The 72,089-nt window shown below is 43.0% G+C and overlaps 1 protein-coding gene across 1 annotated transcript; it reads left to right on the forward strand.

Moving 5' to 3' along the window:
- Window positions 1-9,680: 9,680 nt before the first annotated feature.
- On the forward strand, window positions 9,681-51,110 carry Apob (apolipoprotein B). The gene is made up of 29 exons (XM_027424602.2): window positions 9,681-9,765; window positions 10,113-10,151; window positions 11,124-11,239; window positions 12,492-12,637; window positions 14,625-14,778; window positions 15,431-15,586; window positions 17,419-17,543; window positions 18,155-18,240; window positions 19,563-19,782; window positions 20,645-20,872; window positions 21,399-21,516; window positions 21,623-21,769; window positions 22,472-22,683; window positions 22,920-23,157; window positions 23,622-23,798; window positions 25,289-25,480; window positions 27,370-27,537; window positions 28,016-28,227; window positions 30,584-30,766; window positions 31,351-31,472; window positions 36,036-36,246; window positions 36,780-36,955; window positions 37,080-37,267; window positions 37,956-38,101; window positions 39,452-39,825; window positions 40,279-47,712; window positions 48,255-48,369; window positions 48,474-48,657; window positions 49,530-51,110. The coding sequence occupies exons 1-29, from the start codon at window positions 9,681-9,683 to the stop codon at window positions 51,108-51,110; spliced, it is 13,533 nt and encodes a 4,510-aa protein (XP_027280403.1).
- The last annotated feature ends 20,979 nt before the right edge of the window (window positions 51,111-72,089 follow it).

Here is a 72,089-nt window from a genome sequence, read left to right on the forward strand (position 1 = left end):
ACCTGCTTGGAAAAACAAGAACAAAACTTAGGAAGGCATTCAGAAGAGAATCATCACAATAAACAGCATTTACATTATGAATGCATCAAAACAAACACAACTGTTTCTACTTGTTGTGGAATGCATCACCTAGGAAATAAGGAAAAGAATTACCTTGAGCCCTATAGCCTTTGTCAACTGTAGAACACCATAGTGTTTTTACATTATCTCCCTGAGTTCCCTCCCCAGCAGTCAGTTAAGACTCAGAATTCCCTAATGTCTTCCCAACAAATGCTATAAAGAGTATTGGCTCTCCTTACCCTCTGACTAAGATTCAATATGGCATAGTGTGAACTTCATGACATAAAGTCAGGACACCCGAGTTTGAGTTCCAGCGTATCTCTTCACACACATGTCACGTATCCTTTAAAGGCAGGCAGCTCCAGATACCTCACATACAATATGAGCATAAATCCACAGTTATTAGAATTAAACAGATTAATGGACAACAAAGTAAACATGGATTGTGCAATTTGTACAGTATTGTAATAAGGCAATAGCTCATTTCCCAAGGAAGAGGGCAGCCCCAGCAATGAGACAATGCTTTTTTCATATCTTATGCATATGTATTTATTGTTACTTTTTTAGGTGCCTATACTTATAAGTGAACACAGTGGAATTTGATTTCATATAGGGTATTTTGCCTTGACTTTCTCACTTTTAAGAATGGCAGTTAACAATATCTATCTTACAGTTTTATCATTTGATTATTAAATGAGATCATTTATGTCCATCAGCAAATAAACAGAACAAGAAATTATGGTATATGCACACAATGGAATTTTAGTCATCCATAAAGAAAAGTGAAATGATTAATGAAGTAATTTTAAAAATGTCATTTCCAGAAAAAGGGATGGAACCACAGTTAGTGTGTTGAATGAAATAAGCTCGACTCAGGGAAAAAAAATTCACATGTTTCTCTCACATGTAGAATCTAGACTTAAATGCATATTTATATCCATATCTACATAGGACATGGAAGTAGAAGAGGAAACAATGGGGGAGAAGATGCATAAAGTGGGGGGGGAAACAAGAGACGGTAATGAGGGCAAGGGGGCACAAAATATTGGGCATTTTCTCTCACACAATCTAGGTTTAAGTACACACATAGACAAAGAGAATATAGGGAGGATTATTGGGGGGACAATAACGGGAGGATGGATGCATAAGAAAACACCACTGCTTTGTACAGTAACTAGAAATTAGTAAAAACATAAATAAATGAAATCACTTATGAAAAGAGACCACAAATTCTGGGATTTGGTAAATATGGATTTTTAACATGTTTACAATGCTAGAGTATATTCTGCTGCTACCTAGGAGTGTGGAAATCAGCTGGCCACTGTTTGAGCCCCCACCTACATGAAGGACTGCCTCATTTTCTCGGTTTAGTTATTTCCCAGCCAAGCTCTCCCTTTCGCTGAAAGTTAATCATCTCAAGGTGCTCGATATCACTGCATCTTATTCAGTTGTTACTAACGCTTCCCATAAAAGATCGGTTTTGTGTGCCTTATTTCTCTAAGCACACATACTTTCTACAGAAAAAAAAAAAAAAGGAAAAGGTTATTCTCGGGCCTTGTGGACTCCAACGGAGCTTGTGGTTCAGTTTCAGACACGTAGAACGCGTCATCATTCCTTCTAAAGGAAAGACGGGGTCTCAGGTCTGTCTAGGCAAGGGCTAAGCTTCAGAGCCAGCCAGCACCCACTGCTTTGGGATGCTTTGGGGAGGGCGGGGCAAAGCTTGACAATTAGCTATCCTGCTCATTTAGCAACAGGGCTGATGTCATCATCTTAGGGACTGGGTCACGCCCTGTGAGCAAGGAGGCAAAAGAATCAATTCAAAGCCTCTTACCAGCTCACAGAACCTAGAAATTTCTAAGAGCCAGGCGAGAAGGAAACCTCTATGAAAAATTAACTGAAAATGTTCCACAGACCCTTGTGACAAGCCCAAACCTATCCACTTACCAGAAGGGAAGAGAGAGCTGTAGATTTCCTTGACCTGGTTTTAGACAATGGTTCCTCAGGGATGGTGCCAAAAGGACAAGCAGCAGGTAAGAAGAATAAACTGGACTTCTCAAAATTTAAAATGTGTGACTGTAAGTCAAGTAAAAAAAACAACTCGAATTGAAAGAAAATATTAACAGACCCTGCACCTACTATCTAGGAAAATGAGAAGGGGAGAAGAGGAGGGATTCGGAGGACATGAGGGAGCAGAAAGGTTGAGTCAGAGGAAGAAAATCAGATAACAAGAATGGAAATATCACAATAGAGGGAGACATTTTAGGTTTACAGAGAAACCAGGCACCAGCGAAATGTCTGGAGATCCACAAAGAAGACACCAGCTAACAATCTAAGCAACAGAGGAGAGGCTACCTTAAATGCCCTACCCCGATAATGAGATTGATGACTGACATATGCCACCCGATAGCCCTTATCCAGCAGCTGGTGAAAGTAGAAGCAGACACCCACAACTAATCACTGAACTGAACTGGAATCCAGATGCAGAGAAGTAGGAGTGAAGAGCAAAGGGGTCCAGACCAGGCTGGTGAAACTCACAGAAACAGTTGACCAGAACATCGGGGAACTCTTGATCCCCAGACTGATAGCTGGGATACCAGCATGGGACTGATCCAGACCTCAGAAATCTCCAGGACCTCCTGTAGTAGTTCAGAACTTACCCCTAGCATAGGTGTGGACTTTGGGAGCCCATTCCACATAGAGGAATACTCCCTGAGCCAAGACACATGGGGGTGGGCCTAGGCCCTATCCCAAAGGATACGATAGACATCCCATGGAAGGCCTCACCATCCAGGGGGAGCAGAAAGGATATGTGATAGGTAGGGTTTTAGTTGTGGAGGTGGTAGGGTAGGACAGGAGGGAGAAGGAACTGGGATTGCCATGTAAAACAACCTTGTTTCTAATCCAAATTTTTAAAAAAAATTCTGAAAAAGAGAGAGAGAGAGAAAGAGAGAGAGAGAGAGAGAGAGAGAGAGAGAACATAAAAGTGCTTAGGATAACAATTAAAATGCCCAAGAAACCAATCAAAAATGTCAAAACTCAAGAGGCTGAGGCAGGATTTCAAGTTAGGGGGTCACAATGAGACCAAAATACTAATCTTAATAATAATAGTAGTAGTAGTAGAAGTAGTAGTAGCAATAATGATGATGATGATAATTTAAATAGATATTTCTTCAGAGAAGATATAAATTTGCCAATAAGCATGTTAAAATGTTTACTCACTTAATGCTTGAAAATGCTTTTCTTGGGGATAAAGGCATGGCTCTAGAGTTAAGAGAGCTTGCTGCTTTTCCAGGGAACCCTGGTTCAGTTCCTATTACCCACTGCTGGCATCCCACAACTGCCTGTAAATCCATCTCTGGGAGATCCAATACTCTCTTTTAGCTTTTGCAGACACACACACACACACACACACACACACACACACACACACACTATGCACACACACATGAAAATGCATGCACATACACAGAGAGAAACACATGCATGCACACATGCATACACGTATATGTATATGTGGGGGTGAAGATAGAAGGGATCCACCCAGCCATAATTAGATAAGTTGAGGTGCTTCCCCTTTTACAACTGTTAAATGCTAGCTAACTAGAGTGTTACTTAATCTCCTGAAATCCCATCAGTTTGGCAGTCTATTAATGTTGCCCAGATATTTACAGATTGGTGAGCATGCAAATTCTAAAGAGATACTCAAGGACTTTCAGCCCTTTAAGACCCCCAACCTTTATATTTCTGTGTGATGAACTACAGAGTAATTTTCATTCCAAATTGAAACCCACAAAAAGTCAATTACATTTTTTCACTTTCATTAAGCAATAAATTATAAGTAACTATACCAATAATAATTAAAGAGTCATCTTTTTTAGAGCAATCTCTCAGCAGTTTTATGAAGTCGATATAGTGCAATTACCCCAGAATGAATATTCTAGATTGTAAATGAGGTGTACCCAGTCCAGTCATTGTTGTGAAAAATATTTTAAAAATCATATATAGCAATAACAACAAAAACACATAGTTGACCAGATCTCAGTTTCTCTAATCTAAAATAATACAATTAGTTTCAGGGTGATATCTAAGATCATCTCCACCTCTGGGACTCTTAATTCCTGTCCATACATCTCTGTTCACATCTCTTGACAAGGAGCTGTCAACCCAGTGTCATGGCCTTTTGTGTGATCAAATTTTAAGGCCATCCATGCCACACTCAGTGTCAAGTATATTATGTTCTGTTACAGTAACCTGCAATAAAAAATGATGACTTTAATTAGCCTGGCAGCTCTGGCTCTGGCCCTGACCCAAGCCTGGCACATCATACTCCATCCAGATCCCAGATCACACTTTCCCCAACTTCTCCAGGGACTCTAGTTGGATGGTTGCATCCCATATTGTCAGGCCCTTCAAACACAATCCTAACTTGCTGCTGTCTTCAGTAGCACCACTCACACAATGACCCAAATCTTGACCAGCATCCAAGACTCTGCTCAATTTCATCCTCTGGACCTGTGGACTACACTGGTCCTCTGCAGTCCAACTACATTGATTCCACACTGCACACTTGGCCTACACTCAGGATTTTTACCTTCTCCTCATCTGTAAGCTCTCAGAGGACAGTGTTCAGAGGGGTCTCTGAATCCTGACTGACACTCGGAGGTCCTATAGATCTGGCTTATTTGTGTCTCCAGCTATTCCCCCCTAGCAGCACAGGCCTCATTCTTCTAAATACAGTGCCTTTCCAGCCTTAGCCTTATGAGAATATAAAGTAATGTGTTTGTAAACACTTGCTGCGTGGATTGCCAGAAGCCATGGAAGAAGCTGGCCATGGTGGTGCATGTGTGCAACCCTAGCACTATTCTGACAGTGTGAGAGATAGAGACCAAAGAATCCCTCAAAAGCTCATGTACCAGGTAGCCTGGTGAACATAACACAGCATCCAACAATAAGGACCTGCCTCAACCCAGACAGACGGAAAGGACCATCTCTCAAGATTGTTCTCTGTCCTACACACACACACACACACACACACACACACACACACACACACACACACACATGACAACCTCAAGGTGAATGAGGTCAAGGCAAGGACGAAACCTACACCCAGACCTGAATAAAAAATTGCAAAGATTATGATTTATGCACTCTGTTGCCTTGTCCTTAGGGGAGCCTGTCTTCTCCTGACTCAGAAATCTGCTAACCTTTACTTGGTAGGCAGCATAAGTATGCTCTTGGCAGAATTGAAATCCATCCTGTTCAGGAATCTTGAATCCTAAGCCTGAGGTTCGAACCATCAGTTTGGGAACAATGTGATCTATACATTTATTTCTCAATCCCCAAGTTTCCACACAGTCTCAACAGTCAGAGATAGAATAAGCCTTGGAGATCATCTTAATCTTTGCTTCCATCACAGGAAGAGATAACACCAGTTTCCACTGCTGTCCCATGATCCCTGCTGCAGCTCCTTCTTCTCTCATAGCTTTAAGTTCACCACACATTGGAAATCCAAATATAAACCACACTTAGATACACTGAAGAGTAACCCTGGAGGCATGCAAGAAAAACACCCCCTCCCAAGGACTGTGGGACATGCAAGTGAGGTGTTTATCCCTTAGCTATGCTCTGCCTCACCTGGCACAAAGTGCTTATGCTTAGGAGGCAAAGAGAAGAACGTATAATGTGTGCACTGTGGTCCCTGTCTGCCAGGCTTATTGCTCTGTACAGTAAGATAACATGTGAAAAATTAAAGAATGTTACAAGCTAAAATACAATTAATTTTTGTCAGCACTCGTCCCTATTCTTGTGTGAAGACCTTTTACGCTTCATGTTCCACACTGAAACTAACTGAGAGGAAATTAGGGCAGGGAATCATGAGATCTACCTGGAATGGTCTCAAGAGAAGACTCCTTTTAGGAACCAAGAGAGGTGACCTAAAGTGGAGAGAGAGATAACCCCTCCCCAGGGAGCTCTCCACACGATGGATTCTGCTGTCCTCTGACCCCTTCTCCCTGGTAAAAACTGCCACTCGGCATTCTGACCTTATCTCTTGGGTAGCAGAATGACAGAATAAAACTGTTTGTTTTTTCTTCCTCGTGGGAGATTACTAATCATTCACCTGTAATGACTCCACTTGGCTGACACTCACCCACTTTAGAGCATTCCACCACCAGAGTCATTCACCAAATATATCACTTCTCTCAGAGAGAGAGAGAGAGAGAGAGAGAGAGAGAGAGAGAGAGAGTTTCTATGTATGTATGTATGCATGTGTTTGTATGTATTTCGTGTGTGTGTGTGTGTGTGTGTGTGTGTGTGTGTGTGTGTTATGCGTGCTTTGTTATGAGCATGTTTTGAATTGCTGGGCATGGTTCCATCTACAATCTCTATAATTCTTGAAATTTACTTCCTAGCTTCTAGGCATCATTTGCAATTATAATGCTGTCATGGGCAGAAAAGAGATAGCCTAATTAATCATTGTTGATACCAATCCCTATTTACCACAAGAGTTTTGCTGTTTGGTTTTGTTTTGTTTTTTTAACAGCCTGGCTGGGAATAATTTATATCAGAATGTATTTCTTCATTTTATATCACTGAAAATGTTTACTTAGCATCATGGTCACTGTACATAAATTCCCTGGAAGCAATGGGGTATAACTAAATGGCGTAGATTCATTTATTATATTCAGTGAATTATGTCTGAGCTGCTCCTTCAGCACTCAAGCCCCCACTGAGTTCAGCATAGTAGGCTAATGGGGACCTTAAAAGATTCTGTAGTTCCCTGAACTTGGTCAGGATCCTCTGGTCACCCACAAAAGGACGGAATGAAGAGTCTGCTTCCAGGGACTAAAACTGAGCTGTTTAACATGGTCTGGTTTCTTGGAATTCCACTGGTCACATGACTTTCTAATAGCAACCCCAGAGCCATATGATTACTGGATTGATTGTCTAACCAACAGAACTTTACATTCATGAGCTGATAAGTCATAGTGACTAGCTGAGATTAGCCAGTGTGTCATGCCAATGGCAGTTACTAACCAGCTTGCATTAGTGGGGCCTCCCTCTTTAGAATGAGCAGCAATTTTAAGAACTCAGAAATTTGGGGTGCCAAATGGATAATTAGTTGGGGTCACCATCCCTCGAAGATGCCCTACCCACACACTCCTTTCTCTTGGCCTTGATTTGCCACCTGTGTTCTGTTCATTTCTGCCCCTATGTTGTGGTTACTACACTCAGACAGATACCCAGAAAACACAGGTCCACTGTACATACACAGATGGAGCGGCAGCCACCATCTTATCAAATGCCCTTTCTTTGCTAGACATCTTGTTAGACGGCTTGTGGTTCACTTCATTTTCCTGAATTTTCAGTAAAACCCTAGTAAATAAATATTATTAAGCCTACTACCTCACAGAGATCTAGGAGGTTGGTGTCACTTACAAACCTCCCATGAAACTGGCTAGAATCCAACACCACCTCCTCCTGAGCCAAATATTCCCATGGGTTTCCTTTACAGCAACTGGACTCTCTAGGGACCAGGACTGCCTCTGTTCAATGAGTTGCTTATACTTCTGGATCCCCTGACTCTTCACTCTAGTTGAAGCCTCTCTGCAAACCAACTTTGAAACTTCTAAGTTGTTCTTTGCAATAAGCTGAGACAATTTCTGCTTAAGTGAGATGGATGAGGGTCACAGTGGTGGCCACAAATACTTCCAGATGGCTTTTAGTCAACTGTCTAGGCAGATGTTGTAATTTAAGGAAAACTGGCTTGTGGCCCTTTCAGCATTTCTTAGTGTCCTCTGTCAGCTCAGCATTCTGACACTTTCTGTGTGGTGCCTGTGCACTGGACCCTGTCCGCAGATAAGAAAGAAGCTAAGCCCCAGCCCAGGGGACAGTTTCCAAAGGCCATCAAGAAAAAGAGAAAAAAAAAGCTGAACTCAGTACTTCAGAGAGATGGGGTTTCAGAACAATGACTTTACTAGTTCTTTTGTGCTATGGGTCTCAGCTAGCCCTGTGGTGAGACCTCTGAAATAACCGCTTTTAACCATATGGCCATGCACAGCCCAAAGCAGCATATCACTAAAGGGAGTTTAGATGCCCGTGGGGAGTTTGTAGTTGCATACAGCATCAAAATGAAAAGAGGGGTGGAGGGTCAAATGCAGAGATTGAAGAAACTGGCTGGAGTCTCTTTTAAGGAGACAGGAGGCTATGCGTGCTTAGTTATGGGTCCACAATGGATGCTCTAGATTCTAGAGTCTAGAACCATCTGTCAAACTCATTAGAACATCCGGACAATTTCACAAGACACTTGTCACATCTGGCTGTATCATGAATCTAGCACAACAGACACACTGTGGGTTCTGGACACAGTGCTTGCCCTGCAAGTGAGAGGACCTGAGTACAGAACCCACTAAAGAAAGAGGTGACAGAACCTTCTATAACCCCAGTGCTGAGAAGTTAGAGGTGGCATCCTTGGAACTTGTTAGCCAGCTGGTCACACTAGTCAGTGCATTTCCAGTGCAGTGACAGACCCTGCCTCAAAAGCTAAGGCAATGAGTGATTTTTGAGAAACACTAAAATGTGACCCATGACCTCTGCATGCATGTACACACAGGTGCATGGACATCTACACATGGGTACCCATGAATCTGTATTTGTGTCCACACACGACATACTGTAGTGATAGATACTGACTTCTACAACTGTATTTCCAGGACTCCAGTCCCCTCAGTTCCGCTCCACTGTCCCTAGGCCACCACTTAGAACCACTCCTTCCCAAGTGCCCCACCATCTCCCAACACCCACAAGAATTAACATTCTCTACATCCTACCTTAATTTTTTACCTGCAGCTTCCTCTTTATGAGGTGTATCACCCCCAACTAGATTGGGGGTGCTGTGAGGGCACAGCCCAGCTCAGACATTCACCTCTCCAGGCCATCACAGTTCTATCCCACTTTCTATGACTGACACTGGGCCCTGGTCTCCTCCAGGGGCGCGGTCTTCACTGAGATTTATGGGAGACTTCCCAGGTTTTCCCCTTTCTCCTCCCTCCCCACAGCCACCTGTACTGGTTAAATTAGTCAGGACCGGGCTGCTTATTCAAGCCCAAAGTCCACCAAAAAGGGAAAGAATTTAAGAAGGAGCCCCCACCAAGACATTAAGAACAGTTTACTAAATGGCTCCATAGTCAGCACAGGAGTGGGGTCGTTGTCCCTATGGCTGGTTGTCTCCTGATGACAGCCAGGGAAGGCTTACAGGACAGTAAGCCCACCATCCACTGCCTGAGACCCCCTGAGAAAAGACCAGCTCTGAGAAAATCTCAGGTGGTAGTGGCTGAACCAGCAGTGAGACCCCATCAGACTCAGTCTTAGCCACCCAGATATAAGCTTGTGTGGAAAAGCAAACAAGCCCAGGCCATGCCCTTTGGACCTTTGGCAATTCTCCCTAAGCCAGAGCCTCCTATAAATGGAGCACTTTGCAGGTGACCGAGCATTCATCAGTGCCTGCAGTGGATCAAGGACCTGACTGGGTGTCGCCTCGGAAGAGCCTGCAGAACCAGCAGCGGGGCTAGGCCGTGGCCAGGCCAAAGCCAGGGAGCCACCGAACCCATCCATCGGCCATGGGCCCACAGAGCCCTGCACTGCGGCTTCCGCTGCTGCTGCTGCTGTTCCTGCTACTCTTCTTGGACACCAGCGTCTGGGCTCGTAAGTGAGGGAAGAAGGCTCGGTGAAAGCCAGGGTGGGGACCAGAGCCCTGAGTTGTGGCTTTAAACCATCAGTTGCATCCAGGAGTGGAAACTGGTGGCAGGGTGACCGCTAGATAGCTTGGGCCAGGTTAGAGGGAGGGCAGCCGCTGAGGTTCTAGGGAAGGGGTGGTGAGAACCAGAGCTAGCAGGGGGCTCCACCGGGCTCCAGGCGAGGACAGTGGATGGGAAAGTTAAAAGTCTCTGGATAGCCCTAGAATAATGAAGGCCTCCGAGGGTCCCTCCTGTCAACCCCTGGAACCCACTGGAAAATAAGGGAGAGCTCAAGGTTTCCTTTTTCTCTTACAGAAGATGAAGTCCTGGAAAACTTCAGTTTGAACTGTCCAAGTAAGGCATTTCTCCACAGCGCACACTGGGCGCATTCCACCCTGCCCTCCTCTGCAACTATTCCTAAGGGCCTCAGATTAGGGGGCACTGCTCTGAGCCCCGGAAGCGAAGGTTTTGAGTCTCTGTGAACCCAGTCTCCTCTTCCAAAGGATCCCGGCCCTTCTGTCCTATTCCAAGGCTCGGTCCCGAGGTGGGGTAGGGAAGAGACTGTGGGCCCTGTAAGGAGACATTACTGTGCTGTTTATCACTGACTAATCATTGATTCCGATTATGTGAGGAAATGGCGACTTTAACCTTTGTGCGGAACTCCAGACCCTCCACCCCTTCCTATTTACCTGACCCTCCAGGTCAGAGGATCAATCGTGCTGCAATACCCAGTGTTCTCGGGAAAGCGCCAGGGTTGGCCTCCCCTCTGATGGGGCAGCACCGCCATCTGGTGGTTATTTGGCAGTATTACATCCGAGTTCCTAGCCAAGTTATTTTTGTCATATCAACCACAAAATTCCTGCCAAGCACAATGGAAAGAAACTTGCAGAAGTTTCTTCTTGGAGGGTGTCTGAAAGTCAGATAGACGGCCCTAACAATTAATTTTGTCTCAGGAACTTCATAGTCATTTCATGATAGCGTCTTCACGCTGAGAAATGCTGAGCCCTATCCCTTTGATAAGTCAATTTTTCAAAGGGTCTTCCTACAGATTTTTGTAGCTCCATTAATTGATGCTTGGCGCCCTCCCTTCCATGTACTTTAGATGATCTAAGGAATCACAAATAATTTAATCATCAGACTCAGAAAACAAAACAGTGCTGATGTTAAATCTATAAAGACAAATTAAGCATAATGAAAAGTCAACCACAAGTACTTGAGTTCGGTCACCACTTTTACCCTATGCCACTGACCCTCTCTGGCCAGCAGTAGCTGCCTTAAGAAAGTCGCTTCAGCTTCGGGGCTGACATATTTTTCTCCTCACTTTAGAAGATGCAACCCGATTCAAGCACCTCCGGAAGTACGTATACAACTATGAGGCCGAGAGTTCCAGCGGCGTCCGGGGCACTGCTGACTCCAGAAGTGCCACCAAGATCAACTGTAAGGTATGGAGGACAAGGGTTGGAGGGACCTGCAGCTGGAACCTAGCCTTGTCCCACCAGGGGCCCTTTGTAGAACGTACTAGCAGTTCCCAGCCCTGGCTGGAACCTCAAACTACAATAAGTCACCTGAATGAGAAGGCTGCCACAGGAAAATTTTCTAGACAAATTATTCTCCCATTAGCTTCCAAAGTGTTATTGGAGGTCATGGTCTAGGAGGCCAACAGGATTGGCCTACAGATATGACCATGGGAGAGGCCCATTGAGGATATAAAAGGTGGTCATTGTACAAGATTGCGGAGCCAACAGCATTTGCGATGTCAAGCACAACATGGAGAAACATTTAAAAACACTTGGTTTGTTAAAATGAAATGTTGAGAGACTTGCTATATTGCTGTCTGTGCCAGTAAAGTATATCCAAGGGGTGCTCCTGGGGTCTGTTGGGGAGGAGAAGCCCATTTTGCTGAGTTGCCCTTTTCCGTCTTGGGCCACAGTACTGGTCTTATACAAACACAGTGGGCATTAGCCACAGGTGGCCATTAAAGGAAATAAAATTTAAAATTCAATTCTTATTCTCATTAGCCATATTTCAGTATAGCCAACATCCAACTGTGGCTCATGGTACCACTTTAGACAAGAGACAGAAGAGAGAGAGAGGAGAGAAAGAGAGAGAGAGAGAGAGAGAGAGAGAGAGAGAGAGAGAGAGAGAGAGAGAGAGAGAGAAAGAGAAAGAGAGAGAGAGAGTGCTTCACCACCATGCTGGAATGTTCTTTGAATAGAACATTCAGAAAGCAACCATGGACCAGTTTTGGTTCTGCCCAGGTTTGAAGCTTTCAGCAGACACTTATCGGTGGAGTTTGGGGAAATGATGTCGGGAAAAGATTTGTTTTTCCCACTTGCTATTTTTTGTTTATGTATTAGCTGGCTTCATTTTGTTTTCTTCACTCTTATTCCACTATGCATTTCTTCTACAAAATCATCCCAAATTCTTTATGAGTAAAGTGGGTTCACTTAAAACCAATACAAGGGCCTTCGCCTTCCCATGCATAGGGGCAAACATAGACTTCTTAACTCAGGAGGACGAAAGATAGGCCTAGGCATGGGGATGCATGAGATGTGTTTAGAACATGTGATACTGGGGACTCCATGGCCATGTTCTCAACAACTTTCCCTCAGTTTCCTGATTGGAGACTGGGTTGCATGGCTGTCTCCCATTCTGGATGGAAAACCTCAGTGTGTTACTACTTTCCATTCTCAGGTGGAGCTAGAAGTCCCCCAACTCTGCAGTTTCATCATGAGGACCAGCCAGTGTACCCTTAAAGAGGTGTATGGCTTCAACCCTGAGGGCAAGGCCTTGATGAAGAAAACCAAGAACTCTGACGAGTTTGCAGCTGCCATGTCCAGGTAAGGCATGGGTTTGTGTCTTTAAGTACCTGAGCGTTGTGCAGGCTATGTGAGTTGAGCATGGTACATACATATATGCGTAGGTCTGTGGAGATAGGAGTGTGTGAACTCACGTTAAGCGTGCCTCTGAGTGCTAGCATTAGTATTCAATGCCTACCATAGGCCATGTTACTGTGGAGGTTTTCACATCTATCAAAAAGAGGGAAGTATTGTTGACCCTCCTCTACTTAAGTTCCCTTGATTATCATTTAAATTGTTCTGCTAACAGATCTCATGGTTGAAGCACTTTTGAGACTGTAAAGCTGAGATGGTTTGTTTAAACAAGTAAGATCTTGTTTAGAGAACTGAACAGGGATGATGCCTGGGGGTCTTCACAGTGGATCAGGCAGTACTTGCTGCTCAGAGATCACAAATGTTGTGTGGACCCCAGTGTTTATCAGGGTGTGGCATCTGGTCAACAGAGGACAAAGGACAGGCAGGACCTAAGTAGTCTCTTACCTATGACTGCTAGGCAGCCACTGTGCACTGGAGACCAGTGCTGCCATCTATAGCTGGCGTCTCTCCCAACACAACAGTGACAATATTGCACCAATCTCAACATCACCCTTGCCTTGCACCCATTTAGTTTAGGAAGCCTGACATGTGTGGAATACAGGCAATTGTAGTGATGTGAACTTGGTAGCAGGGAAAACTCTTCCTTTTTTTTTTTTTTTTTTTTTTTTTGATTTGCTAAATGTTAGACCCTAGTCCTTTCTCTGAGAGACAGACAAAAATGGCCTTGCCTTCCATCAAATCTCATTTTATTAGAGACTCGGGTGTGAGGAAAGAACTCTGGCAGCAAGAGGAAATAGCAATTATTCCTTGGCCCTTTCTCATCTATTAACACTAGAGACTCCCCCCTTTGACCACAAGGACTTGCCAGGCTTTGGGGGCTGTGTCTAGAACGTTCTGAGAGGTTTGGAGCTGTGGGAGGTGGACCTGGTATTCTTCTCCTGGGGACTTAACTAGAGCATGGACAGCCAGGCCCCTGGCAGCTCAAACAGTCCCCAACACAAAGGCAGTCCCTAAGACTAGAGTTAATCTAGACTTCCATCTTGGCCTGAGAATGAATGAAAAATGAATGCCTGACAACTTTAGGAGAAGAAGGCTCAAATTTTCGGGAGATCAATAAATGCAAATGATGTATTACAAGAGGATGTCTCAGCCCACACCCACTGAGCTACAACTTGAGATGTTACCCATTGCTACAGGAAGAAAAGTATATTCTCATACACTAGTGCTAGAAATGATACCAATGGACAATACCTAGTCTAATTGATAGTATTTGTATTTTGGCATAGCAGTTCTCATCTCTGGGATTCTGGCTCCATCTAAATAAAACAGTCATATGTGAAAACAGAGGCATATGGATGTTTATTTCGTTATCATTTGTGTGACCAAAAAGAAATCTAGGAAAAGAGAAAGTCAATGCCCTTAAATGGGGCAATGTTTAAGAAGCCATGAATAACCAAAGAATGAAATGCTGTGTGGCTTTTAGTAAACACCAAATGATTCAGGTGTCCCCAGAATATAATTAAATGAGAAAACCAAGATGAATAAAGTACACATAATGTTGTAATGCCACTTGTGTAAAAACATGACAAAATGCCTGGGTTTGCATCCTCACTACTCTGTATAGAATCGTATTTACAGGGTGATGGCATTGAAGGATAGAATGGGAAAGAATGGAAGAAGACAGGGGAGCAGAGAAGGGAGGGATGAGTCAAGCCATAAAGAGAGAGAGAGGGGGGGGGCAAGGGAAAAAAGAAATAGGAAACCGACACACGTTTGTAGACTTTGGGGAAAATGTATGGGGAAGATGACATATGTATAAAGAAAATGTGTCCAAAGACCAACTGAGGAGTTGCCCACACTCCTGGTTCCCTCTGTGGACTCACAGTAGAAGGCAGGCTTTTCTGTGAGCATGTACCTCCTTTTCCATGGATAGGTTTGAACTCAAGCTGGCCATTCCTGAAGGGAAACAAGCTGTCCTTTACCCAGACAAAGATGAGCCTACACACATCTTGAACATCAAGAGAGGCATTGTTTCTGCCCTCCTGGTTCCTCCAGAGACAGCAGAGGACAAGCAAGTGTTGTTCCTGGTGAGAATTTCAAAAGCTGGTGACAATGGCCTTCCAAAGTCCTCTTCACATGTCAGAGTCCATCCTCACCTTAGATAAAATACATTATCCCTTGATGTGCTGTAGAGTGGTTACCCAGGGAACCCTGAGTTGGTATGAATACCAGGGATCACAGGTCCCCCAAGTCCCCAGAGCTAATTGATAGATCATCTTGAGCAGGTTGATGATGCTGTGTCTAATTTTAAAGCTTTTCCCAGAGACTATTAACAAATCCACATGCTCTGGTTAAGGTTTCTTTTTCCTGTGCTCATATTATAACACAGGAAAGCCTTGTGTATTTTAGATACCATAAAGATTGGAATATATTATAATTCAAATCAACCTCGGAGAGGATTCAATGTACTTCGGGCACAACCCTCATTGTGTTCTGAGCTCTCAGCTCCACTGTGCTTGGACAATAGAGAATCATCCTGCCTAGGAGACCCTGGGAGCCTCTCCAGGGTCTGCTACCCCCAGCACCAGCTGGCCATACACAGAAATGCTACCCTCATCCTGGGAGCAAAGAAAACTCCTCTCTCTCCCACAATCCATATCCCTCCAAGGTATCTTTCCCAGCCCCTCTCAACCACCTGAGTATACTGAGTATACCTGACCGTATCTTGGGCTCCCACAGGATACTGTGTATGGAAACTGCTCAACTCAGGTTACCGTGAACTCAAGAAAGGGCACCGTGGCAACAGAAATGTCCACAGAGAGAAACCTACAGCAGTGTGATGGGTTCCAGCCCATCAGCACAAGTGTCAGCCCTCTTGCCCTCATCAGAGGCCTGGTGAGTCTCACACCACATCATCATACACAACAACCTTCTCTGGAAAATTCTGGAATGTTCTAGCTAGTGAAGATCTCAGAGAAGAGCCTGTCCAGAACTTCCAAGGCCTATGTTCTCTCATCTCCCTCAGCCAGGAAGTGACATGATTGCGTCTCAGCTTCCTGTTCTGTGTGTGTGTGTGTGTGTGTGTGTGTGTGTGTGTGTGTGTGTGTGTTATTTTTTTATTTTAATTAGAAAGAAAATTATTTTACATGTCAATCCAAGGTCCCTTTCCTTCACCTCCTCCCCTACCCCTGCAACTAACACCCTACCTATTCCATAACCTTTCTGCTCCCAAGGGAGGGTGAGGCCTTCCATGGGGGGGTCTTCAAAGTCTATCTTATTCTTTGGGATAGGGTCTAGGCCAACCCCCTTGTGTCTAGGCTCAGGAAGTATCCCTCCATGTGGAATGGGCTCCCAAAGTCCATTCCTATGCTGGGGATAAGTACTGATCTACTACAAGAGGTCCCATAGATTTCCAAGGTCTCCTCACGGCATCCCTTCCAGGTACGCCCAGACTAATGTAACAATAGAGTTTACACACCTGCCAGTAAAGGACACTGCTGTAGTTGATAAAATAATAAACTGAATTATTCAGAGAAGCATCCCTAAGACTGACCAGGAAAGTTCAAGCATCTACCATCCACCCACATTCAGGGGGTCTGGATTAGTCCCATACTGGTTTCCCAGCTATCAGTCTGGGGACCAAGACCTCTCCTTTGTTCAGGTCAGCTGTTTCTGTGGGTTTCACCAGCCTGGTGTGGACCCCTTTGCTCATCAGTCCTCCTTCTCTGCAACTGGATTCCAGTTCAGTTCAAGGTTTAACTGTAGGTGTCTGCTTCTACTTCCACCAGCTGTTAGATGAAGGAGTAGAACACAACTAGAGCTAAGCCCTCTTAAGCCCTGCTTAAGACACCCTATCAGTGCAAGGTCCTATAGCACATGTTACCTGAGTTTGCCCAGTCCCTGTAACACATTCTGGAATCTGAGTCACAGGTTGACTCAGTCAACATGAACTACTGAACAATTCCTGCCATCCCCAACAATTTTCCTGGACATTGTCCTTGAAGCTAGAAAGGGATGGTCTGATGACCATGAGGACCAGATTTATACAAGGTCAATGCACTGGCTTGGCATCTTTCTTAGAATCGGCTCTGTGATCATCCTCGCTCTAGGTAGCACTGAGGGAGAGAGGAAAACACAGGAAGGAAGGGAGAGAGGAGGAAAGAGAAGGGAGAGGAAAGGAGGGCAGAGGGAGGGAAGGAGCCAAGTGACCATGGACAGCATCCCTTCAAGGTACTTCCAGTCTAATGTGACAATAGAGTTTACATACCTTCCAGTAAAGGACACTACTGTAGTTGATAAAAGTAATAAACTGAATTGTTCAGAGAAGCATCCCTAGGCCTGACCAGGAAAGTTCAAGCATCTACCATTCACCTATTGCCCTGGACAGAGTCAAGGAAGACGTGGAACAAACCTGAAAACTTCAAAGCTTGTATAAATGAAAGATGTGAGGTGTGCACATACATGGGAGGTTTTGTAGGATGCAAGGTACACATGTTATATATGATGGACACTCCACTGGTAAGGAACAAGAAGAGTCTTCATTCTTGGGTGTGCTGTCTTGTGTCCCCTTAGTTCATGTCAACTGTTGAGTCCTCTTCCTTCCCCTGAATTCACTCATGCTGCAGACTTCCATCCTCTACTTCCTTAAAGACAACCCCAAATGGCAGAATACTTGGCTTGCAATCCCAGTGACTGACCAAATTGCTTTCCTCTGATCCTGTTCACAGGTCCGCCCCTTGTCAACTCTGGTCAGCAGCAGCCAATCTTGCCAGTACACCCTGGACCCCAAGAGGAAGCACATATCTGAAGCCATCTGCAGTGAGCAGCACCTTTTCCTGCCTTTCTCCTACAAGTAGGTCACCTGCTGCTTCCAGAGGTCATCATTTAATGGGATGGTATAGCTGAACACCTCCTGGGTGCCCAGTTCCAGAGTAGGCTGGGGTAAGAGGAAGCTATGGAAGGTACAAGGCAGAGTCCATCTCTGACCTGATTTTAAGTCAACATGGAATTTTCCAGAAAGTGTTGAGTATTGAAACAATTTGAGACCAATAACAGGTATCTCAGACTCAGACCTTAAGGGCTTGTAGATACAAAAAAGTTGTGAATTGTGCATTGCATGATAACCTCATTAGAAAGAGCTTCAATAGGGATTTAGGATGGAGGCTTATGTATCCAAATCCATGTTAAAAACTGATATTTGACTAACATTTACTAGGTAATTGCTATATCCTTGAGACTGTTCTGTGAAAGCTACAAAGGAGTTTCAGGGCTCAGTGGTAGTCCAAACTCTCTGGGAATTCTAGACTAGTGTAGAGTACAATAAGGGAAGAGGGGAGCACTACCATCCTTTGAAAGGCAGGTAGAATTGAAGCACAAGAATAGATGAAGACCTTTCAATTTGAAAAGAATAGCATTTTTTGATAACTTGTAATGCATAATGCAATGTACTCCCTGTGTTACCAGGAATACATATGGGATCATGACACATGTTACACAGACACTGCGTCTTGAAGACACACCTAAGACCAACAGTCGCTTCTTCAGCGAAGGTAAGGCTTTATGTCTCCTGGGTACCAAAAAATCTGCCCATGGGGTACCATTCATGGCTCAGCTCTTAGTGTGTCCCTGTTCCATGTCTGCAGACCAATGAGTTATGTAGACTCTGGTGTTCTGGCCAGTGGACTGTAGCAATCAAGAAAGCATTTCAGGGCGTCAAGGGGTTGTGGGACAAGGGAAGGAGACAAAATGAACAACTGTCTGGTATGAGTAAGAAATTAATCGGAAATCTAAGATGAATGTGATAACTCTAGTAGTACTGACAACTTCATACACCAGAAGACTCAGAGCCATGCCAGATGATGTGGAACCAGCAGGAAAGAAACTTCAGGGTCGAGCCAGGCAGTAATCTAAGAAATTGATCTTCAGGCTAAAAGAACTTCAGAAAATTCTAGTCTAACCCCAGGCCAACAATGCTTTGTATGCTGATGAGTCAATGCTTGGATTTGTGCATTATTTTATTGTTTTCTTGGTGGTAGAGCCTGTGAGTTCAGAGGCATATGCTTATATGTCCATCCCATAGAGAGAAAGAACATACAGTGAGGTTGCTTTATGAGGTTGTTTCATAGCATGAATGCCTAATCCAAGTCAACACTGTAGCTCATTTCCATGAGCTGATGGGACTGCAGGAGAGTCTCCCCTCTCCATACACTGCAAAAAAGGTCCAAGTGGAAGAAGTAATGGGTGAGGACCACTGAGTTTGGCCTCGGTGCTGCCATGGCAGCAGAAGTGCCTCCTTGCCATTCTGCGAAGCACAGAATGATCTGATACCAGATTCACAAAAGCTTGAATTCAACTCCAGTTTTGAATCTCACTGATCTAAAGAGTTCTTGGGTAAGGATTCTCAAAGGAATGGGGCTGGAGAGGTGGCTGGCTAGGCAGTTAAGAGCACTATCTGCTCTTCCAGAGGACCTGACTTCAGTTCCTAGCACCTCCACTGGGTGGCTCACAACTTCCTGAAACACCAGCTCCAAGGGATCTGACACCTTCTTTGCCCTTTGTGGGTACCTACACTTGGGCACCCATCTATAAAAACACATAAATAAAAAGAAAAGCTGTTGAATAATTATCAAATGAAGTTGCTCACCTTTTCTCTCTTCTATTCTCTTTAAGCTGTAGAATATTTCCCTTCAGGAAGGCTGTGATGAGTGAGTGGAAACATCCAGCCCAGAGAGTGATGTCTAATAAGAGTTGAGAGAGCAATCATTATCTCTTTCCCCCTCCACTGATACCAACACCATTTCCAGTCTAGACTCAACAAAGACGTTGAGCTGTGAACAGAAATTAAATTCCCTTGACACATCTCTTCTTCTAGGTACCAAGCGGGTGGGTCTGTCCTTTGAGAGCACCAAGTCCACATCACCCCCAAAGCAAGTTGATGCTGTTTTGAATACCCTTCAAGAACTGAAAAGTCTATCTGTCTCGGAGCAGAATGCTCAGAGAGCAAATCTCTTCAATAAACTGGTTACTGAGCTGAGAGGTCTCAGTGATGAAGCAATCACATCTCTCTTGCCACAGCTGATTGGAGTGTCTAGGTATGTCTTTGATGGTTACAAATCAAATTCTCAAATGACCTGAAGAAGTTGCAGAACCTTTAGCTTAAGAATCTTGGGAACTACTTAATTGTCAACTTACTTACCCGGTTAATCAGCTAATATCTACTACATGGAGAACTATCATCCAAGGTGCTTAGAGTTCCATAGGCAACATACACACACACACACACACACACACACACACACACAGAGAGAGAGAGAGAGAGAGAGAGAGAGAGAGAGAGAGAGAAAGAGAGAGAGAGAGAGAGAGAGAGAGAGAGACCATTGAAGGAAAACATGTATCTGTGTGCAAACATAGAAGGGTACTGAGTGGCTCTCATATTTTATGGGTATCTTCTAATTCCTAATTCTATTGTGAGCACTAGAAAAGCTGCTGAGAAATGTTCTGGACCTCCCTTGAAGCTTTCAGCCTAGTAGAAAGAGAACTCGGGCAAGTAAAATAGTACAGTCTCTCCACTTGCTGTACAGATAGTACATTCTCTGAGTGCTGAGAGGATCACAGGAGGAACTGAGGCAAGGAGTGTTCCATGCTTGTGCTGACTAGGCATGATCTATGTCCCAACAAAAGGACAGAGATAACCGTCCTTAGTGGCTTCAGGTCTGGGGGTCCCTCAGTTTCCCTCCATGGTGTCGCTGCAGTGGCAATATCCCTAGGGAAGACACCATGGAGGAAATCATCATGGTTCCTGATCTCTGAGCTGTAGTGTGAAAGTGGCTTAGCTCTGGGTAGTGAATAAAGAATATAAGTACTCTCCTGGCAGAAGGCATGCCAGGTGCTGAGGTTATTGGATTTGACATGAAGGTCCTCTGTGTAACTCTGTGTGTGTGTGTACATCCTCAGCCCCATCACTTTACAAGCCTTGATTCAGTGTGGACAGCCCCAGTGCTACACTCACATCCTCCAGTGGCTGAAAACCGAGAAGGCTCACCCACTCCTGGTTGACATTGTTACCTACCTGATGGCTCTGATCCCCAATCCTTCAACACAGAGGCTACGGGAGATCTTTAACACCGCCAAGGAGCAGCCAAGCCGAGCCACCCTGTATGCACTGAGCCACGTGGTTAACAAGTGAGTCTTTACCCTGCCTTGCTCCAACCCACATCACTCCTCCTGGGAGCAAAGGCAACACCAAATCTCTGTTTCTGTCACCTTCAAATTCCAATGCTTTTTCTTCTGTTTTTCTATTGCTCAGTTTTGAGAGTGACACCTTGAAATAAGAACCAGAAAACATTAATGTGGTGATATCTTGCTTGAACTAATAAAGCTTGTCTGGGAATCAGAGAATGGAGCTCGACACTAGCTAACCATAGAGGTCTGGAGGTCTGTACAGACAGACAGGAAGTGAGATGGCTGGGCAGAGAGAGGATATAAGCAGGGAGAAACAGGAAATTGCTCTTTTGTCTGCTGAGATGCTAAGGAGGTAAGGTGTTCTGTGGCTTGCTCCTTCTCTGATCTCTCAGCATTTCCCTCTATATCTGACTCCAGCCTTTTATTATCTACACCAATAAAGAACTCCATTTACACACAAGCTTGGATTTTAAGAGAAGCTTAACTATGTTTGCTAATTTGCAATCTCTGTTCTTTCACTTGGTAGCTATTACGATGCAGACCATTCAAGGAGCCCTGATCTGCAAGATATCGCTGATTACCTGTTGAAACAGATTGACAATGAGTGCACAGGGGATGAAGATCACACCTACTTGATCCTGAGGGTATTCATTCAGTCTTTTGCATCATGTACATCATTTCAAAATTGGTCATCCTGCACACCCCTTACTTCTGCACTGTGATGAGTTCTTGTTTTATTTTTTAATGAAGGTCATTGGAAATATGGGCAGAACCATGGAACAGGTCATGCCAGCACTTAAGTCCTCAGTCCTGAACTGTGTGAGAAGTAAAAAACCATCGCTACAGATTCAGAAAGCTTCTATCCAGGCCCTGAGGAAGATGAAATTGGGAGACGAGGTAAAGTACACCATGGGGTTCTAAAAGTAAAAGGTGATGCTTACCAATGATGTTTAGATAGTATGAAGGCAAACAATTATCTGTTTCACCACCTGGGCTTCCCCCATACTACCATCTAATTGTCAGTTTCAATAAGCCCATTGACATCCTAGTACTGTGTGAACATGAAAGACACACCACTTTGTAGCTCATCGACAGGCAGAACACAGACTTTTTTTACATGCTACCCTACTACCAAATTGACCATCATCTCATCATGGGAAAGCATTGGTACTACCCAATCTCATCAAACTGGACAGTAATTAGATCCTACCTTAGGTGACAAAAACTCCAGAGTACTAGAAAACACCTTATCCAAACTCACTATCATTTTCTATCCTTCTTTTTACATCAAAATAATCTACATTAATACAATTTTATCTTCACTAAGTAGTAAGTCTACAAGCAAGTCATGAGTTGGTCAAGACTAGGGTGCTTTAGTGAAATTAAGCTCAGCACATATGCTATACACTTCTTTTGGGTGCTATGCCTTGATCTGGTTGCCCCCGGGGGATGCTGAAAAGAAGATTAAGTATCAGTATTTGCAGCCATTTCAAACAGAAATTAGACTTTCTTATAGACACCAGACACACCAGTATCAGCTAGGCTTGCTCTGTGTCTCGACCAAAAAATAACAATCTCAATTCCCCCTTCTGGCTGCAGGTCAAAGAGATCCTTTTTGATACATTAATGAATGGTGTTGATCCTGTGGAGAAGAGGCTGGCTGCCTATCTCTTGCTGATGAAGAGCCCTGCCTCGTCAGATATTAGCAAAATTATCCAACTTCTCCAATGGGAGCAGAGTGAACAGGTGAAGAACTTCATGGCATCTCACATCGCCAACATCTTGAACTCAGAAGAACTGTATGTCCAAGAGTAAGTGAAAGTAATTTTCCACAATCGGCCACTGAGAACCCATCCCTGACTGTGGCACTGCCTGTGCTCAGAGATACTTAAAGCGAATGTGCACAGACCCTAAGCCAAAGTCTTGGGACATATAAATATACCTACCCTAGTTATGATTAGAAATTTGTAACCCTGTAGGATATGAAGACACAACAAAAAAGGAACATAGAATTTTGACTGAAAGTATATTCTTTCTTTTCATTTAGTCTGAAAAAATTGATCAAAGATGCCCCAGAGTACTCTCAACTTCCAACGATCATGGACTTCAAGAAATTTTCCCGGAACTATCAAATTTCCAAATCTGTTTCTCTCCCATCATTTGACCCAGTTTCAGCCAAAATGGAAGGGAATCTTATATTTGATCCAAACAGTTATCTTCCCAAAGAAAGCATGCTGAAAACAACCCTCACGGTCTTTGGACTTGCTTCAGTTGATCTCTTTGAGGTATGTGTGAGACTGAAGGATTTCAATGTTGTTTACCCATTTGTTACAACACCATCTGCCTCCACTAGGGGTCATCCAAAGCATGACTCCTTAGATTAAATAGAATCAAAGATGTCTCAGAGAAGTTCCTGGACCCCAAACCCTAGAAAATGTATGAGCTCTCCATTGAGCTAAATACATGATTCTCTCCCACCAAACCCTGGATCAACTCCCAGCTCTGAATCCTTACTTTAATCATTTATCCTCTCTTATTCTTAGCTGTGTCTTCTAGGAAAGACCAGAGGAGTGCTACCGTTCAGGAGTCTAAGGAGATTTAAATAAACAGTTCCTTGGAAGTGTTTTTGTCATGTTCATCTGCTGCTCATTTAATTGCATGAGCATAAGTTGGGGGGGGGGGAAGACACGGTCTGCTTGCCATACAACCAAAAGCCTAATGGCATGTTTTGCCTGGTTTTCTTCCTTAGATTGGATTAGAAGGAAAGGGCTTTGAGCCAACACTGGAAGCTCTTTTTGGTCAGCAAGGGTTCTTCCCAGACAGTGTCAACAAGGCTTTGTATTGGGTCAATGGACAAGTTCCTGATCGTGTCTCCAAGGTCTTAGTGGACCACTTTGGCTATGCCAACAATGAAAAGCATGAACAGGTATGTGCTTTTTTTGGTGTCCTTTTTTTTTTTTTAAAGGGAAACTTTGGGGCTCACTGCCACACATTCATCTCTATGCCTAAGACATGAACGTTCTACCTACAGAAATGATCTCTAAGGCTATATATTAGACACTGTTGTGGGACTAAAATACAGTGTCCTCTATGGGTAAGGACCTCCTGGAAATTTAGTGGGAACTAGATTGACTAGAGGTACTTCAGTGAAATGATTAAGAGTGTGCTGCCTCTGCTAGGCGTTGGTGGCGCACGCCTTTAATCCCAGCACTCGGGAGGCAGAGGCAGGCAGATCTCTGTGAGTTCAAGGCCAGCCTGGTCTACAAGAGCTAGTTCCAGGACAGCCTCCAAAGCCACAGGAGAAACCCTGTCTCGAAAAACCAAAAAAAAAAAAAAAAGAGTGTGCCGCCTCAGACATGAGTTTGGATTCACACCTAGCTGTCTCCAAGATATGAACCCTTGGGGTAGCTGCTTGATACTACATGTGACTAATCTATCCCTGGATCAACAAGGTACTAATAACAATCCATCTCTCATACCATCACTTAGCAGCTAAATGAAATAAAGTACACAGTCCTGAAATTACTACTGATTGTTCAATAAACAGACACAAGTGTAAATTTCAAGTCAATACTTTTGTCATTATGAACAATTTTCCCTTGGCTGTCACTTACGTCAGTACAATGGCTAATGAGAACAAATTCCACTTTGAAGATGGCAGTGAGTCCCTACTTTAAGGAATAGAAGCTAGATTATATATGAGGGAGTTTCTTATTCCTCTATTTGTTTGTACTCAGAGAGTAATCTTGTGATTGGCTCCATAAAAGAATTGGCTAGAAATGATGATTCTTGGGCTCACCCAAGACTTTCTAGATCAGAGACTCTAGGGGACATGGGTACACATTCAAGATTTGGAAGTAGGGCCATAGCTTGCTTTCAGATGTTAACAGGTGGTCTCATGCCCAACTTCTGATTTCTGAGCTCCAACTGAAGCTGCTCCATTCTGGGCCTTTTCTTCACAATGTCTTATGTGAGTCTGTGGAGCTTTTTCTCTAATAATGGATCTGTAGTCGTGTGGTTTTCAAACCTCCATCTGATTTATATAATAATAGCCACCTTTTCTCAAGAAATCCCTGGCACTTATTCCCAGTAGAGGGAGAGAAGGCTAAGCAAGGGAGGAGGAACCCTGGGGATCCTAGAGAACAGGAGTTCTCCTAATTTCCTTCAATTTAAGTACTGCTATGAGAACACTCCTATCCCTGACAACAACTTCTGGTTTTTCGACTCTTTTTAGAAGAATTCTCCTTCACTAAAAGGTGGAGAATGGTTATAGTGTCTCCCTACATCCTTACCACATGTGCAGAGAGAGCTTAAGTATGAGGACACCACAGCTGCACAGATAGACTGGCCTGGAAAATCTCTAAGTGTTGGGCAGAGCTGCTATCTCACTAGATATTTTGCTACTAAAAATCCTAGGACATGGTGAATGGAATCATGCCCATGGTGGACAAGTTGATCAGAGAGTTGAAATCGAAAGAAATCCCTGAAGCCAGAGCCTATCTCCGCATCTTAGGAGAAGAACTTGGCTTTGTCAAGCTCCAAGACCTCCAAGTCCTGGGAAGGCTGTTGCTGAACGGTGCACAGACTTTGCGGGGAATCCCCCAAATGGTGAGTGACCCAGGCCCTGTATGATCAATCACTGACTAGCCCGTCCTTTTTGGGTCTCCCAGCATCACAAGCCTGAGAAAGTGTTTTATACATCCTTCAAAATACAAGTTTGCCTTGAATTTCAGTAAAGAGGATTCTAGAAGGCTAAAGAAGGGAGGCTCAATCAGTAAAGTCTGACCCGATCTGAAGACTGATCTAGGCTTAGACCCCAGAAACCACATAAGAAAGCTGGGTGTGGTGGCACACCTGATAATTCCAGCACTGGGGAGGCAGAGATGGACAGATCCCTGGGATTTGCTGGCAGACTAGTCTAGCCAAATCAGCAAGCTCTGGTTGAAACTGAGAAACCTTGTCTCAAAAGCAAGGTGAACAGCATCCTGAGAAAGGACATCTGAGGTTGATGTGGTACATACATTCATACATACATACATACATACATACATACATACATACATACATACATACATGCACATGGACACCCACGTACAAGTGCACACATGTAAACATGCATATACATGCACACACAGTCTTAAAAGGGAAGACTCTCAGTGTGTAGGATGGTTGCTGGGCAAGCATGAGGACCTGAGATTGGATCTCTGATATTCATATAAAAGCCAGGCACAGCCATGCCTGCAACAACCCAAGTGCTGAGGTCAAAGACAAGCAGATCCTGGGAACTCATTGGCCAGCTAGCCTAGACAACACAGGAATACTTCAGTGAAACACCCTGTCAAAGAACAGAGAATGATAAAGGGAGACATCCGGTGTTAACTTCTGCCTCTGCACATGTATGCACAGCTAAGTGCTTCTACATATATAAGTACACACATTCTCTCTCTCTCTCTGTCTCTGTCTCTGTCTCTGTCTGTCTCTGTCTCTCTGTCTCTCTGTCTCTCTGTCTCTCTCTCTCTCTCTGTCTCTCTGTCTCTCTCTCTCTCTCTCTCTCTCTCTCTCTCTCACACACACACACACACACACACACACACACACACACACACACACGCACACCACATGCATCCAAACTATTTAAAAGATTATTTTAAGTAGCCTAAAAATGATAGCATGCATTTGGAAATAAAGCCATTCATGACGGTTATATCTTTCAAGTACATTAGTTCGATTTTCTAGAAAACAATTCTAAGTATACATTCCTCGGCCTCTGTTGACAGCTCTTTCAAATTCAGAAATGATACAACAATTATAAAAGTTTTTAGCAAACTGTTACCCACTCTTCCCATTTGTGTTATATTTATATCAGTTTATCATAAAAGGAGAAAACAAATAAATATGTTCCAAATGATAAGATAATTGTGTGGGCTTTAAAAACAGAGGCCTTGAGAGCTGGGGGTGTAACTCATTAACACATTGGTCACCCAGCATTGCAAAGCCCAGGTTCCATTTCTTGCACTGTGAACAGAAGAAAGAAAAGGGACAGAAGTCTCGGGGTTTTTATGAAAACACTGTATAAAATAATGCAAGAATCAATATGTATTAATGCGGACATTGCTTCAGTAGCCACTTACTTTTAAAATGTTGACTTTACCATAATATAGTACACTTCTGGTAAAGTCTCATTTGCGATTTTTATAAGAGCGGAATAATGTCATACATCATACCTAAAGTTCATAAAGCTATGAGGTTCAGCTAGGGACCTCTAAATCAGCAGTTTAAAATGACGTGACATTCAAGCCAGAGAAACTGCTTATACCCCAATGCATTGATGCCAGTAACCATGAACCTACATTCATCAGACCATCTAGCTAATCAAAATTTACTAGCTCCCCTCCCTGAATAGAGAGGCATCCTGTGTGGCATTTAGGAGATCACATTTAACACAGCTCACCCACATCCAGCTTACTTTAAATTGTTGTACCTTGTTGGATTTGCAGATTGCACAAGCCATCAGAGATGGGTCAAATAATGACTTCTTTCTTCACTACATCTTCATGGACAATGCCTTTGAGCTCCCTACTGGATTGGGGGTACAGCTCCAAGTGTCCTCATCTGGAGTCATCACCCCCGGGACCAAGGCTGGAGTGAGAATGGAATTAGCCAACGTAAGACTCTGCATTGATTACAATCGAATCAATGACTGTTCTTTTCCTTCTGGGTGGGATTTTTGCACACTTGCTTAAGACATGCTAACTTCAGGCAAAGCACATTACAATTGCAATCTTCTTGCTAATTTTCATGAGGAATTTTAGGATTTCATCAGCATGTATTATCTCTCGCCATCTTCACTTGAGATGCAGTAATGAAAAGAGAACCCAGCTGTTATCTCAGTGAATGAAGACTCTGGTTATCTTCATATCCAGTAGTGTTTAAAATTAGTCCAGGCTCTTCCTAATCCTGGGAAATTCACACTGGCTCTGGGGAAAATGAATGCTTCAGCTTTTCTTCTTCTTCAAATCAATTATGGTTCCTGTGGCATGAATTAGCAGAGGCATCTGCCAGGGTTCAAAAAGAGAATTTGAGCTCCCTACTAGGGTTCTGAGGTGCTGAGTGAAATTGAATAGGTCATCTTTTGGCTTCCAGATTCAGGCAGAACTAGTGGCAAAGCCTTCTGTGTCCGTGGAGTTTGTGACAAATATGGGCATCATCATCCCAGACTTTGCTAAGAGCGGTGTCCAGATGAACACCAACTTCTTCCATGAGTCAGGTCTGGAGGCACGGGTGGCCCTGAAGGCTGGACAGCTTAAGGTCATCATTCCTGCTCCAAAGAAGCCGGTCAAGCTATTCAGTGGCAGGTAATTCTATCATCATGGTTTACCTGGCCTCTTTGAAAGAGAGAATGGAGTATATATCTAAGGATTTAGCCAGGCTAGATAACTAACTGGCATAAATCAAGTTCCAGTGAAATGGGAGAGGGTTGGCTTTGCTTCTACTTTGCATATTTTACTAAAGTTTCCTATGCCTCTCTATGTCAACACTTAACATCTGCTGGTTCATCAGGAGTTACTTGGCTGTGGGGCTCTGTTTAATTTCTCGTTCACTTTAAGAGTGGAGAAACAGTAGTGTTGGGTTAGTCCTACTTGGGAAATAAACTTTCTTCCCCCAGAAAAACACCAAAGGTCACACTAGTTTGTGGTAGCTAACAACTGTGGATGAAGCAGGCACCACACTCCTACTCATACCATTATGGGATCCAGTCTCAAATTACGAGTTCCAGTTTCAATGGTATCCTCGACACAGTTGTTTGGTTGCTCAGAAATAGCATTTAATTGCCTAGTTTGTCTCAAGCTTATTGAAGGAGATACACAAGGACCCTGGTCTACATTTTAACCGTATGGGGAAGGCACACAATTAAATAAATGGCAGTAATGAAACACAGGCTAGGGCAGAGGAGTCAGATACTGTAAAACCATAGATCATACAGAATTTGGGAGCAGAATGCTTTCTAAAGAACTCATTTCTGATCGGCTAGAAGGCCTATGTCAGAGTCAATCAAGCAAAGGAGAAAGGAGAGTGTGTCTGTGCACTTTATCTGGAGGATAAAGAAAATGAGTGAAAACATTAAGATGAGCTGAATTAGTAAAGTGCCAGGAAGCATAATCGTGATATGGTAGAAAGGGGTAGTCCATCTTCACACAGCTAGTCTCCTAAGCCCCTTAAAGAATGTAGACCCTTCTGAAGCCAAAGGAATTGAGAAAAGGAGTATAAATAGAGGAAGAACTCCAACTCTGGGGAGCAAAAAAACAGAAGGGAAATGTGACTGGAGCTCAGCTAGGAGTGAGGGGAGACCATAGCTTGCATTGGAGGAACATTTAGGGGTAAAGAAGAGTTGAGAAGCTCTACAGAGTGTAAGGGAGTAGAAAAATGGGTGTTTGAAGATTGACTGGTTATGAAGTAAAAAGAAGGGTGAAAAGGAAGTGGCACAGCCTTCACTGAAATAGGAAACAGAGAGAAAGCTGCAGGTGGAGTGAGACGTTGAATTGCTGCTTTTGGTGTCCTATGAAACAACTAATTTAAACTAGCTAGGCATCAAATGGACCTAGGAGTCTGAGCCCAGTAAAGGGATCAACATGTAGAAGCAAGACTAAACAATAGTCAGGGTAGGGAAAGACAGGAGAAACTAGGGTTGGAGCACAGATAACATAAACATATGGATGGAGAGGGGGGATAATTAGGAAACAGTGATAAAGGGAGAGCAAAGTAAACACACCAGAGACAGAGTGCTGCTGGCATCAGAGTTACTGACACATCAACAAAGATTGGCTTAAGGCACCACCAAAAGTAGGAGAGGGAATCTTGAAAAAAGCACATATTCCAAAGAAGAAACTAGAGCATTGTAGACTTGGTTCTATTTTGTCATTTTTGAAGTATATCTCTAAATTGTTACAAAGTTCTCAGAGGTTAGATTCTGATATCTTAATGTGGAAATGAGTGAGCATCTCTACAAAATACTTCTGAGGAGCCAAGGGAGATAAATAAATACACACACATCATTACCATCTTCATCATCATTATCATCATCATCATCATCATCATCATCATCATCATCATCATCATCATTGGATTGAGGAGCAAGGCAGGGACTAGAAATACCAAAGAAAGCATTTTCAGGAGCATAAGGCTGGTGAGTCAGTGTAAAGTGTTTGGAGAGAAAACCCTCTTGATTACAAAGGAGACAAAAATCAGGCTAAGAAAGAAATAAAAAAGATATACAGATGGGGGTCAGGGTATTGGGTGGACAGGTACCAAAACTTGAGCATTTTAATGCTAGTAGAAAGAAATCAGAATGTAGGAAACCTTGCATGCAGAAAAGTCAGAGTTCTTACATCCAACCTGCATCCAACCCTGATGATAAGCTTCTCTCCAAGCTTCTCTTTCCACTGTAAAATAGGAATCCTAAGCCTGCAGGGGAGGGATAGAAGGTAGTGCAGAGAAACCAGTGTAACATCTGAAACCTAAGGGTCCTTACAATCATGTTACTGATGTTCCTTATACTCATATTTGTTTCTCAGTTAACCAAATAATGTGAGGTCAGTGTGAAAAGAAGACAGGGATAGAGGAGAGGGGGCAGGGCATGTGCATGGTGAGATTCAGCAATAGGCATTTCAGTTCATGCTGCAAAGGTAACTCCATGTTTTCATTCTTACCTAGTAACACATTGCATTTGGTCTCTACCACCAAAACGGAAGTGATTCCCCCTCTGATTGAGAATAGGCAGTCCTGGTCAACTTGCAAACCTTTCTTCACTGGAATGAACTACTGCACCACAGGCGCTTACTCCAATGCCAGCTCCACAGAGTCGGCTTCCTACTACCCACTGACAGGGGACACAAGGTGAGAGATACTCAGTGCTAGCTAAGCATATGCTTACCTTCTACCTGGGGGGGCACAAAAAGCAAAATGCCAAGGATTACAGGTCCATGTTATCAACCTTAAGAGCTCACATCATCATGTGGAGCTTAAAATGGTAGTCCTCTAGTCAAAATGTTGGGTCCTCCCTTGATGCTCTGCATGCATTGGAGGAGGTGATCACAGCATATTCCAATCTATCAATTCCTTTTCTGAGTCTCTAGACCCACTGATGTAAGCTTTGTGAAGCTGACTAGTGTGCTCAATACCCTCACCATGCTTTGGGGCTCATCTTCATTGCTCCATTCCCACTGCTAGTTCTCAGTATGAAATGCACAAGTCAATATTTAACTCATCCCAAAGTCCTGGATATCCTGGGATCTTTCCGTGCCTGGAGCTTTTGGAGGAGATTAAGTGGAACCATAAAAACTATCACTAGCTAAGAGAAAGAGATGCTATTAAAAACATACATGTATTTTTGTGGTATGTGAGGCTGGATTGTCAGGGGGTATTATCATCATCTTTAAAAGAACTAGCAGTATGTACTAAACATGCCATGACATCTTTAGGTATGAGCTGGAGCTGAAGCCCACGGGAGAGGTGGAGCAGTATTCTGCCAGTGCAACCTATGAACTCCAAAAGGAGGACAAGTCTTTGGTGGACACACTGAAGTTCCTAGTTCAAGCAGAAGGTGAGTATTCAAGATAAGGCTGTTCCATCTCTGCCTCAGTCTTGGGTTCAGGACTCACAATGAGGACATCTTTTTTTATTTTCTTTTTTTATTTTCTTTTTTTATATTTCTTTTTTAAATTTCTTCTTTTTCTTTGAATTAGAAACAAGATTGTTTTACATGTCAATTCCAGTTCCCACTCCCTCCCCTCCTCCCCTGTCACCCCACCAACTAAAACCCTACCTATCACATATCCTTTCTGCTCCCCAGGGAGGGTGACCCATAGGGGTCATCAGAGTCTATCAAATCCTTTGGGATAGGGCCTAGGCCCACCACCATGTGTCTTGGCTCACGGAGTATCCCTCTATGTGGGATGGGCTCACAAAGTCCACACCTATGATAGGGATAAGTACTGAACTACTACAGGAGGTCCTGTAGATTTCCAAGGTCCCCTCACTGAAACCCACATTCCTGGGGTCTGGATCAGTCCCTTGCTAATATCCCAGCTATCAGTCTGGGGACCAAGAGCTCCCCAATATTCAGGTCAGCTGTTTCTGTGGGTTTCACCAGTCTGGTCTGGACCAGTTTGCCCATCACTTGTTCTTCTCTGCAACTGGATTCCAGTTCAGTTCAATGATTAGTTGTGGGTGTCTGCTTCTACTTCTACCAGCTACTGGATGAAAGCTATAGGATGGCATATAAGACAGTGATCAATCTCGTTATCAGGGGAGGGCATTTAAGGTAGCTTCTCCTCTGTTGCTTGGATTGTTAGTTGGTGTCATCTTTGTAGATCTCCAGACCTTTCCCTAGTGCCTGATTTCTCTGTAAACCTAAGATGTCTCCCTCTATTACGGTATCTCCATTCTTGTTTTCTTCTATTCTTCCCCTGACTCAACCTTTCTGCTCCCTCATGTCCTCCACACCCCTCCTCTTCTCCTAGCTGCTTCCACCTCCTCCTTTGCTCCCAATTTGCTCAGGAGATCTTGTCCCTTTCCCCTTCTCCAGGGACCATGTATGTCTCTCTTAGGGTTCTCCTTGTTTACTAGCTTCTCTGGCAGTGTGTATTGTAGGCTGGTATTCCTTTACTCTGTGTCTAAAATCCACAAAGGAGTGAGTGTTAGATTTTTGCTTAAATTAGAAATAAAGAAGAAGAGGAAGAGGTGGAAGATGAGACAGGAGACTATTAAACATACTAGACATATTAACAAGTTTATTATAGGCCCAGCAGAGTAAAGAGACTAAGAAAAAAGAGAAACAGGGTTAATGGCTGACCACCATGGCCAGCCACCATAGAGAGGCAGAGAGAAGAGAAGCAGAAGCAGACAGAGAAGAGTAGAGAGGGCATAAGTGGGCAAGGGTATGTCTTTTAGAGGGGTCCTTTGCACCTGTGTGCAGACTTAGTTCCCATGGAACTCTGGGCTGACCAAGTACTGCCTGGGCGGATTCCCACAGTTAACAGAGGCAGGCCAGCATAATGCCTGAACCGTTCAGTGAGTACATACCATGTTTGTCTTTTTGTGATTGCGTTACCACTCTCAGAATGGTTTTTTCTAGTTCCATCCATTTTCTGGCAAATTTCAAGATTTCATTGTTTTGTTTTGTTTTTTTGTTTTTTGTTTTTTGGTTTGTTTTGTTTTGTTTTGTTTTGTTTTTGCTTTATTGTTTTTTTGTTTGTTTTGTTTTTGCTGAGTAGTACTCCATTGTGTAAATGTACCACATTTTCTCTAGGTTGCTTCCAGGTTCTGCTATTACAAATAGTGCTGCCATGAGCATCATTGAACAGATGTCCTTATTGTATGAATGTGCGTCTTTTGGGTATATGCCTAAGAGTGGAATATCTGGATCTTGTGGTGGATTGATTCCCATTTTCCTGAGGAGTCACCGTACTGATTTCCAAAGTGGCTGTACAAGTTGGCACTCCCACCAGCAGTGGAGAAGTGTTCCCCTTTCTCCACATCCTCTCGAGCATAAACTGCCATTGGTGTTTTTGATTTTAGCCATTCTGACAGGAGTAAGATGGTATCTCAGAGTTGTTTTGATTTGCATTTCCCTGATGGCTATGGATGTTGAACACTTTCTTATGTGCCTTTCAGCCATTTTAGATTCCTCTATTGAGAATTGTCTATTTAGTTCTGTACCCCACTTTTTAATTGTATTGTTTGGTGTTTTTGGAGACTCGCTTCTTGAGTTCTTTGTATGTTTTGGAGATCAGCCCTCTGTCAGATATGGGGTTGGTGAATATATTTTCCCAGTCTGTGGGCTGCTGTTTTGTCTTACTGACTGTGTCCTTAGCCTTACAGAAGCTTCTCAGTTTCAGGAGGTCCCACTTATCAATTGCTGATCTCAGTGTCTGTGCTACAGGTGTAATGTTCAGGAATAAGTCTCCTGTATCAATTAATTCAAGGGTATTTCCCACTTTATCATCTAATAGGTTCAAGTTTGGCTGGATTTATGTTGAGGTCTTTGATCCACTTGGACTTAAGTTTTGTGCATGGTGATAGACATGGATCTATCTGCAGTCTTCTACATTCCAGCATCCAGTTATGCCAGCACCATTTGTTGAAGATGCTTTCTTTATTCCATTGTATAAATTTAGCTTCTTTGTCAAAAATCAAATGTTCCTAGGTGTGTGGGTTAATACTGGGATTTTCAACTCTATTCCCTTGGTCTACCTGTCTATTTTTTGTGCCAATACCAAGATGTTTTCAGGAGTATATCTCTGTAATAGAGCTTGAAGTCAGGGATGGTGATGCCTCCAGAAGTTCCTTTATGTACAGTCTTGTTTTGGCTATTCTGGGTCTTTTGTTTTTCCATATAAAGTCGAGAATTGTTCTTTCAAGATCTGTGAAGAAATGTGTTGGGATTTTGATGGGGATTGCATTGAATCTGTGGATTGCTTTTGGCAAGATTGCCATTTTTACTATATTGATCCTACCTATCCAAGAACATGGGAGATCCTTCCATTTTCTAGTATCTTCTTTAATTTCTTTCTTTAAAGACTCAAAATTCTTACAGTACAGGTCTTTCACTTTTTTTTGGTTAGCGTTACCCCAAGGTATTTTATGTTGTTTGTGGTGATTGTAAAGTGTGATGTTTCTCTGATTTCTTTCTCCATGAATGTATCACCTGTATATAGTAGAGCTACAGATTTTTTGAGTTAATCTTGTATCATGCCACTTTGCTGAAGGTGTTTATGGGATAGCTCAGCCGTTAAAGGCTGGGCTCACAACCAAAAATATAAGGAGGACATCTTTACGGTGACACATTTAACGACTATTTCCTGAGTTCCCAGTAGGTAGAGGGCATTTTCTTATAACTGAGGCTAGAAATGAAGCCTTTACCTTCAGAGAAGTTATAGTAAACAACTAAGCATGTATTCCGGATGTTAGACCAGGGTTGGGAAGTGGGGGAACGGAGTATAGAAGGCTCTAGGGAACAGTATAGATGGTAGGGAGAAAGGAGGATGGTAGAAAAAGGGAAGTGAAGATGATAAGGGAAATTTTCACTGGTAAAATTAAATTTTGTTTGTCTTTCACTGGTAAAAAAAAAAATGGTTTTGTTGTGTTTTCTCCCATGTATCTTTTGCTGTCCTGGAACTCACTCTGGAGACCAGGCTGGCCTTGAACTCAGAGATCCACCTACCTCTGCCTCCCAAGTTCTGGGAATAAAAGCCTGTGCCATAACAGCCAAAAAATCTTTTAAAAAGAGAAATATGGAAACGTGACAGGATAGAGAGGAGAGAAGCCACTGGGGAAAGAGTTTCAGGCTAAGGGACTAACATGAGTAACTACTCTAGGTTGGAACATGTGGAGAAAAGATAGGAAGAAGACAGAACTGGGAATCTAGTATGCAAGTGATTTCAGTACTCAAGTCAAGAGATGGTGGTGTTTGAATCAGAGTAAATTTTCAGGCTGCTAGACCAGCAATGGGGAGAGAAAGCTACTGGTCCAGGAAGTGACAAGTGGCTATGGAAAGAGAGGGTTGGGAGAGTAGTAAGATAACAAAGACAAGTAATGGGGTGGTGTGAGTAGTCATCCTATCCTTGCTGTATTTTGAAGAATTAGAACTTGCATTCCTTGAACATCTGAGCATCCCACATCTCTGGTCTTTGCCTGAATGTCCCACACCCAGAACTCAGGATGGCTCAGTCCCCACTTCACTGTGATCTTGCCCACATATTCTTTCAACAGGGAGATATTTTTGTGACCAACATGTAGGAAATAGCCCCTCTTTTGTCCCTATTTTTTCCTCATAGCCAGTTTCCCATGTCTTTATGATATTTACTGCCATCTGACACAGGCAACTGAGTTGCTAACTATCTGCAGGCCCCACTGACCACTAGAAGATGAACCCACAGGGTCTATGTACCCCAGTACCAAGAACAGTACCTCGCTCATTATAAACCATCAGTAAATACGTGAAAATTAAGTGAATGGATGATAACATGGTCAATGGGAAAATCTTAACCAGTGTCCTCATTTAAACCCATGGGAGTCAGGGGTTTACAGCTTTCCTCCCTGCCTCTTTTTCCCTTTACATAGCCTTACAGCACACATCTCTTGACTCTCCCGTATACTCTTTCAGGAGTACAGCAGACTGAAGCTACTGCAGTGTTCAAATACAATCGGCGAAGCAGGACTTTATCTAGTGAAGTCCTAATTCCAGGGTTTGATGTTGACTTTGGAACAATCCTCAGAGTTAATGATGAATCTTCTAAGGACAAAAATGCTTACAAGCTCATCCTAGACATTCAAAACAAAAAAATCACTGAAGTCTCTCTTGTGGGCCATGTGAGGTAAGGAAGGTTTAGGTGACCTGAACTGGCCTGGTGGCCTTTGTGACTCTTTGCTTTCTTCTTCAATCTTTACATCTGGCCAAGCCAGAGCCACCTATGTTCCACCTGCAAATACAGTTCTCAACATGTTCACCCTTTGTACGTATTCAGTTGGGCATATTCTGTTATTCAAAAAGCACTTTTAATCTAGTTATCAAGTATCATGCTGGGTGCATTAAAAATTGTCTCAGTTCCTTGTCCCTATTTACTGGCAAGGACATGATAGCTCACAGTGGTTTAATTGCTTGCTGAAGGCTAGAGAAAAAATGCAAATAGTTTGTTTTTTACAAAGTTTATCTACTTCCCTGTGAACTCCATACTCAGTGCTCAATATTGACTTTATAAGTTAATGAGTTTGGTCTATGTATAGTCAGATCACCTATTTATTCATGTCTGGCTTTTATCACCAAAAAGAAACTTCTAATTATTGAATGCTGGGCACCTCCTTGGAATAGACAAAAGTTATTGATGCCAACTGATTTCTTTTTCAATAGTTATGACAAAAAAGGAGATGGCAAGATCAAAGGTGTTGTTTCTGTACCACATTTGCAAGCAGAAGCCAGGAGTGAGATCCACACCCATTGGTCTCCCACCAAACTGCTGTTCCAAATAGACTCATCTGCTACAGCTTATGGCTCAACAATTTCCAAGAGAGTGGTGTGGCGTTACGGTATGTGTCACTTCCATCATGTGAACCCTTTCCAGGGCACTGTGTGCTTAAGAGTAGCTGCTAAGAATAATAGCTATGGGATGAGATAACACCACTGACAGTCTTGTTACATGTGCATTTTCAGACAATGAGAAAATCGAATTTGATTGGAACGCTGGAACCAACGTGGATACCAAAAAAGTAGCCTCCAATTTCCCTGTGGATCTTTCCAGTTACCCTAGAACTTTGCATGAGTATGCTAATAGTCTCCTGGATCACAGAGTCCCTCAAACAGACATGACTTTCCGACACATGGGCTCCAAAGTAATTGTTGTAAGTATGATTGTGCAGCAGAACAAATGCATGGCTGTAGATGCTAACTGTATCAACAACTGAATTTGATGCAGAATTATGCAAATATGCATAAGCAAAGCATGAATGGCTAGTTTCCCAAGCACACAGAGCTGCATAGAATGAATATCTAATGGATGTCACTAAGCTGAATAGTTTTGTGTTAAAAAGAAGCTTCAGGATACTGGCTAGGGGACCTAACATAAATATATATGTATATATACACATATATAATATCGATATATATATATATATATATATATATATATATATATATATATATATATCAAGAAAAATTGATGAGCCCTAGGTCCCAGGGAGAGAACATGGCTAAAATCAACAAGCTGGGCAAATGTGTTAGAGAAGGAACAAGAAACATCATCTGTGGTTGGCCTTTGACCTGCATGCACAATTGTAAACATGTGCACACATGGACACATGGACACACAACTCTACGCACACATACACACACACACACAAATAAATGATTAAAAATAAAATACAGAGAAATAAGTTCCTGTAAATTCATACTTTCCAGTAACTTACCTTTTATTTTCAGCGCATCACTCTGCTTGATAATTAACCTGCAAACATGAACTGTCAGCCCACTTTAATTTTATTTGGAGGCCCAATGAGACCCATTTCTTGCTCTTAAACTCTCCTGTTGTAGGCAACAAACACATGGCTTCAGATGGCATCCAGGGGTCTTCCTTACTCCCAGATACTGCAGGATCACCTCAATGGCCTCTCGGAATTGAACCTCCAGAAAATGGGATTGCCTGACTTCCACATCCCAGACAACCTTTTCCTAAAGAGGTAGGAGGGGAAAACAGGGGGCATTATCTTTATACCATGTAAAGAAATGGGAACATTTACCTAGCCTGATTCAGACTTTTCTGTTGACAAATATCAGAGAAATTATTTAAATACTTGGAGACAATGAACAGCTATAGAATAAATGCCAGCAGCTTCCTCATATGAGCACCAACCCAGCGTGGAGACCTTAAGAAAATAATTAAAGATTCTGAAAATCCTATTCCTTAATGTTACATTCATAACAGCCTGAGTTTGCCAGGCATTCAAAGACAACCATGGAGAGTCGGAACATTAAATGAGAGATAATAAACAATACACCTTAATCTTAACAGGAATTTCAGAACCACATTGCTCACTCCATTTCTGTGATAACAAATGTTTGTGACACTTAAATGGTGGAGCATGGGCTAAAAAGACAATGTTTTTCCTAAGTTTATGATCCATATAACCCTCATAGTTCAGAATCTAAATGTCCGGTGTTATATGTGCCCCTTAGTAGGTTGTGGCTGAGAAGCTCGCACAATTGAACATGCCTGATTACTGTGACAAGGCTGAAGTCTTCCCATGCCCCCAAACAAACCAAACTTGCTGAAGATAAAATGTGTTCTTTACTACTGAAATTTCAGTATGTGAGAATAGAATGGGACTTAGTGGTTATCATTCATCCACCTGCTGAATGTGAGGGTCAGAACAGGCAGCATCCTGCCCATTTATAAGAAATGCCACCTACTTTACTTTTATAGATCATCATCATAGTCTGCTGAATGTATTTACTGAAAAGATTATAAAGCCTATTTGATACCCAAGGCCATTTCTGGGGTTCAACAGAAAGGGTACTATGCAGATAACATCACTGAGACTCAGAAAGGCTGATTCTAAGATAACATGCCCAATTAGTGGAAGCTAAAACTTCCATCCACCTTTATTGACTTTACACCTATGTTCTTTTACATATCAAGTTGTTGCTATTAGGTTTAGCAAATACTCATCAAGAATCCACTATATGCAAAATAGTAGAGCAAAAACAGTGAGAAGACAGAAACTGGATAAGGTTTTGTCCTTTCTGCCAGGGAGACGCTTTGCATACACCAACAAATGAACCAGTGTATGACATATAAGCAGAATTAGGATGGGCTCTTTGAACTGGTATAAGGGATCATAGTGATACAGAGGTGGCTCTCTGCAGGATTTTGGAAGTGTTTGGAAGGTAGAATAAAAAGGAAAGGGACCCAGGCATAAGAAGTATCATGGTGAAAAGAGCATAGTAGGCTGGGGGAAGAGGGGAGTCAAGATAGAATGCGTTGAGTTCTTAATGTCTGACTGTGGGGACACTGTCTTTGTTTACTTCAGCGATGGCCGGATCAAATATACATTGAACAAGAACAGTATAAAACTTGACATTCCTTTGCCTTTGGGTGGCAAGTCTTCAAAAGATCTAAAGATACCAGAGAGGGTGAGGACCCCAGACCTCAACTTCAAGTTTATGGGATTCCATCTGCCATCTCAAGTGTTCCAGGTCCCTACTTTTACAATCCCCAAGACATATCAACTGCAAGTCCCTCTTTTGGGTGTTCTAGACCTTTCCACAAATGTCTACAGCAACTTGTACAATTGGTCAGCCTCCTATACTGGTAGCAACACCAGCAGAGACCACTTCAGTCTTTGGGCTCAGTACCGCATGAAGGCTGACTCCGCGGTTGACCTGTTTTCCTACAGCATGCAAGGTGAGGCCTGCTCAGGTAAAGGGTCCATGGTGCCAGTATATCACACATTCTGGTGGGAGAGACCTAGGAGGAAAGAATTCAGGCTTTCTTGGTATTTGGAAGTCTTTTCATTTATTCAACTAAAGAAAATATTTATTAAGCATATGTTAAGTACTCAGTATTATGCTAGGCAGTAACAATAAAGAAGTCATATATCTGAGCAATTATAATTCAGTTTAAGAAATGCTATGATACACTATATACTGTGTAGTATAAGATGCAGTAGAAGCATTTGATAATGGAATGCAACAAGGTCTGCAGCAATCAAGGAAGGCTTCCTGGAAGAATGCCTATTGACTTCAAATTTCATATAAGGTTGAACAGCTATTAAAGGTTGCTGTTTACTTTCAACATAAAGGTTGTTATGGAAATTTGTTGCTTAATTTAACCAATATCTTTACTTTTTTCTGTTAGGATCTGGAGAAACAACGTATGACAGCAGGAGTACCTTCACATTGTCCTGTGATTGGTCTCTACACCACAAATTTCTAGATTCAAAATTCAAAGTCAGCCATGTAGAAAAATTTGGAAACACCCCAGTCTCAAAAGGTTTACTAACATTTGAAGCATCTAGTGCCTGGGGACCACAAATGTCTGCTACTGTTCACCTGGACTCAGAAAAGAAGCAACAGCTATATGTCAAGCACATCAAGGTTGATGGACAGTTCAGAGCATCCTCAATTTATGCTCAAGGCAAATATGGCCTGTCTTGTGAGAGAAATCCTACCACCGGCCAGCTGAGTGGGGAATCCAACATGAGTTTTAATTCCACCTACCTCCAGGGCACCAACCAGATAGTGGGAATCTACCAGGATGGAACCCTCTCTCTCACCTCTACCTCTGATCTGCAAGATGGCATATTCAAGAACACAGCTTCCCTGAAATATGAAAACTATGAGCTAACTATGAAATCTGATAGCAGTGGGCACTATGAGAACTTTGCTGCTTCTAACAAGCTGGACATGACATTCTCTAAGCAAAGTGCATCACTACGTTCTGAACATCAGGCCAATTACAAATCCCTGAGGCTAGTCACCCTTCTTTCTGGATCACTCACTTCCCAGGGTATGGAATTAAATGCTGACATCTTGGGCACTGACAAAATGAATAGTGGCGCTCACAAGGCAACACTAAAGATCACAAGGGATGGACTATCTACCAGTGCAACCACCAACTTGAAGTACAGCCCACTGCTGCTGGAGAATGAGCTGAATGCAGAGCTTGGCCTCTCTGGGGCATCCATGAAATTATCAACAAATGGCCGCTTCAAGGAACACCATGCAAAATTCAGTGTGGATGGAAAAGCTGCCCTCACAGAGGTATCATTGGGAAGCATTTACCAGGCCATGATTCTGGGTGCAGACAGCAAAAACATCTTCAACTTCAAACTCAGCCGAGAAGGGCTAAAGCTATCCAATGACTTGATGGGCTCCTATGCTGAAATGAAACTCGACCACACACACAGTCTAAGCATCACAGGCCTCTCACTGGACCTCTCCTCAAAAATGGACAATATTTACAGTGCTGACAAGTTTTATAAGCAGAATTTTAATGTACAGCTACAGCCCTATTCTTTTCTAACTACTTTGAGCAATGACTTGAGATATAATGTTCTAGACTTGACCAACAGTGGGAAGCTACAGCTAGAACCACTGAAGGTGAATGTGGGTGGCAACTTTAAAGGAGTCTACCAAAACAATGAGCTAAAACACATCTATGCCATCTCCTATACTGACCTAGTAGTAGCAAGTTACAGAGCAGACACTGTAGCTAAGGTTCAGGGCATAGAATTCAGCCATCGGCTCAATGCAGACATTGAAGGGCTGGCTTCCTCTGTTGATGTCACTACCTACTATAACTCAGATCCACTGCACTTTAACAATGTTTTCCACTTTGTTTTGGCACCGTTTACCTTGGGCATCGACACACACACGAGCGGCGATGGGAAACTGTCTCTCTGGGGAGAACACACTGGGCAACTGTACAATAAGTTTCTGTTGAAAGCAGAACCTCTGGCCCTCGCTTTCTCTCACGATTTCAAAGGATCCACAAACCATGATCTTGTGTATAAGAACAGCATCAGTACAGCCCTCGATCATTCATTCGGTGCCTTGCTCACACCAGCTGAGCAGACAAGCACTTGGAAATTCAAGACCAGACTGAATGACAAGGTATACAGCCAGGACTTTGAAGCCTACAACACTAAAGACAAAATTGGTGTTGATCTAAGTGGACGGGCTGAGCTCTCTGGGTTGTACTCGCCATTTAAAGTGCCCTTTTTCCACAGCGAGCCTGTCAATGTCCTTAGTGACTTAGAGATAAATGATGCTGAGGACAAACCCCAAGAATTCACAATTGTTGCTTTTGTGAAGTATGATAAGAACCAGGATGTTCACACCATCAGCCTCCCATTCTTTAAAAGCCTGCCAGAGTACTTGGAGAGAAATCGAAGAGGAATTATAACTCTACTAGAAGCCATGCAGGGAGAATTGCAACGCATCAATATTGATCAGTTTGTAAGGAAGTACAAAGCAGCCTTGAGCAGACTTCCACAGCAAATTCGTGATTATCTGAATGCATCTGACTGGGAGAGACAAGTAACCAATGCCAAGGAAAAATTGACTGCTTTCATGGAAAATTATAGAATTACAGACAATGATGTACTAATTGCATTAGATAGTGCCAAAATCAACTTCAATGAAAAACTTTCTCAACTTGAGACATACGTGATACAATTTGATCAGTATATTAAAGACAATTATGATCCACAGTATTTTAAAAAAACTATCGCTCAGATTATTGATCGAATCATTGAAAAGTTAAAAATTCTTGATGAACAGTATCATATCCGTGTAAATCTAGAAAAATCAATCCATAATCTATATGTATTTGTTGAAAATGTTGATCTGAACAAAATTGGCAGCAGTACAGCATCTTGGATCCAAAATGTGGATACTAAATATCAAGTCAGAATCCAGATACAAGAAAAATTGCAGCAGCTCAGGACACAAATTCAGACTATAGACATTCAACAGCTGGCCACAGAGTTAAAACAACAGATTGAAACCATTGATTTCACAATGCATTTAGATCAATTGAGAACTGCAATTCTGTTCCAAAGAGTAAATGACATTATTGAGCGTGTCAAATACTTTGTTATGAATCTTATTGAAGATTTTAAAGTAACTGAGAAAATCAATACTTTTAGAGCTATAGTCCATGAGTTAATTGAGAAATATGAAGTAGACCGACAAATCCAGGTTTTAATGGATAAATCAGTAGAGCTGGCCCACAGATACAGCCTGGGTGAGACTCTGCAGAAACTAAGCAATGTGCTACAACAAATTGAGATAAAGCATTACTATGAGAAATTTGTTGGGTTTATTGATGATACTGTCAAGTGGCTTAAAGCATTGTCTTTCAAAAATTACATTGAAGAACTAAATAGATTTCTTGACATGTTGGTGAAGAAGTTAAAAGCATTTGATTATCACCAGTTCATAGACGAAACCAACAGCAAAATACGTGAGGTGACCCAGAGAATTAATGCTGAAATCCAAGCTCTTGAACTTCCACAGAAAACTGAAGCATTAAAGCTGCTGGTAGAAGGCTTCAAAGCCACAGTCTCCAACTATCTGGAAAGACTCAAGGACACCAAAGTAACTGTGTTCATTGATTGGCTGCAGGGTGCTTTGGTTCACATAAAAGCCCATTTCCAAGATACTCTAGAAGATGTGCGAGACCGTCTTTATCAAATGGACATTCAGTGGGAATTTGAGCACTTCTTGTCTCTGGTAAGCCAAGTTTACAATACACTGGTTACCTACATTTCTGACTGGTGGAGTCTAACTGCTAAGAACATTACAGATTTTGCAGAGCAATATTCTATCCAAAACTGGGCTGAGACTGTGAAATTGCTGGTGGAACAAGGGTTCACTGTTCCTGAAATCCAAACATTTCTGGGTACCATGCCTGCCTTTGAGATCAGTCTCCGTGCTCTCCAGGAAGCTAACTTTCAGACTCCTGACTTCATAGTCCCCCTGACAGATTTGAGGATCCCATCAATTCGGATTAACCTCAAAATGTTGAAGAATGTAAAAATCCCATCAAGATTTTCCACACCAGAATTCACTCTCCTCAACACCTTCCATGTCCGTTCCTTTACAATAGATTTGCTGGAAATAAAAGCAAAGATTATCAGAACTATTGACCAAATGCTAAACAGTGAGATACAGTGGCCTCTTCCAGAAGTGTACCTGAGAGATCTGGAGATAGTGAACATCTCTCTTGCAAGACTCACTCTACCAGACTTCCATGTACCAGAAATGACAATTCCAGAATTCACAATCCCAAATGTCAATTTCAAAGAGTTTCGGGTTCCTGATCTTCACATACCAGAATTCCAGCTTCCTCACCTCTCACACACAATTGAAATGCCTGCTTTTGGCAAACTTCATGGCATCCTGAAAATCCAGTCTCCCCTCTTTATACTAGATGCAAATGCCAACATACAGAATGTAACTACTTCAGAGAACAAAGCAGAGATTATGGCTTCCATCACTGCTACAGGAGAGTCCAAATTTGAAGCTCTCAATTTTGATTTTCAAGCACAAGCTCAATTCTTGGAGCTAACCCCTAACCCTCTGGTCCTGAAGGAATCCATGAACTTCTCCAGCAAGCATGTGAGAATGGAGCATGAGGGTGAGATATTATTTTCTGGAAAATCCATTGAGGGAAAATTGGACACAGTCGCAAGTTTACACACAGAGAAAAATATGGTGGAGTTTAATAATGGTATGATTGTCAGGTTAAACAATCAGCTCACCCTTGACAGTCACACAAAGTACTTTCACAAGTTGAGTATCCCCAGGCTGGACTTCTCCAGTAAGGCTTCCTTTAACAATGAAATCAAGACACTATTAGAAGCTGGACATGTGGCATGGACTTCTTCAGGGACAGGGTCATGGAATTGGGCCTGTCCCAACTTCTCAGATGAGGGCACACATTCATCCAGAATCAGCTTCACTGTGGAAGGACCCATTGCTTCTTTTGGCATGTCTAATAACATCAATGGCAAACACCTGAGAGTCATCCAAAAACTGGCTTATGAATCTGGCTTCCTCAACTATTCTAAGTTGGAAGTTGAGTCAAAAGTTGAATCCCAGCATGTGGGTTCCAGCATTCTAACTGGCAAGGCAACAGTACTTCTCAGAGAGGCAAAGGCAGAAATGACTGGCGAGCACAATGCTGAGTTGAATGGAAGAGTTATTGGGACTTTGAAAAACTCTCTTTACTTTTCAGCACAACCATTTATGATTACTGCATCCACAAATAATGATGGGAATTTGAAAGTTAGTTTTCCACTAAAGTTGACTGGGAAAATAGACTTCCTAAATAACTATGCACTATTTTTGAGTCCTCATGCCCAGCAAGCAAGCTGGCAAGCAAGTGCTAGGTTCAATCAGTACAAATACAATCAAAATTTTTCTGCTATAAACAATGAACACAACATGGAAACCCACATAGGAATGAATGGAGATGCCAACCTGGATTTCTTAAACATACCTTTAACAATTCCTGAAATGAATCTACCTTACATAGGGCTCACAACTCCCTTGCTGAAGGATTTCTCCATATGGGAAGAAACAGGCTTGAAAGAATTTTTGAAGACAACAAAGCAATCGTTTGATTTAAGTGTAAAAGCTCAATATAAAAAGAACAGAGACAAGCATTCCATTGCAATTCCTCTGAGTGGGTTTTATGAGTTTATTCTCAACAAAGTCAATTCCTGGGACAGGAAGTTTGAGAAAGTCAGAGACAGTGCATTAGACTTTCTTACTGCATCCTATAATGAAGCAAAAAATAAGTTTGAAAATTCTCTTATTCAGCCTCCCAGGACCTTTCAAAGTCGTGGGTACACTATCCCATTTGTCAATATTGAAGTGTCTCCATTCACTGTAGAGACACTGGCCTCCAGCCATGTGATCCCCAAAGCAATAAGTACTCCAAGTGTCACCATTCCGGGTCCTAATGTCATCGTGCCTTCATACAGGTTAGTGCTGCCATCCCTGGAGCTGCCAGTTTTTCATGCCCCTAGGAATCTACTCAAGTTTTCCCTCCCAGCTTTCAAGGAATTGAAAACAATTGACAATATTCATATTCCAGCTCTTGGCAATTTTACCTATGACTTTTCTTTTAAATCAAGTGTCATCACATTGAATACCAATGCTGGACTTTATAACCGGTCAGATATCATTGCTCATTTCCTTTCTTCCTCTTCATTTGTCACGGATGCCCTGCAGTACAAATTAGAGGGTACTTCACGTCTGACTCAGAAAAGAGTATCAAAGCTAGCCACAGCCATCTCTCTCACTAACAAATTTGTGAAGGGCAATCATGATAGCACCATTAGCTTAACCAAGAAAAACATGGAAGCATTGGTGAAAACAACTGCAAACCTCCACGTTCCCATTTTAACAATGAACTTCAAGCAGGAACTTAATGGAAATACGAAGTCAAAGCCCACTGTCTCATCATCCATTGAACTAAACTATGACTTCAATTCCTCAAAGCTGCACTCTACTGCTAAAGGAGGTGTCAACTACAAGTTTAGCTTAGAAAGTCTAACTTCCTACTTTTCCATCGAGTCATCCACCAAAGGAAATATCAAGGGATCAGTCCTTTCACAGGAATATTCAGGAAGTGTTACCAGTGTGGCCAACACATACCTGAATTCCAAGGGTACTAGGTCTTCAGTAAGTCTACAAGGAGCTTCCAAAGTTGATGGGGTCTGGAATCTAGAAGTAGAAGAAAATTTTGCTGGAGAAGCCACTCTCCAACGCATCTATGCCACATGGGAACACAATAATAACAACTATTTCCAGGTTGACAGCTTCTTTGTCACAAAAGGAAAGCAAACATACAGAGCCACCTTGGAGCTCTCGCCATGGACAATGTCAACCCTTCTGCAGGTTCATATGAGTCAACCCAGTTCCCTCCTTGATCTCCATCACTTTGACCAGGAAGTGACCCTCAAAGCCAATACTAAGAACCAGAAGGTCAACTGGAAAAGTGAAGTCCAGATTCATTCACAGGTCCTTCGGCACAATGTGCAGTTCTCCAATGACCAAGAAGAGGTACGCCTTGACATTGCAGGATCCACAGATGGACAGCTGTGGGATCTTGAAACTATCTTTCTACCAGTATATGACAAGAGCTTGCAGGAACTCCTACAGATGAATGGAAAGAGACAGTATCTTCAGGCTTCAACTTCCATTGTATATACCAAAAACCCCAACGGCTATCTTTTCTCACTCCCAGTCCAAGAACTGGCTGATCAATTCATTATACCAGGGCTGAAACTAAATAACTTCAATGGAATAAAAATCTATAAGAAATTAAGTACCTCCCCATTTGCCCTCAACCTAACAATGCTCCCCAAGGTAAATTTCCCTGGGGTTGATGTGTTAACACAATACTCCAAACCAGAGGGATCCTCTGTTCCTACTTTTCAAGTAACTATACCTGAAGTTCAGTTAACTGTGTCCCAGTTCACACTTCCAAAGACTGGCTTTGATCTGAATGAGATAGCCAACAGGATCGCAGAGGTTGATCTGCCTAGCATCACGCTGCCCGAGCAGACCATCAAGGTCCCACCCTTTAAGTTCTCTGTACCTTCGGGAATTTTGATTCCTTTCTTTGGAGCACTGACTGCACAAGTTGGGGTGGCCTCCCCTGTGTATAATGCCACCTGGAGTGCTGGTTTGAAAAACAAAGCAGATCATGTTGAAACCTTCCTGGATTCCACAAGCAGTTCAATCTGGCAGTTTCTGGAGTATGAGCTAAAAGGTAAGGAAATGTTCTTCTACCTCTCCTGGATACTATGTGCTTTCAATTGAATTCTGAGTACATAATTATGTATTTAATTAACATTAAAGGCACAATTCTTATCTGTAACAAAATATAGAATGAAAGGAGAATATGCATGTACCACCATATATTTTTAAAACAAAACTAGAAAACCTACTGACACTGACAAATTTAAAGAAAACAGATTTTTTATAATAAAGACTAATAATACCTCCTGTTTAGTTAAAATTTAAAAAATCATAGGGATTTGGAGTGTAGTTTCGTGGTAAAGAAAATGCTTAGCATGTATGAGGCCCTGGGTTCAAACCCCAGTAGTACCACAAAAGAATAATAATATTTTTTAAAAAAAAATCTATGGACTGCACAGGGTATGTTTTAAACTTTTAAGTTAGGTGTTTGGTTAAGATATCTGTCCAAGTTTTCACTACACACAGACACACACACACACACACACACACACACACACACACACACACACACACATTGATGTGTCAATGACATATAAAATCTCTCCTATACAGTTGTGGGAACACACAAAATTGAAGATCATATGTTCATCTGTAAGAACAAAGGAACACTGCAACACCGTGACTTCAATGTGGAGTACAATGAAGATGGTGTGTTTAAAGGACTTTGGTATGAATGTTTCCTTGTCGCTTGATGTCTTTTCAAAACTCCCTATGATTCCTGCCATCTTTGACCTCCTTTCATTATGACTCAGCTTCTTTTTCTCATTTCAGGGTCTGGCAGGGAGAGGCTCGCCTTGACATCACCAGCCCAGCATTGACAGAGCTCCGTCTGCTCTACAAAGAAGATGAGACAAGTCTGTCTGCCTCAGTAGCCTCCCCAGCCATAGGCATTGTGGGTCTGGAGTCAAGCACAGACTACCATAGTGTGAAGCTGAATGTGTACTTCTACCCTCAGGTGGGTCCAAGCTGAGCAGTATCACATGCTCAAAAGCAAGTAGAGAACTAGAGATAAGTCATTTCATTCTAGAAAGTTCTCTGAGAGCAAACTAGATGAAAAACAAGTGGTGAGCCAGCTGAATGTCTTCACTGAGGTACTACTGTCCTGAAAACGTTACAATAAATCTTTGCCTAGCTTAGTTATTAGACACACTCATGATACCCAAGTAGCACTATGATTTTATGGCTTTCTGGACAAAGACAGGAGTCACACCTCATCTCCTAAGACACCCACAAACTCTGCCACATACACATCTTTTTAAAAATCGTACTTCCTGGATTTTTCCTTTTTGAAGCTTCTTAATTCTTTCCCATAGTGAAAGTGTTTGATTGAGGCACATCAAATTCATATCATGTCATTTATAAGCTCTGCTAGAATCAAATCAAAAGATGACATTGCTGAAAGGACAGAAGCCTAAAGTCAGTCATTAGCTTGGCAAGCAAAGGCTAAAGTTGGATTGTTGAGTTGAACTCTTCTCTATTATAGAATGTGTTTTTATTACCTCTTTCCTCCTTTTTCTTCCAATGCTACCTCCTCCTCTTTCTCCCCATTCTCTATTCCATGAAGTTCTTAGTGTTAAATGCCTCTCTAAGTATGTATCACACATATCTTTTAATCCTCCCTGAAGCATGTGATTGAAATTAACATCAGTGAGCCTATTTTAGTCATTAAAAAAAACACACACATGAACTAACAAAGGAGGGCTAAATCCCCCTTCAGAATATGAAAGACCCTCCTCTGGTCTTTACTTTTAAGTGCTAATGAATTTTTAGTGTAGCATATTATATAACCAGAGTCATTGAGATTATGTTTTATTCTTCTGGTTTTAGTCTCCTCTAGATAGAAAACTCAGCATATTCAAGACTGAGTGGAGGTGCAAGAAGAATGATGATGGAATGCACATCAAAATTAATTGGGAAGAAGAGGCAGCTTCCAGATTGCTAGGCTCCCTAAAAAGCAATGTTCCCAAGGCTACAGAGGCTCTTTATGATTATGTCAATAAGAACTACCTGGGAAATACTTCCTTGGAGCTAAGAAGAAGTCTGCAGAACAACGTTGAGAGTGCTATAAGGACAATTGATGCAATGAACATGGATTTCCAGAGGGCAGCCCATGATGCCTACCAGGAGTGGAAAAACAAGACCCAGAATCTGTATGAGGAAATGTTGGCTCAGGAGGGCCAAAGCATCCCTGAGAGACTCCAGGAGAAGGCATTAGACAGTCTAGTACATGTTACTCAGATGTACCACAAGGAAGTCATGTTTCTCACCGATTCATTCATTCGTTTCCTCAAGTATAATACATTCCACCTCCCAGGTAATGCCGGAACATATACTACTGATGAACTTTGCACGCTAGTCATGGGGGAGACAGCAAAGTTGCTGTCTCGGCTATATTCAAGTATCCATAACAGCTTAGAAAAACTGCTTTCCTATGTTCAAGACCTAGTAGAGAAATCAAGCTTAATCAGTGACATGGAATTGAAATTTCCTTTTATTTCAAAAACCAGGACACTAAAAGATGCAATTCTGGAATATAGGAATATCATAAATAGTTTATCAGATTTAATCCAAACGTACTTTAAAGCCCTTCAGAATACCAAATTTACAACAATACTAAGTGAACTTCAGGGCTTTTTGGATAGAATTTTAGATATCATAGTAGAACAAATTCAATGCCTAAGTGACAATGCTTGTTTCACTGATTATATCAATGCGGTCTTCAAAATAAATGTCCCAGATGCTTTTAAATTCCTTAGAGAAGACCTATATGCTATCTTCCGTGAATTCCATGACTCTGCTCAAAGCATCCTTCAGGAGGGATCCTACAAGCTACAACAGGCCTATCAGTACATAAAGGCTCTTCGTGAAGAATATTTTGATCCAAGCATGGTTGGCTGGACAGTTAAATATTATGCAGTAGAAGAAAAGATGGTTGACCTGATCAAGTCCCTCTTAGTTATCCTTAGAGATTTCCACTCTAAATACAGTGCCAGGGCTACTGATTTTGATTCCAAAATCACAACTCAAGTTGAGCAATTTATGTCCAGGGATATGCAAGAATATCTTAGCATACTTATTGATATAAATGGAAAGGGGAAGGAGAAGATTGCAAAGCTTTCTATCATGGCAAAGGAAGCATTTAAAAACTGGGCCACAGCAATGAAGGAAACCATTTCTGATTACCAAGAGCAGTTTAGTTTCAAACTGCAGGATTTTTCAGTCCAACTCTCTGAATACTTTGAAAAATTCCTTGCTGAGTCCACGAGATTGATTGACCTGTCCATTCAAAGCTACCATGTGTTTCTAAGATACATAACTGAATTACTGAAAGAGCTGCAGGTGGCCACAACCAACAATGTGAGCCCCTACATAAATCGTGCCCCAGGAGAACTGGTTATCACCTTCTGATTCATCTATTCCAATTAAACCTTCAAGAGTAAGAGACTTGACATACTACTACAAAAACCATCCAACTGAACCAGCCCTAAAGCCAACATTAAGTGCAAGATGCACATGTGAACTAGGCATGCAACCAAGCTGGCATGAGAACCAAGAACTCAGGAAGACATATTTTTTACAAGTTAGAGAAAAATCAAGATCTGAGTTACTTTGTTAAAAACTTGGGAGGGGTGAACAAATAAATGACTTCTTTGTTGTGTATCATACCCTTCAACTTGGCTCGATTTTATTCAAACATTAGAATAAGTGTGTCAGCTCAAAGGTTCTGGCCTTCCAAACTCCCACAAGGACACACACTTGCAGTTAAGTGATAAAAATACAGAAGAAATGCAGAAGATATGGAGGAAAATATTTTTCTACTTATAAAAATAGGTAATTGGTCTCACTTGATGGGGGATGTCCAAGCTAGCAAATAAGAAGCCTAAGCCATCAGCCAACAGTTTAATAATTGATGTGTGCTTCATTGGGGCTGAAGGGTGATGGGACCTGGCAGGACAGAAACTCAGACTACACTCACTAACTGCATTAACTAGGTGAGCATGAAAAGATTTTTGTATAAATTTAACCCAAAGAACATTATATATCTCATATGTCTTTAAGTGCCACACAATCTTCCTTGACAACCTGTCTGTGTTTGTTGGGCAAGATTCTTCTCTTTTAGAATCTGGAATCAGTCAACTTGACTTTTATCTGATTTGGCCTACTAGCAGTGGAGAGGGAATAACTTGGTAGTGCTAGACTCAAGCAGTTCAGGGTACTAGACATCCCAGACATCTCCCTACAGCTCAGCCAGGACTCATTCATTCAAAGCAAAAAAAGAAATGGTGTAAGTGGAAAAGGAAAATGCACTCCCAACTGCTTCTGCAAGCAAACATGCACTTACAGTCTCATATTCCCTTGTTTTAAACACAGTATCTGACAACCCTGAATGCAAGCAAAGCCTTAGGGTTACTCCTGCCAGAAGCACTCATTTCAATGGTTGATCTGGAATGTCAGCAGTTTTTTTCTGCCTCTCAGTGGGGCTCTTGGAGAGCCCCAAAGAACCTGGACAACAGAAGCTCACTGACACAGTGGGAAGGATGGTGATCAAATGCCACATCACAGCAATGGCATTGGAAGACAATAAGAGAGTATGACACTTGAAGAGTCAGAAATCAATAGTTGGTGACTTCTAAGTCATAAATGAGGACTCTTTAGGAAAGAGCCATTTCAATACCTACCATTCCCCGCTTTGTGTCATTTGGTGAAGCATACTGTTAAAATCCACAAGCATTCTTTTAAAATGGAAAACACAGTTTATCAATACCTTAGCATGATTCTTCTGTGCAGAACTTAGAAGCCCAAAAGACTACTCTGGGTATGATAAAAGGTGGAAAATTAGACTCAAATCCCAGAGTGATATGCAACTTGCACCAAGCTTAGTTCTGTCAGGATTTCCGTAATGAGCTAAGAGTAGCAATGCCACAACCTACTGAATCTTCAAACTGCAATGAAGCCTGTAATTATGGCTTCATTCAAAGGAAAATGAGGATCCCAAGGAAGGTGAGATGGTAGCAACATCTGGAGCTGAATGAGGGAAAAAGAGCTATGAATTCTGTGACTGTGCAATTACACACTACCCCTGCTCAGATCCCTCACTGCTAGCCCTCATGTGAGGTGCAGTGGTCAGCTTAGATTGCCTTCATCACATTGAATAAATTTGGAAGAAAGATAGATCATCAGGAAGGTTTGCACTCTGCTCTGCTCTCCTCTTTGGATTGCTTGTGTGATTAAGGATGTTTCCCTGGGTTCAAAAAATAGCTGTATTCCTGTCTCTTGAATTTTAGAGAGATTATCCTCCTCAACCCCACAAGCCTCTTTCTATTATCTATAAAACAAGTATAATAGTGGTGTGTGGCTATAATTCCTACCCTCAGAAAGCTGAGGCAAGGAGATAACAAGTAGAGGCTGTCTAGGGCTTACATAACAAAAAATAATAATAATAACCCCATATTCTGTCACTTTTAATGTCATCTACAACAAAGGACCATTATTATGAGGTGATTGTTTAAGGTAAGTTTATGTTAAAGAAAGAAAGGGGGGTGAAGCGATCGGTCCTCCTCGGTGACCATCCACTAAACATCCCCTATAATGGTAAGGCAGATTACTAGATAATCTGCCCAGCTGTCTAACTGAAATGAGGGGTTTTGTCTTCTGATGGTAGTGATGATTATAAATAGAAGATATCAAAGATCAGAAAGCTATTGTGGGAAGTGTTGGAAGGGACCTTGGTGATATACAGACAATGAAAAAGAAAGGGCAGTTCAAGAAGAGGAGAAGCATTAGTGGGAAAAGATAAGCAAATGTGTCACGTAAACTCTGGATTCCCTATTTTAGCTAGAGCACAGGGAGGGTAAAGGAAGACTGCATGGAAGCACCAGCCTGGAAGGACTTCAGAGTATGTGAACATTGGAAAGAAAGGTGGTGCTCACACTGTTGGAGAAGGGCCATCCAGTGGAACATTTTGACCATTGATTACAGAAATCAATGTGATAACATATGCATGACTTGCAATGGAATAGATCTGAAATATGAAGCTGTGCCTGGGTCCATATTTTTTAAATAATGGATTTGAGAAGTCATGAATGTTGGAGATGGTGAGCAGGGTTCAAAGAAAAGGTGACATAAAGGCAGAATTGACAGGATTAAGTGAGTCGTTGTTTAAAGCAAAAGCTGTGAGAAATAAAGATGACTTAGTGAGTTCAGGGTCAGAAATTGGAGGAATTGGTGAGAGATGGAAGAGCAGGTGAAGGAATAGGTAAGTTATAAGGGAAAATCTATTTTCATGGTTCTAAAAGACAGGAGACACAAGGGCAGCACCATTGTCTGGTGAGGGCTTTCCTCTTGGGTCATTGTCTTAGTCACAGTTTCTATTGCTGTGATGAAACACCATAACCAAAAGCAATCTGGGGAGAAATGGGTTTATTTCACCTACAACATTCATACCACAGTCCGTCCCTGAAGGCAGCTTGGTCAAGAACTCAAACAGGACAGGAACCCAGAGTCAGGAGTTGATGAAGAGTCCATGGAGGAGCACTGTTTATTGTCTTGTTCCCCATGGCTTGCTCATCCTGCTTTCTTATAGAACACCAGCCCAGGGATGGCACCACTTCCAATGGGCTGGGCCATCCAATAAAAATTGCTAGTTAAGAAAATGCACTACCCTCTTGCCTTCAGCTAGATGTTATGGAAGCATTTACTCAATTGAGGATCCCTCCTCTCAGATGATTCTAACTTGTGTCAAATTGACATAAAAACTAGCCAAGACAGTCATGAAATGGAAGAATGAAAAGCAAACTCAAGGAAAGAGCAAGAGAGGAAGAAAAAGGAAGGAGGGAAGGAGGAAGGGAGGGAGTGGGGGGAAGGAATACATTGGATAGAATTCTCTTTTAATAATAACCAACTACTTTGATAAAAAAGGCTTTATCCATTCACAGGGTCTCTGTCCTTGTCATAATACTGCTGTTTTGGAGATCTGGGACAAGACTTTAAGGAAACTCTCAAGCCATAGCAATGAGCAAGGCAGACCTCAGAGTTAGGACATTTTGAACCTGTGTAACCTATACAAGTAGAACCAGAAAGAATGTGATGAGCAGGAGATTACAGGTGCAGGTGATGAAATGAGACTGTCACACTCATAATGCACCTGTGGGATCACACAGTAGGTGGCAATTTATACTGCTGTACTCAAATGGAAAATTCCTACTGGGCTAAGACAGAGATGAGTGCTGGAGAACAACAGCCAACAGAATGAGGACAGCATGGCACAGATCACACATATCTGTAGAAAATTCATAAGAAAACATGTTGTTTTTTCCTTGTATAATTAAATGGCCTATTGTCTAGCAAGTGAATCACCTTGTACCTCTCCTAAGAACATATTGCCAGGTGACGTGGGAAGTCCTCTTATAAAATGAATATCCAAGGTTCCAATCACAGGAGGAATCAAATAATGGCACCCTGCCCAGGTCCCTGGAACTTTGTAAGCATGATCAAACTATGCTCTGAGTTGACTCCCAGGCCCAGGCCAAGCTCAAGCACTGTCCCCAGCATAAACTCTGTATTGAACGGGTTTATGTGAACTGGGCTCACCATGTACCTTTGGTGTGGTCTCCATTTTCTTTGGTTTGTCATTTTGAAGGCTGACCAATTGAAGATCCCAAATCTTCCTTTCTTGGTTAGATGGGTAAAAATCCCCCTTCGACATCCCATTCTCAGGCCCCCTTCTGGTTCTAATTTATGACTTAGTCCCCATTCAGTCAGAGAAAGGGCCAAAACAGACTTCAAGTGGGGCCTACAATATGGGAGCCAGAGTGGACAAACAGATGTTCCCTCTAAAAGTGTCTAATAACCAGAGATAAATGTGCAAAAACAGACCCTTCCTCTTAGCTCATCTCTGTGTATGCTGTTTCACATTAAGAGGTCACTACAACTCCCTTTGGGGTGCTCCATTTGCTGGTGGGATGGCTGGGTGGTCACCAACAAACAACATTGAAAGCCTCATAAAACATTGCTGGGGCAGGTACATGTGTCTCCTTGAGTTGAGAGCCCTTTACTTATCCTCCAAAATGGTTCCTGCTTCCCTGGATCTGAGAGGAACTTCACTGATTCTCAAATCAATGGGCACTAAGCTCTGCATTTCCCACCTGGATTGGCATGATCTAGTCCAGTCTTACAAATAGAGGAATCTTTCAAGTCTTGGGGATGATCTGGTATCTGAGCTGCAGTCCTGTGGTCCCACCTTCATCTGTAAGCTTTGACTCAGGGTGCTGTGCAACAGGAACACCAAGCCTCACTGCACAGGGCCTGCAAGAGTGGAGACACTGAACCAGACACTGTCCTGAAAGGAGGGCGGCTCTGTGAAAAACCCAGCTCCACAAATATCCTCAGCTCTCCAGATGTCCTCTTGGCTTCATGCCTTTATCCTCCAGCAAAGTGAGTTCATCTAGAAGGGTATCAAGGTCCTCACAGAGTAATAGATACCAAGATGACTGCTGGAGACCTGAAGCCTTGAATTAGAACTAGACTGGCTTGAGCAGAGTGCCATCACTAGGGCATTGGTGTGATGCATTGGAAGCTTAAAGGAAGATGGGTAGAGGGAGGGCAGAGTGCTGTCTCATATCTTTTCTGATCATATAGTAAACAAGAAAAAAAAAGACCCAAAAAGTCAGTACACCACTCTTGCTCAGGAAAAAGATTCAGTGCCAAATTCAAGTTTCAGTTGATTCATAAATTATGTAACCTCCTTTTTTCTAACCCTCAGAGCATGACAGAATAGATTTGCTGGGAAATGAAGGTAATTCCCTTTTGTTAGAGTTGTTGGGAAGAGTGGATTAGATAACACATGTCAACTCTGGTACCCAGACTAGAGATAAATAGATCATATCCCAGTGGCAACAATCAAAATTAGTGATGTGTAAGTCTAATTATGATGATGTGGAGCAGTCATACCAATAATACAATACAGAATAAAATGGCAAGTCTCAGAAGACACTAAAACTCAATGAAAACCAAAGATTTTTTTAAAGTACAGTTTTAAGACAGGAGAACAATAACCTGAAGAATATTCAGGATGGGTTGCAGGAGAAAGGACAATGACAACTCACAGCTAAGTGGGAGGTACCATTACTGCTATGGCCTTATTCTGCTACATTGAGTGTTTATTATGCTGCTAGCTAAATTATGTTAATAAATTGACTAATTAATACAAAAGAATAGAAAGATACTTAAGTTCCTGGCATACATTAAGCACTAGGCTACCTTATGTTGCCTTTTCCTCTTCGTGACTCCCGGGTTTTTTGATAGACAACTCTCCATTTTGAGGGAAAATTATTTCATGCCTTTGGTTGCACTTAGCAAGCCTCTTTTCTGGGCCAGGCACTATCCTAAACTCTCAGGTTCGAAAAGAAAATGTGTCTAAGTCCTTCAGAGGGAGACTGGAGGTAACCTTCAATCCCAGGAGAGGTCCAGATGAGAACTCACAACAATCCTGAGACCACTGAGACAAATGAAACAAGAGGAAGTGTGTGACCTCTAAGTGGGTGACCAGGCTGCGAGTTCTGAGTTTGCCACCTACATAGCTGGGGTGCCCTGGAAGATGTATGTCATCCCTTTCATCCTCAGGAACTTGATTTGCAAAATGATATTGCAAAACAATAACTCAAAGAATAATAATGGGTTCCAGATGAACTGGCTGAATCTGAGCTCTCCTGGGCTATCTAAAGTCATAGACTTCCAAAACTGATTCCTTTCTGGGCCTCTAGGGCAGTGGTTCTCAACCTGTGGGTCATGACCCTTTTGGTGCTCAAACGACCCTTTCACAGAGGTAGGTCACCTATGACCATCAGAAAACAGATACTTACATTACAATTCATAGTGGTAGTAAAATCCCAGTTATGGTATAGCAACAAAAATAATTTTATGGTTCCAGGTCACCACAACATGAGGAACTGTATTAAAGGGTCACAGCATTAGAGAGATTAAAGAACACTGGTCTAGAAAAACCCTGCAAGACCCACAGAAATCATCTTTTGGCCCTTGCATCCCACCTCTGATCATTGCTGAGGCTCATCAAATAAATGCTACATTAATCTCTGTCACCCTGACCCATGCTGCTGCCCAGAGCAAACTGGGTCTACAAAGGCTCCCTCTAGGACATTGTTGGATGTCTCCAGTGTTTTATCCAACTTGATGGTTAAAAGACTTGTAGTTGCAGCTTTCCTGAGTTTACTGAAACAATCAGTTCTTCCATGGTTTCTTCCAAGATATCTCACTCAGCTCCAGCATGTTCTGTGTGGCCACTGAAAGATTAGCCTTTCTCTGAAGCCACTACAGTTTAGTGTCTTCCCTCATGGGAGTGGAGGGTGGAGTCCTGGGAGACTGATGTAGTCTTAAGGAGAGGTATTGTCCCTGTCCTGTGAGGAAGCTGAGTTGGCAGTGGTTGCTCAGAAAAGCATCTCTGTTCTTCCCTCTATACTAACTGCAAGCTGTGGAACTAGCCCTCTCTCCTTATAAACTCTAGCCCCACTCCCCCACCAGCTACCTTCCCAGACCCCAGTCTTAGCCACTTCATCTTTCTTTGTCCTAAAGTGACACCTAGATAGGGGTTTGGGTTTATAGAATTAGGATTTAGTCCACTGTGTGTAACAATAAGTCTTTCCACCAGCTGCCTGAGCCCCACAGCCATGTAGGCCCCCAAATAACACACAGAGACTTATATTAGGGACAATGCTACTGGCCAATGGCTAGGATTTCTTATTTGCTATCTCTGTCTTAAGTATCAACCATAATTATTAACATATATATATATATATATATATATATATATATTATAAAGACTTATGAAGGAAGCTGGTAGAATATGTCCTATCTGGCGATCACATGGCAACTGTGGTCTTTACTACATTTCCCAGAATCCTCCTTGACTCCTAGTCCCACCTAACTAGCTTCCCTATTGGCCAACAGTACTTTATCAACAAATAAGACAAATATATACACAGAAGGACCTCCCCCATCATCTCCTCTTTTCTGTCTAAATAAGAAGGGTTTTAACATTAACATAGTAAAATATATAACAAAACAGTTATCAAGTAAGAACTATAGTTATGATATTTAGTCCATTAACATCTAGCAAGATTTAAAGAAAATATTCTATCATCTATCTTACCTTTGTGAGTCTAAAATCTTATATGTAGCTTATCTTTTATAATAACTAAAGAAAACTATAACCATAACTGTCTGTCTTCAACTCCATCAAAGACCACAGAAGGATAATATATAAGCTCTAGATCTGACAGAGACATCTCACTACCTGGACAGTCACCCAAAGTTCCTCTGTAACGTTGGGGCATCCATCTTCAGCCTATAGGCCACAATATGTCTGGCAGACTCTCCATGAAGCAGGAACCTTTCAGGACTTGTCTTGTTTCACAAGTTCAACAGTCACTTTCCTGTGGGTCCTGCATGTCCAGTTCATCAAATAGTCCAGGCAAGAGCAGTTTCTTGCCCAAATGGCTAATCATGCCATGTTGCAGGCAAACTCCATATTGAGTTTCTTTGATGCCCATCCTCCTTTCTGATGTAATTGAAGTGCCAGGAGCAGTTGTGTCTCACTGTCATGAAAAATCCTAAACCATTTAAATGCCATATATTTTGTAGGTCTTTGAGAGGTTTGAATAATATCTACCCATCTCAGATACATCTTTGTATATCCAGAAAACTTAACTAACCTAACTGTAAGTTTTGACTATTATACATGACTATATACAATCCGTATTTAATTATGAGCCAGCCCTCTCTCCTAACAACCTCTAGCCCCACCCTCCCACCAGCTACCTTCCCAGACCCCAGCCTTAGCCACCTTGACTTTCTTTGTCCTAAAGTGACACATAAATAGGAATTTGGGTTTTATAGAACTAGGATTTAGACCACTGTGCCCATCTTTCATAGCTTTTCTCATCATTTCCCCTTTCTCTGAAGCCTTAGACCAGTGGTTCTCAACTTTCCTAATGCATCAACTCTTTAATACAGTTCCTCATGTTGTAGTGATCCCTGGCCATAAAATTATTTCATTGTTACTTCATAACTATAATTTTGCTGTTATAAATCATAATATAAACATCTGCTATGCAGGGTATCTGATATGTAGCTCCTGTGAAAGGACCAAAGCAGTCTCCACCCATAGGTTGAGAACCACTGTCTTAGATCCTTTTACTCTGGTAGTTTTCAAATCCCACAGTGTTTGATAATGCTGTGCTGACCGCTATGGTCTGAAGCTAGCACCTCTGAGCAAATATTTTCCATGACAGCTGCTCCTTCCTGCCATGTGAGATTACATGTTGACTCTACCCCACCACCCTAGCCCCCACACATGCCCAGAGGTCTTGCCCCTCCAACTCTTTTTCTCTGACAAGAGAAGATGTAAAATGAGGGTATAAGATCTCCCCTCAGCCCAGGGTACAGCAAAGGCACAATGTTACTATGTAGTGCACACACAGCCCCAACTCCCCAGTAACACCAGGCCCAGAGGATAACATGAATACAGGACTTTCTAACCTTTAACTTTTCTCTCCTCTAGGGGTGCCCAGCTCCTCCTGGCTCCTCATGGAAGCTTTAGGTCCTGAGATAGAAAGCCCTGAGGAAATTTGACCTCCCAGGAGCTTTATATCCTGAACTGGTAGAGTCCCATAAACAGGTCTCTATGTTGCTGTAACAGGCTGTGTGACCTTTGATACCACAATTTATAGGTCAGTATCCTTAGGGCCTGACCAATATTGACATTCCACAAATTGAATTATACTATAGTGTGCCCTCTTTTAAGCAAATCCAAGGAAGAAGGAATTTACAAGTCTAAAAGTTGATATTCCCAAATGCTGGCTGCTGAGTCTGCAGACATGTCCTCTTTAACATCTAGATGGATCATCCCACATACCCTCCTGAAGTTCTCTGGTCATTCTTACAACATCTCATTCCCTGTGAGCCATCTATTCCCATCTCTTCATCACTTTCTGTCCGTTCTCCTTCAACTTTCCCTGAGCTCCCCAAATCCAATCTTTTCTACCAAGTATAAGAAGCCTGTAATGAAGGTTTCTCTCTCCCACCCTATCCCATAGCCACTTCCAAATAATTACTCAGGGGCTTATATTAATTATTAATGCTTCACCAATAGCTCAGTCTATCACTAGCTAACTCTTAAGTTAACCCATTTTTATTAATCTCTATATTGCCATGTGGCTCATGGCTTTACCTGTTGTCTAGTACATCTTATTATTGTTCTGGCAGCTGGCTGGCATATGCCCCACCTCCGCCCCTCCTCATCTGAGTTCTCAGTTTAATTGTTCCACCTAACCTTATCCTTCCTGGCTATTGGTCAAACATCTTTCATTGTTAATCAATGAGAGGAATACATATGCACAGCATACAGAAGGATCATCCCACCGCAGAAGCCTCCATCACTGTGGAATGATTTGAAATCTGTGGCCACAGAACTCTTGTGTGAACTATGCATGGGGCGTTGGTAGAGCCTCACATCCTACAGTTCACAGTGCAGCTGTAGCCCTTCAGAAAAATAAAGGCTAAGCTGGGTGGTGATGGTGCATGCCATTAATCCCAGCACTAGGGAGGCGGAGGAAGATGGATCTCTTTGAGTTCAAGACCAGTCTGGTCTACAGAGTAAGTTCCAGGGCAGCCAAAGCTACACAGAGAAACCCTGTCTCAAAAAAAGAGGAAGGAAGGAACAAAGAAAGAAAGAAAAAGAGGGAGGGAGGGAGGGAGGGAGGGAGGGAGGGAGGGAGGGAGGGAAGGAAGGAGGGAAAAAAAAGAAAATCAAAGTTGTCCTCAAATTTGTAAACATTTGCCTCCCCTTTAAGCTAACCAGTTCTAACTATAGGCAGCATTAAAAAAATTCTTCATTTTACAAACAAATAAAATTAGGACATTTTTCATCCTACCATGATTTTTTTTTTTTGAGACAGGGTTTCTCTGTGGCTTTGGAGGCTGTCCTGGTACTAGCTCTTGTAGACCAGGCTGGTCTCAAACTAACAGAGATCCTCTGCCTCTGTCTCTGCCTCCCGAGTGCTGGAATTAAAGGCATGCACCACCAATACCCAGCCCTACCATGATTTTTATAGACTATATTTAATAAGATTTTAAGTCATTTTACAGGAACAAGATAGATGAGTGAAGAAACGCCCTACACACATGTCTTATCCCAAAAGCAGAGATGGTAGTCTTAACAGACACAGATTAGCAAAGCCTGTAGCTTTCCAGGAGAGAGAATTTGTGGATTCCAAGTCCTAACAAAACATTTTCTCCTGCTCTGTGCCTAGCAGGTGTGTCCATCTTGCAAGCCATGGGCTGCTTGTAGGACCTAGGATATTTATGAATACAGCCCAGCAAAAACTCACAAACTTACTTAAACATTATGTGATTTTCTTTTTGTAACTCAATCATGCAGTTCTTGAATATAAACTTTGTAGATGACAACCTGCAATATCAAACTGGTAGGTACTCCTGGGTCCCAAAGGAAGAAGTGAGGTGAGACTCTCAGGGGACAGAACTTACAAATGCTCATTGTATTTGACCTGATTTGATTTCTGCTTCACCTGTGTTCACTAGATCCTGGAAAACACAGATGAGTGAAATCAAAGGGTACTTGAAACTTACAAATATGAGTTGACTTGATGGGAAATATTCTTACAAAGCGAAGTTGTATGAACTCCTCTGGAGAAAATATGTCTTCGATGCACATTTCAGAGTAGGGTAGGGGACTTTTATAAAGCTCACTGGTACCAGGTCTGCTGAGGCAATTGGGAAAATGTGTTGAGTGCCCTCGATAGCAAAAGGGACCTGTTCCTGCTGTCACAGAGATAATCTCTAGTCCAAGAAATAATTTTTAAAATTAGGCAAGTTATCCCACTTGTGTGAGCAGTGTACTTTCCTCGCCATGCCCCAGAATGAGATTAGAACAAGTGATCTCTATCTCTTAATCCTCTGCCCCACACCGTGGGCAAGGCTTCCCTGAGGAGTCAATTCATGACCCTGGTTCTAGTCTTTCCTCCACAGCAAACTTCTCTTGTCCTTTAATCACATGCCATCCCTGTTACCCAATCTCAGGTTTCACCCCCTCTCTTCCCCCGCCAGGGATGTGGTCTGTGGATCATCTCAAATCCGACTCCTCCTGGAAGACTTCCAAGAATGTCCAACCCTCACCTGAGCTCACTCAGCTTTGACTGTTTGCCCAATGCTTCATCTCCCCTGTTTTCTCTCACCTCTTCCAGGTGAGGCATCTCTCACATGACCTGACTTCCCAGCAGGAATGACTCCCTGAATCTTTTCGTCTGCAGGACTCAGTATGGGAATGAAGGTCAAGGATCATATTCAGTCTGCCGTGTAAACAAAGTTTATTGTTTTCTCTTCAGAAGGGCATACTCCATCCCTAGAGACTGCCATTTTTGTAGACTTGTAGACTCAGTCAGATGACCTCCTTAGTGCCTCTCCTACCTAAGAAGGGTGTGGCCAGACTGGAAAGGTAAATCAAGTTGTAAAGGAACCTGGATTTTGCAGTTGGGGTGGGGGGAATCAAATGGTCCTGAGTGCCAATCTCAGTTCTGCCTCCTCCGTGGTACCCTGTGACACTCCACCTGCTGATGCCATTGTACACCAACAGCCTCACACACATTGTGGCTCGTTGCAGATACTAAGAAAAGGTCTAAATGTGTAGATTATGGCGGGCAGCCCAAACTCATCAAAGCCAGATGATTCTAGCCCCACACAGACCCTGCCAAGTGGGGTTCTGTCTCCAGAGACCAGCGGCTCAGCACTTGCGAGATGCAGCCCAGCCCTTGGCCCTTTCTTATACCCCCTTGTAGAAACTTTACCCTGTTCAACAGAGCACACAACACACTTCCTCTCAGTTTTTATTTTTGTGATGGCTTGCTTATGAGTGGGGCGTTCTGTTCTTGGAATTTCTTGTTAAAATATTTCATTTAATTAAGTTTTTACAACCATCTCTGCTTTCTGTCTGCTAGAAGGTAGGGGATAGGATAGCACTACCCTCTGCTCTCCCTCCAGGAGGCCAGGCCACTGAAACTCTTAAGAGATGCAAGCCCAGGCCCTCAGGCTGCATTCCAAGGCTTCCAGCCTTCCACCCTGAAAGGACTGGGTGTATCAAAGGCTGGATTCCCATCACATGTCCCACTGGAGACTAGAGGGCCACCAGAAACTCCTTCTCTGTCTGGAGGCCACCTGTGTAGAAATCCAGAGGTTTATCCAGAGAGAGTGTGCTATGAACAGTCACGGGTGCCTCTAAGCCACTCACAGTAGCTCCTTCCTTCCCCACCCCTCTATCCACCCTTTCCTATGTTGCTCTGCCTAGTCCAGCATTACACCCACCCCTCCTCCCTAGGAGCCTCTCTCAGCCCCATGGACAAAATGCTACATTCTCTCTCCACCTTCCACATGTGAATATGAACACACACACACACACACACACACACACACACACACACACACACACACCATGCCTGATTCTATCTTTTTCTCAGCATCATTCTTTGTACACACCTGGGCTCCAGTGGAGCTCTACTGTCTCCCCCATGGGCTGAGAGGGGCCCCGGGGTCCTGAACAGCATAAGCATGGCTGCCTTTTCCCAGGTGGGGTGGTTTTGAAAGGTAGTCTCTTCAGGGATGGGGCTACCCTAGAGGCTCATCCCAGAACTCTGAAGGCCTCTTTGTACAGCAAACCAGCCAGGCTCCTCTCTCCGTGTCATACTGCAAAGCCTAGAGCCAGGCTGCACCAAGATGAACAAAAGCCAGGCTGCCCCTATGATCCTACCAGTTTACAACCTGGCTGCAGCTATCCCCTAACCTATCACAGAGTTGCAATGGAGGCGCATATCTGCTTTTCTGGCCCCCTTCATCCTGGGCAGGTGGCTTCCTGACCCCACCCAATACCTGGCCTTAGGGAAGCACTGGATAATTCTGGACTCGTTGCGATGTTGCTAAGATGCTAGCTGCCACCTGTCAGGAATGTGCAGTCGGGGATGTAGCAGGACTCGCTGTTTTCCCACACTTGTATTTTAAAAGGTTACAGGCCGTGGGTGCCTAATAGGCAGAACATTAGATCACTTGTCTCATTTAGAACAATAATCCCTTTTGCTAGGGGTCAGGGTGACACAAAGAATCTGTCCAGACCTGGTCCCTTGATGGGACTTAGCCCTCCCCTCAAACTAATGAAATTTTCAACTAGTGGGTACTTGAGTTAATAAAGTGTGCCACACATCTGCTCCAGCCGCTGGCAGGAAAAAAAGGCCTGAGGTTCAATTTTGAGATCACTGACATAGTGTTTGAGTGGTCCCCCACTGGCACCTGGCAGGACACCAAATTAAGGAAAGTCACACAATGAGTGTGTGAGAAAAAAAAAAAAAAAACATGAGTGTATACACATAGAGGCCAAGGACCCCCTAGAGGAGGGTAGGGAGAGGAGGCCTTGGAATTATAGGAGGGAAGCTCAGTGGGGTTGTTTCTGCTGAGGGTTCACGCCAGTGGCCTACAGGTAATGAATTATTTTAAAAGGAAATTGGCACCAACATGATCTAAGGTCAAGAAGTAAAAAGAACATGTCTTCTATGGGTGCTGAATTAACTGCAAAAGTCTAATATGAGTGCCTGGGAACCAAACATAAAGCCGGAGGTGACAGCTCCCAGAGAGGTGGCTTCCAAGCCCCATAGACCCCTGAGAATCCAGCTCTTCTCCCCTCCCCCTTGCCACTGCTCACCTCCCCACTGAGGGCACTGTGTTGGCCTCAGACTTGCTCAGGGATGAGAAGAGCCCATTGCCTGCTGGGATATGAACTAGACACCAGCTGAGAAACGAATTTAAAATGCTTTACTGTGTGTAAAGCCTGATGGGCTTCCTCTCCTAGACACTGAGAGTTGGGGAAAGAGAGTGGACCTGAATGTTCTGTGGGCTTCCCTGGAGAAGGACGTGGAGCCCTCCTAATGCCACTGGCCAGTCTCCCAGAAAATGCCATGGCCTTGGGTCAGTTTACTCTAAGACTAGGCCAGGGATGTTGCCTGTCTGGAAGCTAAAACAGAAGAGGCCTTAACTAGAGCTGTGCCTTCCTCCTGGCTCATCCAAGCATCTCTCTCGTGCATATATTATGGGAGAATGAGATACCCAGGGCTGCAGGTGAAACACCACGGCAAACAGCAGGTGCCTATGGAGTAGTACCACTAAATAGCCACAAGGGGGTATCTCAACAAAATTTTAGATATCAAGTCTAGAGATCTGAGGGGCTAGGGACACCCCACACTACCTCCAGTGAGCTTGGCTGGCCCTTCTGCCTGGGTGAGCTCAGCTGGGATACTTCAGCAGGGTGGGAGATACCTGGCTACTTTTCTTTAGTTTTTCTGTTCCCACAATCCATTTACCGTGAGTATCCCTAATCCATAGTGTTCACAGAAGGACTGGGAGAGATGAACACATAGGTTTAAACAAAACAGATAAACTCGCTCATGTCCATATGAGGAGACTCTCTGACCAATGCTCCAGCCTGCTGGCACATAAGGACACGAGCTCCCAAATGTGTGACAGGGCTTTGCCAGTAGCCTTCAACCACTTATCTCCCCTTCCCAGTGGCGTGTCGCCTCTTTACCCCTACAAAGTGACCAGCACTATTCTCCTCCAGTAGACCTTCCCTCACCCTACCCCTCCCCTACCAGGAGTCTCTCTCTCCCCTTGGCTGTCAGCCCTCACTCCTTCTGCCAGCATGGCTTGGGAACTCCCATAGACAGAACTTGGTTTAACAAGCCTCCATCCTTCTGTAGCTATTGATGGGAGCTCAGGCCTCTCTGTGACGGTTAAGCAAAACCATAGCAATCAAACTGGGCAAAGCTGGTCCCAGCCACAGATCATCCATGATTCCAGGAGCCCATGCTAGAGGACCTAGAAGTGTTCTTCTTATGGGAGCCCTTCCTCATGGAGAATTCTAGAAGTAAAAGGGGAGAGGCAAGGCAAAGTAGAGTCAGTCCCCACAAGGGTCCCCATGATTAATGATGCTCCCAACATTCCCCTGAGGTTCTCTAAGCAACTGTGTATGGCTGCCCTGGAATGTGGCATCAGCTGCCCTTTGGGAGCCCCAGCCGGCCCCTCCTCAAAGCTCCACAGCCTCCCTCTGCCTTCATCAATTCCTTTGCTCTCACTTTCCCAGCGTCCTGCCTAAATCTCACCAAAGGGGAAGAAGAGGTGTTGCCCTTTGTCCCATCCTCCAACTGAGGCTCAGAAAGAACAGACCTCAGGCCCCTCCCCTGAGTTCTAATTCCCCTCCTTCCTGTAAGGGGCATGGCCTGGCAGTTACTGAATGGCTGGTACTCCCCATTTCTTCCTATGTAAAACTGGGGAGGTCACTGGACTCAGCTCAAAGTCTTCTTGTGAAGATCGTGAAAGTTAATATGTGCCATTTCTGCTATCAAAATGTTGAACTATTTTAGCTGCTTCCCTAGACTCCCAAAAGCTCCCCAGCACCTGTCATGCTGATGTTTCCCATGGGACCTTTTAGAGCTCCAATGACTCATCGTGATTGTTTACAGTGTCTGCTCTGATGGGTCAGTGCCCCTGGCAGGCTAGGTGTCAAATAAACTAAACATGACTTCTTGACATGATAGCCAAAGCAGAAATGCAGGCACAGAGGTACGCATGTTACATGGCACCTGCCCTATGCATTCACATGTAGGACACAAAAATGTAGACATGCTTATGTTTAAATACAACTCAACACACTCACACACACACACACACACACACACACACACACACACACACTTGCACATATGTGTTTCTGAACATATACAAAGAGAACAAATCACCCCACCAGTACATATCTCCAGCTTAGCCACTCACTCCACACTTCCTCCCAAGTAGTTAAGAGGCACCACCACATATTAGTCACTTTGTTGTGACCAAATACGAGTAGTGACTTAAGGGAAGAAGGCTTTGTTTTAGGTCCAAGGCTGAAGAAATACAGTTCGCTGTATCACAGAAACCATGGTGGTGGCAAGAGCTTGAGATACTGGCCACATTGCATCCACAGTGAAGAAGCAGGACAAAAAAAATGAATGCTGGTACTCAATGGGCTTTCTCCTGTTGTCCTTTATATTCGGTCCAAAACCAGCTTGTGTGACAGTGTCACCCACATCCCCCCTGCTCAGTTAGACTTCTCAGGAAATATCCTTACAGATATACCCAAAGATATAGCTTCTTAAACCCCAACATTTTCTTAAACTTTCAAACACTTCTAAATCACTCACTGCATGCTAGTTCCTACTTGGCCTATGTGTCTCTGTCCATTGCAGGCATCACTAGTTGATCACTGCACACTTTCCTCCAGATTCTTCACTTAGCTCACTGGGTACCCACTGAAAATCTGTCTCTGGGAGTCAAATTCATAGAAAGACTTGGCATCCTTAGTGTTTGGGGAGGTGATTTTGTGGGTAAAGTGCTTATTGTGAAGGCATGTGAACATGTGTTCAGATTTCCACCACTCACGTAAAAGCCAGGCACACTGGTGTGTACCTATAACCCCTTATTGAGAGGTAGACGGAGACAGCAAATCCTGGGGACTTGTTGGTGGCCAGTTGGTCTCGCTGAAAGGGAAAGCTCCAGGTTCAGTAAGAGCCCCTGTCTTGAAAACCTAAAGTGGATAGTGGAAGAAAAGCATACCCAATGTGTATCTCTAACCTGTAAATGCATGCATGGGTGTGTACTAATACAGATACAGAGACAGACAGACAGAGAGATAGACAGAGACACAGAAAGGAACAGAGAGAATGACATCTTCAGCCTCAACAGACAAGAGTCACCAGAGAAGACAGATCAGGCATCATTGCCACAGAAGGTAACATGAGAGCCACCAGTACTTAGTCACTCAAGATTCAAGATTCTAGCATGGGAAGAACCAGGTTTGCTGTTTAGCCCTGATACAGAAATTCACCCATTCAAAGAGGGGTATATACTGTCTGCATGTGAGAAAGAAAATGAGCAGAATTCAAGGGAATGTCCAAAGCCAGAAGCTTCAGTTCTGGCTGGACTTGGCACCAGTAGCAAACTCCTATCCACACAGGGACCTGTTTGGCCCCTTTACTTGGCTGCCCAGAGCGCATGCAGCTCCCAGAGAGGCTTCACATTCCATCAGTTAATTGGTTTGTTCCTCCTACAAGGGAGTGTGTAAAGCGCTGCTAACATGAGAGTTGCATTATTCTGCACCCTCTTTCAAATGGTATCAATTCCTGGACTGACCTCTGACTGAGATTCTCAGTTCCTGCGTGCTTCTTGGGGCCACTGAAAGGGCAGTGGATGCGCCTATCAAAAAGGAAAATGTCTGCATCTTGGGTTGCAACCAAGCCATGACTCAAATTTCCTCCTCTGGCTAAATTTACACACACACACACACACACACACACACACACACACACACACACACACACACACACACAAGATGTAGCTGTAGCGGCTTTGCCTCTGATAACTACACCACTCTTGGTAGCTGAACAAACACAGTGGTTGGCTGGAAGTCTGATGTTCTCTGGCTGACATCTCCAATATATGACAGAATCCTCACTGATGCATTGAAAGCAGGCCACTGGTGGCTTCCCTGCCTCCCTGTGCTGTTAACTGCCAACCTTGAACATAGGGAAGAATACAAAGGTAGCAGCAGCAGTCTGTCCCTAAAGCCACCCTGTTGAGTACATACTTGACCCCAATGACGGAAGTGTTTTGCATGCTTTCTTTTGCTCATTTAACCTTCACTCTGAAGTTGGTATTATAATTATCTCCACTTTACAGCTGGGGAGACTAAGACTTTGTGAGATTAAGCAAGTTACCCAAAGACACACAGTCAATCACAACATGGGGATGTCAGCCTGCATCATCTGACTACAACAGCTGGGATGAGTTTCTTGTGTCCTGGGAGGAAACAGCTTCATGGGGTGGAAAGTTTTGTTCCAACAGAACAGAAGGAGTCACCTTGCTTCCCCCTCTCTGCCATCTCAAAGCATCTCTTTCCTTGTCCATTCAGGCTGCCCTAACAGCATACCTTTGGCAAAGTCCTTTATTAACAACAGAAATTTCTTGCCCATGGTTTTGTGGCCTCGGATTTCAAGATCTAGCTCACTCAGTGAGAGTCCACCCTCACGCATAGTACCTTCTACTTCTCATCAGGTGGCAGAAGGGTCCTAAAAGCTCCATTCCAGCCCTCCTTCATAAATGTACCAATCTCATTCCTGGAAGAGCCCTTGTCACTAGTCATTTTCCAGTGTTCCATCTCATATTTGCATCACTTTAGGGGTTATACATCAATATATGGATTTTGGAAGGACACATACGCCATTCTGTTGTCACTTTACCTCTCCAGGTCACAAAGCTGAAAAGTCACACATTGGGTTTCAACCACCACAATCTCCTGGGAGCAGATTCCATTCTTCCTACACAGGCTAACGTCCCAAAAGGGGGAAATTCCAAAGCTCTGTCCCACTGGCCCCACTGAAGATTAAGTATCACCACAATACTGAGTCATGATAGATGTTTTCTGTGCTTTTGGCACTCCCAACATGCCAGGGGCTTCTGGATTCAAGGGTTTGAAGTACAAGTCAGTGTCCCCCACCCAGAAAATAAACCAGTAGCTTCCTGACCTGCACCTCCACCCAGACAGACAGGTCCTGGACTTTCATCTATCTGTTACCAAAGGAAGTCACCAGACCAACTAAGTTACCTCTCTCTCTGCAAGATGTAAAGAAGGGGACCGAGGATAACCTGCAGCCAATGTATCCTCCACGTTGGCTCTCCAGGGAGGGGCCAAGTTCCACATTGAGAGTTAATGCAAGTCCATGGAGTATTAATCTTACTGTCGTGTCAACATTTTTTGGAAGGATGGGAATAATGGTATAAGTGGTCACAGTAGTGGCAGGGACAACAAAGGTAGCAAGAAGGAAGCATTCAGTACCTAAAGACTGACCTCCTGCCAAGAGCACCAGGGAGATAGTAGCTAAGACATGCAGAGAGATGTTTAGTTTGCTGATCTTACTGCTGCACTTGCCTAATTCCCAGACACTTCCTGACCGAAATCAGGCTTGAAATGAGCAGTTCTTATCCAGAGCAGACCCTCAGGAGGACCCTTTAACTCTGAAATGCACTGTTGTAGGAAATGGCAAGGCTTCTTTTAACATCCTAGTTAAAATAAGAGTGATGGTTGCTCTTGATTTTTCTGTGGCTGCTGACAGTCACAGGTCAGGTGACAGTCACAGGAGGTCGGCTGATATTCATAGGAGGTCTGCTGATATTTACAGGAGGTCAGATGACACTGATGGCTCTAGAAGTAGAACTCTGAGGAGGGGGCTGTATAAGATTTGCTACCCTCAGTTTTCTGTGTGTCTCCACCACCTTTGGAAGGTTATTCCATAGCTGGGAAGATCTATATCATAAACCTACTGTCCCTAACATGTGACAACAAGCCAAACAAATCCCTAAGCTAGACAGTGACAGTATGTCCCAACTTAGGGACATTCGTACCATGTTCCATTCTAATTTCCAAACATTTATCTCAGCATATGAAGCAAGGAATATCTGCTTGTGGCACAGAAATTATGCAAGAATGGAAAGTGTTTGTTAGGTGGACCTGTCTGAACCTTGTCCTGGCTCTGAAATCTCTCTGTTCAAAATTGGGAGCATTTCATAGTGATTTTTTTTACAGGATGCTGTTTTGTACATTTGGTGGTGGGCTTTCGTCAAATCAGATAATATCAACGCTTGATTGCATATCTTTCTTGAAAACATAGGAAATGAACTTATACCAGCCTACACCTTCAGAATTCAACAGCCAAGAGCAAACTAGGAAGCAATCTTTAGCAGCCCACTACTACTTGGCACTGTCCACCCACCCTTAGTGCCTTCCCACTCCGATATCAGGACCTCTATACTAAACCCCATCACCCCTCACACCTGAACACCTACTTTACTTCTCAGTTTGTATTGTGCTTCTAACAATCCTTCAAATCTCAACTTTGGTGACATCTCTTTTTCTGCTCACATTGACTCCTTCTCTTCATTAATCCATGACTTCAGTGTGCACATGTGAGGTGATTCTTTTGGACACCACACTACAATTAACTAAATCAGTTTCCTGCTCCACACTTTAGTGAGGACAGCAGAGTTCATGGCAAAGATGGCAGCTGCAAAACTCAACCACAGGCAAGAGCAGATGGCCATGCTTATTAAATGAATGTGTCTTAATCACTACTGTCAACACGGCCAAGAAGAGAGCTCTACTTGTCCCGGCTCTGCAGTATGTCAGAATCAGGCATGATGGAAGGCAGTAAGGTATCTTCTAGCTTCAAAGGC

The sequence above is a fragment of the Cricetulus griseus genome, chromosome 7 (assembly GCF_003668045.3).
Source record: "Cricetulus griseus strain 17A/GY chromosome 7, alternate assembly CriGri-PICRH-1.0, whole genome shotgun sequence".
NCBI lineage: Eukaryota > Metazoa > Chordata > Mammalia > Rodentia > Cricetidae > Cricetulus > Cricetulus griseus.

Bases quoted from the DNA above. Each gene is read 5' to 3' on its own strand.
- Apob (XM_027424602.2), top strand. From the start codon at position 9,681: ATGGGCCCACAGAGCCCTGCACTGCGGCTTCCGCTGCTGCTGCTGCTG. The intron at 15,587-17,418 runs GTGAGTCTCACA...TCCTGTTCACAG, and splicing joins TTGCCCTCATCAGAGGCCTG to GTCCGCCCCTTGTCAACTCT. The intron at 36,247-36,779 runs GTAAGGAAGGTT...CTTTTTCAATAG, and splicing joins TCTCTTGTGGGCCATGTGAG to TTATGACAAAAAAGGAGATG.